The sequence below is a fragment of the Sorghum bicolor genome, chromosome 2 (assembly GCF_000003195.3).
Source record: "Sorghum bicolor cultivar BTx623 chromosome 2, Sorghum_bicolor_NCBIv3, whole genome shotgun sequence".
Lineage (NCBI taxonomy): Eukaryota > Viridiplantae > Streptophyta > Magnoliopsida > Poales > Poaceae > Sorghum > Sorghum bicolor.
The window spans coordinates 8,113,409-8,183,207 of NC_012871.2; the positions used below are offsets into that span (position 1 = coordinate 8,113,409).

At 42.0% G+C, this 69,799-nt stretch overlaps 11 protein-coding genes across 12 annotated transcripts; 9 read left to right on the plus strand and 2 right to left on the minus strand.

Moving 5' to 3' along the window:
* On the plus strand, positions 4,199-5,508 carry LOC8078440 (putative nuclease HARBI1). Its single transcript, XM_002459505.2, has 2 exons — positions 4,199-4,702; positions 4,785-5,508. Exons 1-2 carry the CDS (start codon positions 4,199-4,201, stop codon positions 5,469-5,471), a joined length of 1,191 nt encoding a protein of 396 aa, XP_002459550.1. The 3' UTR covers positions 5,472-5,508.
* Positions 5,591-6,601, plus strand: LOC110432595 (the record flags this gene model as incomplete). The annotated part of the gene is made up of 3 exons (XM_021453352.1): positions 5,591-5,903; positions 6,017-6,061; positions 6,198-6,601. Coding segments are annotated over exons 1-3 (762 nt in total), but the record flags the coding sequence as incomplete, so codon positions are not given.
* LOC110432469 (eukaryotic translation initiation factor 3 subunit E) lies at positions 8,443-12,474 on the minus strand. The gene is made up of 7 exons (XM_021452949.1): positions 11,978-12,474; positions 11,054-11,281; positions 10,850-10,971; positions 10,182-10,401; positions 9,590-9,732; positions 8,992-9,129; positions 8,443-8,826 (listed from the first exon to the last, which is right to left on the minus strand). The coding sequence occupies exons 1-7, from the start codon at positions 12,338-12,340 to the stop codon at positions 8,721-8,723; spliced, it is 1,320 nt and encodes a 439-aa protein (XP_021308624.1). The 5' UTR covers positions 12,341-12,474; the 3' UTR covers positions 8,443-8,720.
* On the plus strand, positions 15,115-18,233 carry LOC8069103 (KHG/KDPG aldolase). Of its 2 annotated transcripts, XM_002459506.2 has the most exons (9): positions 15,115-15,318; positions 15,480-15,534; positions 15,838-15,873; positions 15,965-16,009; positions 16,649-16,732; positions 16,824-16,889; positions 16,996-17,034; positions 17,247-17,346; positions 17,592-18,233. In XM_002459506.2, the coding sequence occupies exons 1-9, from the start codon at positions 15,158-15,160 to the stop codon at positions 17,741-17,743; spliced, it is 738 nt and encodes a 245-aa protein (XP_002459551.1). In that variant the 5' UTR covers positions 15,115-15,157; the 3' UTR covers positions 17,744-18,233. The 2 variants fall into 2 exon arrangements, with proteins under 2 accessions (XP_002459551.1, XP_021308625.1); XM_021452950.1 differs by having other exon boundaries at positions 15,234-15,611.
* Positions 18,489-23,283, plus strand: LOC8069104 (pentatricopeptide repeat-containing protein At1g80270, mitochondrial). Its single transcript, XM_002459507.2, has 4 exons — positions 18,489-19,291; positions 19,460-19,529; positions 19,630-20,224; positions 21,557-23,283. Coding segments are annotated over exons 2-4 (1,812 nt in total). The 5' UTR covers positions 18,489-19,291; positions 19,460-19,527; the 3' UTR covers positions 22,772-23,283.
* Positions 27,329-28,271, plus strand: LOC8069105 (acyl carrier protein 1, mitochondrial). The gene is made up of 2 exons (XM_002459508.2): positions 27,329-27,689; positions 27,782-28,271. Exons 1-2 carry the CDS (start codon positions 27,462-27,464, stop codon positions 27,956-27,958), a joined length of 405 nt encoding a protein of 134 aa, XP_002459553.1. The 5' UTR covers positions 27,329-27,461; the 3' UTR covers positions 27,959-28,271.
* LOC8069106 (ADP-ribosylation factor 1) lies at positions 34,601-38,139 on the plus strand. The gene is made up of 7 exons (XM_002459509.2): positions 34,601-34,769; positions 35,089-35,273; positions 36,089-36,159; positions 36,435-36,554; positions 36,874-36,992; positions 37,608-37,689; positions 37,826-38,139. Exons 2-7 carry the CDS (start codon positions 35,126-35,128, stop codon positions 37,829-37,831), a joined length of 546 nt encoding a protein of 181 aa, XP_002459554.1. The 5' UTR covers positions 34,601-34,769; positions 35,089-35,125; the 3' UTR covers positions 37,832-38,139.
* On the plus strand, positions 39,840-40,494 carry LOC8069107 (alpha-amylase/trypsin inhibitor). The gene has a single exon (XM_021454383.1). The coding sequence runs from the start codon at positions 39,927-39,929 to the stop codon at positions 40,356-40,358; it is 432 nt and encodes a 143-aa protein (XP_021310058.1). The 5' UTR covers positions 39,840-39,926; the 3' UTR covers positions 40,359-40,494.
* On the plus strand, positions 40,675-41,661 carry LOC110432979 (alpha-amylase/trypsin inhibitor-like). The gene has a single exon (XM_021454382.1). The coding sequence runs from the start codon at positions 41,082-41,084 to the stop codon at positions 41,538-41,540; it is 459 nt and encodes a 152-aa protein (XP_021310057.1). The 5' UTR covers positions 40,675-41,081; the 3' UTR covers positions 41,541-41,661.
* Positions 47,131-47,998, plus strand: LOC8069108 (alpha-amylase/trypsin inhibitor). Its single transcript, XM_002459511.2, has one exon. It carries the CDS (start codon positions 47,328-47,330, stop codon positions 47,757-47,759), a length of 432 nt encoding a protein of 143 aa, XP_002459556.1. The 5' UTR covers positions 47,131-47,327; the 3' UTR covers positions 47,760-47,998.
* LOC8069109 (trypsin/factor XIIA inhibitor) lies at positions 50,748-51,497 on the minus strand. Its single transcript, XM_002461642.2, has one exon. It carries the CDS (start codon positions 51,368-51,370, stop codon positions 50,915-50,917), a length of 456 nt encoding a protein of 151 aa, XP_002461687.1. The 5' UTR covers positions 51,371-51,497; the 3' UTR covers positions 50,748-50,914.

Genomic DNA, 69,799 nt, shown 5'->3' on the forward strand with positions numbered 1-69,799 from the left:
AATAATGGCTTTGGGATCTCTATTCTCGTTCTTCTGTTTGGGCTCCTAGATGCATGGGGCAAATCCAGATACTATCTTCATCCTAAAAAAACATTGTTACACTAGTGTTATTTTATTTCTAGGGTAAACTATTACACTAGTTTTATTTTAATTCTAGGGTAAACTATTATAAGTTTATTGAATTTATAAAAGTTATAGTACCAAATAAATATAGTACTAGATAAATCAGTATTATTTCCATCATAAGTACATACAGGTCACTCCATGATGCACCCGCATGCAACGCTTATTTCGATATGAACTACCAAGGGTGTGTGGTTCATTTCCTATACAAGTCTGGCTAGTAAAATTAAGCCAGGCTAGCCCAAATCTGCCCCTAGCAAGCCAAGACATGTTTGTTTGGTTGTGTGCACTGCTGAGCCTGGCTAGGATGAGTTGTTGTTTGGTTGGTTGGCTTGATTTGGATATAATCACCTCTTTCTTGAGCTGGTGAGTTTACCCTTCTTTTCTCCTTCACAGCTAAAACCTCTTTCTTGAGCAGTGAGACAGAGGTGTTGCATCCGGGAGGTGAGAAGAAGCAACACATGGGCTGGCACGGAGCCGACCGGAGCCTGGCTCCAAAAGAAACACCAACCTGTTGTTTCTACTTGGGCCTGACTCTAGCTGTACGGATGGCAGATAGAGCCTGGCTCTAGGGGCTGGCCAGACAACCAAACAGCCAAAATTTGGCCCATCCAAGCAAAAAGTCAAGTTTATAGGGCAACCAAACACACCTCAAACAACCGTGAACTGAGCAGTTATTTTGGATATCTTGTAGGAATCAACTCACCTAGGTTCAAGTTTAAGTCTCTGAATTTAATTGTGTTCTTTCACTGGTAGGTGACGTTCTTGTCAACAGCAAGATACTCGTCAACCTTAAAGATCTGTCGCTTCAATCTTGGTCCTTCTTCAGAAGTGTTCATAGGGGGTCAATCTTAAGATTTGTCGGTTCTATCTCAGTCCTTCTTTTACGGTTCTGTCTCAGTCCTTCTTCCAAGGTGTTCATAAGGGTAGAAATGTGTGGATTCATAGAAGCGGGTATACAAACATGTATGAGCATCTGTGCTGTACTACCAGACAACTTATGCTTGCCCCCCACGAGTGGCAAGTGAGTAGCACATACCGCCATTGACTGTTGTCAGGTTGCACTCGCAAGTGACGAGTAGGGCGGTGGCGGAGAGGAGGTGCCCGGACAGCGCCATTCTTGCCAGATACATGGATTGATGCACTTATAGGCCTACTTTGGCAGCCCACATTCCCGGCAGGATCCCGGGCTTTTTCCTGGGCCAATTTATCCCGTGCCAATCTCCTCCGGGCCAAATTGTTGGGCCATTTGGCAGCCCACCAACCCGAGGATCGCAGCCACATTCCCTTCATTTTCCACGCGGAAAGACTCCACGAGCGAAGAGGCCGGGAGGGTTTCCCGTCGCTCGCGAGTCGCGAGTCCGGTTCCCTCGCGACGCCGCCGCCAACCGCCGCCGCCCCCGCCTCCGACCACAGCCTCCGCCTCCGCCTCCGACGACAGCCTCCGCCTTCGCCGCGGCATCTGGCCGTCGCCTCCGCCCCGGAATCTGGCCGCAGCGCCGCCTCCGCCCCGGCATCTGCCCCGTTGCCTCGCGCCACCGTGACTTCCTGGACGCCGCCACCGTGACTTCCTGGACGGCGCATCCGGCTCGGCTTCGTTCCACCACCATCGTTAGCATCGATCAGTCAGCCAACAGCCAACAGTAAGCACGACATCTCTTCTCACGCCAACAGTGCCTCTGCTAGGGTTTGAGTTTCTTGACCCTCTCTTTTTCACAGGCTTATTCTCTAGATCCGGCGCCTGGCGGCTTGCCTCGTTCCAAGATCCGGTAAGTCCTTCCTCCCTTCTCCTTGTTCCTCCCTAGATCGAGCTTTCTGTGACTTGGATGTGTACCTATTGCAAAGTGCACAAAATTTAGACTGCCTGCTTATCTTCAGTGTGCTAGAACAGTAGTACTGAAGTGTTATGGTTGGGTGTATTGGGCATATAGGCTTGCAGTTGGTTTGTAGTTTGGGCCAGCTAGTCAATTATTGTAACGAGCATTTCAAAACAAACAAGTGCAAAGAGCAGTCGAAGGTCTATGTATCCTTTGCACAGTACAATCACTCAGAAATCCTATTCGTTTTGTAGCAATTTGGTTTATGCTGATGCTTATGTTATGTTAAAATGTTGTGAGTTCGTTGAAGTAGTGTAGCAGAACAGGGCCCCTGGTTGTCTACTGATTCGGTTGGTTGTGGAGTCGTCCTATACAGCTGTACTTGAATACAGAATACAAGTTGGTTGTGCTGTGTCGTAGCATTCAAATTAGTGTGCGCTATTGTGAATCTGTACTGGTCATATGAAAGCCAATGTTAAATTAGAACTGATATGAGGAATGACCATTCCACTGTTATTGCACCTGTGAATCTGAACTTTAGCATGTATTCTAGTGGCCATTTGCGTTGGCAGTTCATTCGTTCGCTAATCCAGATTTTCTAGCAATTAATTGGTTTAAGTGTGAAGAAGTTTGTTATTCTCTCCACAATATTGAGCATCACTACCTGAAGATAGGATCTCTGGATTGACACTGCAGAGTGCAAACTGGTGATGTTTCCAACTGCTTGTTTATGAATATTCAGCATAAGACATGTTTTGTCTTCTTTTTTCTACTCGCAGGATTTTATCCACACCGATTTATGTCATTCTATGGATCATGTCTAGCATTTCAAATGCTGTTTTAAGTTTTCATAGAAATTCTCCCTCCCATTGGAGTCCCTTCAATGACGCTTCAGTGTTTTAGTATTACGGAATTGAGGTGTCCTTTTACATTTTTTTTCAATAATTGGCTATCATTTTTATTTCTGCATTTTTTATCTGCCTTCTTTGTTTCTTTAACCAGACAGTTACTTTTTTGGGGTGGTTGTCCTTATATTGGTATACAAGGAAAAGGCCAATGCTAGTCTACTATCAGCAGCTTCTGTGTGGACCTCAGGATCCTAGTTCAACAGTGGCAGACCACACCACAAGCACTCTACAGCACAACCAACACTACTAGTTCGCACTGGAGAAATTTGTTTCTGTCTTTGAATAGGTCGAGCTTAGCTTTGGGTTGTGTTTTGTTGTTTTGTTCAAGTCTGAGTTTAGCCATGCAACTAAGATTTATTCTGTTCAGTTACTTTCTTGAGTGGCTAAAACCTTTAGATCTGATGCATAGCGATCTAAAGGTTTATTTATCCTGATGCATAGCGATCTGTTTTTTTTTCCCAAAAGTGCACCGAATTTCTTAAGGCTGACATTCTGATCAGGCTTTGTTTATCTCCTCTTTTTTTTCTGCCATCTTTGTGGGGGTCCCCTTTGCGTTGCGCCGTTGATCTGCATGTGGCTGTGATCTACTGCTGCTGCTGGCTGCATCCCTCAATAATCTATCTGGGTAAGTCCCACAACAAGTCCCCTCTCCCTCCGCTCCTAAATATAACTATCTACGTCGTGCTTGTCATGCTTTGCTACTGCTTGCCAGATTTCATTTCATGTTGCAATAATATCTGCTGCTGGCTGCATCCCTTAATTTGTCACATGATTTAATCATGGATTAACTAGGAATCATTCCCATACTGCTGCTGGCTGCTCCAGGGATTGTTTCCTCCAGGGATTAAATGCATGGATTCTATTGTTTTGCAGTAATAACTACTATCCTTCAGTTTATCCTTCCTAGCTGGAGTACTTGTCTTAATTACTGTCCAGCCCTAAGCTTGCTTCTTCTTCTCTGATAAATAAATCTGTTTATGTACTATGTATCTAGCCTTTCATTTTATTCCTGAATACTCGATATTACCTTGAAAAGTAACTCATAGTTCTTGTGTTAGCATTAAACTGAACTGCTGAATAGTTTTGTGAGAATGCCTAGTTAGTTTGCAATGGTATTTTATCGGCGTGTTATGCATTTGTAGATTTAAATATTTAGGTGGCAAAAGTCTGTTTCACATGGAATCCCATATGTGGTCACTCTTGCTTTCTAGTCTATTCTGTGGATACTCTTTTGATCACTGTATTTTCTGTGTTGTGCACTTGTGCTTGAGTTTAATACATACGAGTATTGGCCTTGTGCCTTTTATTTTATGTATATGTAATAATATAATTTCATATATGAAGCACTAGATGGCTTCTTGGGAAGACCTTGCTAGGAATTTTTTGTTGGAAGAGGAAGAAGAAGATGAGGAGCTATTCTTTGTTCTTCTCCCTGCTATAATGCCCTTTCTCGAAGAAGAGAAAACACCTGAGCATACCTCTTCTCTTCCTGGAGCTAAAAAAGTTAAAGAGATCCTCGAAGGGCACGAGAATTGGTGCAAGGTAGGATTTAGGATGGAGACTGAAATATTTAGAACTATAGCAAACTTTCTCAGAGCCGAGAACTTGCTACATGACACACGTGGCATGAAGATTGAGGAGCAACTTGGACTTTTTATGTTCATGCTCTCTCATAATGCAAGCACAGATAGGCTAAAGAAGGAGTTTCAACATAGCGGTGAGACAGTGCATAGGAAAATAAATGAGGTCTTCGATATCATTCCAGCATTAATTCAAAGATTCATCAGACTTCCGAACCCAAGCAACACACACGTGAAGATTACATGTGACCCTAGATTTATGCCATTCTTTCAGGTCGGTTCATACATACAGTACACTTTCCTTAATACCATTCCTAAATACAATCCAAATCTTTAGTAATTTTTCTTACCTGCAGAATTGCATAGGTGCTATTGATGGTACGCATGTCCCAATCACAATTGGACAAGACAAGGCCAGTCCCTATAGAAATAGGAAGGGAACACTATCGCAGAATGTAATGTTTGCTTGTGACTTCGACCTGAAGTTTACTTTCATCTCATCTGGTTGGGAAGGATCCACATCAGATGCAGGAGTGTTGCGGTCTGCTCTTGGCAAGGGGTTTACTGTGCCGGATGGTAAATTCTATCTTGTAGACGGTGGATATGCAAACACACCATCATTCCTTGCTCCCTACCGAGGAGTTAAGTATCATCTCAGTGAGTTTAGGAGACGTGGCCAGAGGGGAAACGCATATGCCAACTACAAGGAATTGTTCAATCATCGGCATGCGATTCTTCGAAATCACATTGAGAGGGCCTTTGGGGTTCTCAAAAAGCGGTTTCCAATTCTGAAAGTGGGGACACATTACCCAATTGAATCCCAAGTTAAGATTCCAGCAGCTGCTGCTGTGTTTCACAACATCATTAGAGGGTTGAATGGGAGTGAAGAGTGGTTTGACTACCTACCTGATAATATCAACCCATCAGATTATGTCGACTTGCCAGAGGGAGACACTAACTACCCAAGTGAGATGGAATCAAACCATGGAAATATCCTACGAGACCAGATAGCCCATCAGATGTGGGCTGCCTACAATGTGTAGGATAGTAGTGTTAGGAATATAATTTATGAGTTCTAAGTTATGTACTTATGTAATAAGTTCTCCAATACATTCTATAATATGTTATGAGCTATGTATTACTGTAATTATTTATTGCAGCAATGTCGAAGGAAAGGGCTACATGGAACTCTAGATATGAGAAAGGGCTTGTTGACATTATGAGAGATCATGTGAACATCCCGTTGTTCAGGGGTCAGAATGGATGGACCGTAGAGGGTTGGAGAAGTATCTCTGAGAAGTTTACCCAAATGTATCCTTTAGCACGCTTCACAAAGCAGCAGCTGCAAGAGAAGGAGAAGGAGCTAAAGGGCAGCTGGAAGGCAATACATGTAGCAAGAAAGGAAAGTGGTGTTGGCTGGAATGACACATTGGCCATGGTCATTGCGGAACCGGAAAAATGGAAGAAACTTATCAGTGTAAGATTTTTTCACTAAACCAAAAAATTGTTGCTATATTCTAGTTGCAAGCACTAACTATAATGTTGTCTTGGTATGAAATAGGATAATGGAAAGATGGCTAAGTTTCAGAAGAAGTCGTTTCTTTATATGATGAGTGTACATCATTGTATGCGGGTATATTATTTGAATCTTCTCTTTAAAAATTTGTAGTATTGGTGTAGTGTTTGAAACATGTATAGATTGATTTCATCCCATTAAAAAATAGTATGCCTATAGTTGAAGTATAACTGTGCACCATTTTTTTGCATAGGAAGTGTTGCTACTGGAGATCTAAACTTCACATCAACTGAGCACTTGCTGCCTGCTCCCGCTGCTCCCCTTGTTCCTACTGTTGGCCCAGCTGCTCCCGCTGCTCCAGCTGCTCCACCTGCTCCACCTGCTCTCGCTGCTCCAGCTGCTCCAGCTGAGAGCACAGGTCTAACTACTCCTTTTGATGGGCTAGATGTCTCAAGTGCACACAATGAAGCTCAGTCTACAGGAGAATCTAATCAAGGAGTGAGTGGTGGGAGAAAGCGTAAGCAAAGTCTTGGTGCTGCTATTGATGGTTTTGTGCAGTTTAAGATGACACAAACAAGTAAAACCATGAAAGCTCTCGAAGAAAAGAAGAAACAAGACGAACAATTTTCAGTTGACAAATGTCTCGATGAAGTTGATGTAATGCAACTTACTGATGTGGAAAAGGCATATGCTATGAACATCTTCAAATCTGAGATTGATAGGGAGGTATTCATGAAAATGAAAAACAAAAATGTTCGCTTGATTTGGCTCAAACAGCAAATTAGGTAAATCTTAGCTTCCATTGGATTAGTTTACTTTGGTGTACCTTAGCTGCTAATGCTTTTCCTTGTGCTTACTTGCAGTGCTATCAGTGGAGGCAATGTTGATGGAGGCAATATTTGATTTGAGAAGAAAAAGGTAGTTGTAGTCATTGTATCCAGGTATGGCTTATTAACTCTCAAGGAAAAACAATAAAATGCAGTCATTGATACCTCATGTCTGCTATAAGCCTTTAAGTTTAAGAGAAACATGGTATTCACTATACTGAATTTTCTGCTACAATTATGATTTTTCTTGTTTTCTTTGCTATATGTGTTGGTGAGTGCCCAGAGGTGAGTTGTGACTAGTTCTGAGATTGAGTGGTAATGTTCTGCTTATACTCTAATTTCAGTGTATCTTGATCTCTTAATACTACTGTTTTGTTAGGGTCCTTATTTGGTCAGTGGAACGACTTTAATATAGTAATATGCTAACTGAATGCGTGTAAGAGTGAAATTTAGTTGTCTGGATCTTAGCAACTTGACAGATTGATTGGATTGCATACATGCTGTTGCAACTAGTAGAAGCCAGACATGAGCCATCTGCTATTTTACTGCTAAAAACTTGAAAACATGTGTCCTGTCTGGTTTCAGAGATTTGCATTGAAGTGTTTGAATTCAGAGAGTTTAAGTTTCTGTTACTATGTATGGCTTCTTAACTTTAAATAGATGCCATTGAATTTTAGCCAAGCCATAACTAATATACTCTACTAGTTCTATAACAGGATATTCTATTTTTTGACTTTGACATTCTATAGATGTTCAATAACAGGACATTAGCCAAGTCAGTCAACCCTCATTTTGTAGATTTTATTTTGCTTCATGGGCTAAGATAAAATGCACTTTATTTTCGTATGAAACTGTTTTTCACATGCTACTATGATGTCTGTTTTTTTACATGTATGTTTTTTTGTTTGTTGAGTAGAGAAAGCTCTTTCGATTTTGATTTGATTCGTTTTTGGAAATTTAGAGGTGATTGTTGTTTCTGAAACTTCGATTTTCAGTAACAGCAATAGCAAAGCAACTCTCTAGTAAATTTCGATTTTCAGTTTCTAAAACTTTGATTAGTTTATTTTAGATATGTCTCTAGCTGCTAATGTTTTTCCTTGTATTTACTTGCAGAGCTCTTGGTGGAAGCAATGTATTATTTCTGAAGAAAAATGTTGCTGCAGTGACTTTCTTATATTAAATTTTCTATGCATTGGACTATGTCAAATAATTGCGACAATCTGTTATGTAAATAGATTTATTCTTGAGATTTTTCATCACTTCTCGATGCTAGAATGGATATGTAGTGACTTTCTTATATTAATTTTCTTTTCTGAAATTTCTTATTTTTAAGACGTTTTTATACTATATTTATAGTGAAGAGATGAACAAAAAGGACTCATCCATGCATGCATGCTTATCTGACTTCATTGCGCTAGAACCGTTTGATGCCAACATCCATTTCCCCGCATGCTTCCAAACAGCCGCAGGCAAATGAGCCCCCACGTGAAATCTGTCCTCGAGGTGGGGAGGGGATTAGTATGTCCAAAAAAATCCCTCCCCCTCTGTTTTTTCCCCTGGGCTAGGGACCCTGAGTTGCCAAAGTAGGCCATAGTGTACAGATAAAGGGAAAGGAGGAAAAGGGGGGGGGGGGGGGGGGGGGGGGGGGGCAAGACTGATGGAACACACAAATGCCTAAAGATGAATAATGTGGCATAAATAAGGTGTTAATCGATTCACTGTATCCATTGCATTACAGTAAAACATTGAGAAGGATCGACTGTTACGAAATTCCGAGTACAAAATATTGGAAATGTCAGCATAATAAGCTGTATCAAACGGCAAGCCACACCCTCCCAGCTGTTCAAATTCTGATGACGAAATTCACTGCCACACATTAGAGCTCCAAAAGTTTGTGCTCTGCCTCTAAACTAGTCCTTGGCGCCTCAAAACTGTGAACTCTGCTACCCTCAACGAGTTGCCTGCTGAGCTGCTTGAGCTGGCTCCACGATGTTCTTTGCCAGCATGTAGGTCCGCATGTTGAGGCCCTTCAAGTTCTCAATAATCTGCTCATGGCTGCATAAAGATGTACTCCCATGTAAGTAACAATAAAGAGAATTCTAGTCCCACAACAGCAAATGATTATTATTCAACTAAATTGGTGCGTTGTACATAACAAGTGTGAAGAAAAAAAGGTTATGAATCAACCGATATGGTGCATGCATGGACAAAGAAACTTACACATTGACGTGATTGGTTGTCATGATAAGAGTTCCTGACACTGAATCGATCCTGGCATCCAGTTTTGAGCTCCTAACCAAGTTCATTATCCACAACTCGGCCTCATCATAGCTCATGTTCAGCTTCTGGGAAAGCATGCTGTCCATTGCAGTAAAATTAGAGCAACACATTAGATATGCTAACAACCACATTCCCATAAAATATTGGGTACAAACCGACATGTGCTATTAAAATAGAAATATTAGTGGACAACTTCAACCCTGAGAATGCTACATTGGAGCAGAATTAACAGGTTTAGTAAACAAAATGAATGCTAATTCCTAAATTGCACAGACAAAACACAATGTTAATTACTATTATCCCATAGGACATGACAATATTGTGGTTAACAACAGGATCTGAAATCATCTACCAACATACTACAGGACAGGAAGTAGTGACAGAATAGATACTGGTGACAAATAGTTTGTAATTGGAAAGCAAATTAGGGATCTGAAAACGTGTCGATACTTATATACATATCAATCATCCTGCCACTAAATCATTGCTGAAGGAGAGACTTTGCCACCCATTGCAATGCCTAGAGTCAAACACCCACCTGATATCAATGCACCGATGAATACGGCAGTATGTCTCGAAAATAAACAGACGAGCATTTTCAAGGAACTCATCTCTCAAAGGAACAGTGACAAAATTGCCCTCTTCTATGCGCTTGCCCAGGAAAGGATCATTCAGTATAACCTAGAAAAATTGGCATTAGAAGATAATGTACATTAACAAGATTTACAGTATATCACAATTATTATTGCTGATTGTTGGGATGGTAATGCAATTTCCACAGCAAAGCAGAATGTGGAATTACATTCAAGCATGTTGTAAGCCCAAAACCACATAGCTCATTTAAACACCCCTCCAAATAGGCAATATTATACAGATTCTGCAAGATGACATCCCTAATGCATATGATACATCCAAGAAATAGGGAAACTTTGGATCGTCAAGAATAAACCATTTTACTAGGGCAACATTTAAATGAATTGACAATTGAGGATGATTCTACAAAAGGATGTTTTGCAAAACAAAACAAAAAAGATTTATTGTCTTTCAAGCTTTTCCGTATTTCAAGAAGCACACACGTGGAAAACAAATTTCAGGCCTTGAAAATTGCTGGAAAACAGCCTCAAAGTTACCTGCTCACACTCCATAAGTTTCTGTTGAGCACCATCAAAATCATAGTTGACATATAAGCATTCCAGAAATTCAGTTATGGGATCCTTGTAGGTATGCTGCTCCTGCTGAATGACCTTAATCAACTCTTTAAGCATATTCCTTCTCCTTTTGTTGACAACAACTGCAGTAGCTAGATATCTCAGAAGATGGTGTGCATTTGTCTGTATAGCATTCAAGTACCTGCAAGCGAAACAAATGAGTGCAAATTTAATAGTATACTCTGAGCATATATATAAGCTTAAAAGACAAATAGTAGCGACATCAAACTGGATTACACAGTTACAAAAGAACTGAATTTGAATCAAGTCCAAATTCCTCAAAAAGAGAACAATTATACAAAACCTACTAGTGGAAAACAGTGTAGTTCTTAAATTCCATGTAAATCACCTGATACAATTATTTAAGAAGAAGAGTAAGAAACTAAGAACTCTGTCAATAGAAAAGGCAATGTTCACTAATTATGAATAAAAATATCTGTGTGCATCTAAACAGAAATGTGGAAGAATGTTTTAATATCTCAAAAACTGTTGATAATAAGATGCTGTGTCCGAAACTACCGTAGTCAGAATGGTACAAATTGTAATTTCATGTCAACATATGATGAATATTGCAATTTTAACAGACAAACCTGTCCTGGAAGAACAGATCAATAATCCCATTTCTACCATTTTCATGGTTAAAGAAGATGAACAGAGCCCAATGCATCAGCCATATCCTGTTCTGGAGCTGATTCAGAGGTGATGAGAAGTTCTGCCCAAAGATCAGGAACAAGGTTAGTAATATAATGTGCACAAAGAACAAAGAACACAGTACAAAACATCGAGGGTAGAACCTTTGAATCAATTATTTCCTTCAAGCGATTAAGTTCCTCCAAAGCCACATCCCAGTTCTGCATCAAGATTTCTGCTGCCAGCTTTCCCCAGAGAGCACTCACACTCCGCTCACTGTTTGTGCACAAAGCACGATACTGGTATAGGTAATCAGCAGCCCCTGAGTAGTTACCACACTCGAACTGAAATTTGGCATACTGATACAGAGCTTCAATCTGGTCAGGACCAATCTGCATTGTTAAACAAGGATTGGTCAGTTTATTAGCATTTAGCACAGAACAGCCTATATAACAATAAAGGGCACAGCTTCAACGTTTCATCTGAATTTTGATCTTAGTTATTATGCATTGTGCTTCCTGCACAGTGCCCTTTTATCCTGAAGAGAAAACTCGACTCTGAATTGTCCCTTACTGAAGAGTTAAAAGAACATAAGACCTGAACTAGCGTCAATTAGCAAGCACATTGCCTAAAAGATACAAGGGAACCAACTATAATACTAGGAAGAACTACACACGTCTAGATTTTAGGATACCTACACTAGATATCTAAAACATACTGAATTATGCATACTACCAAATGAAACACATCTGGCAATCTACTTATCTGATCCATAATGTGGGAGCAAAAGTCAGCATTCCACAAATTCATGATTCCTCACAAAATAGCGCAGAACTAGAACTAAATCACCATATGGTAATTATATGTAACCACATGTGGCAAAAGTAAATCACCTGGCCCAGAAGATCGATTCACCGTATGAGCAAATCAGTTTCAGGCTTTCTAATGGCACATAAATAAACTCCTAATTTCACAACCACATCTGGCGACGCTTCAAAACATGGAATTCCACCAACTCAACTGAAGCATGCATATATATCTTAAACAAAACCGACCGATGCAGAAGCAGAGGGGGGAGAAAAACGGACCTGGTATCGCTCCTGGAGCATGTGGATGTTGTACTGTTTGTCGGGCCTGAGCTCCTGCACGAGCTGCGGGTTCTGGAGGAAGGCGACGAGCGGGGCGGCGGCCTCCTCGAGCGACCTGAGCCTGGAGACGACCTCGGCGCGGCGCTTGACCATGTCCTCGGGGACGTCGTCGGTGCCGTGGAGGGACTTGTGGATATCCATGGCATAGTCTACCATATTCGTGCCGCTGAGGAGGCGGATCTTGGCCTCGAGGATCTCCGGCTCCGAGTAGAGCTGCCGCTCCTGGAGGAACTCCAGCAGCGGGAACACCAGGTGGCGGTCCAGCTGCGCCGCCATCAGCGCCGTGAGGTCGTGCTCCGCCATGGCTGCTGGTGCTCCGAGCTCTCCTAGCTGCCTCTCCCGGAGGCCGCTAGGGTTAGGGTTCCTTTCGGGTTCGGAGGGCGGGGGCGGCGGCGGCGCGGGGAGGAAGGAAGAGAGGAGTGGAAGTCGAGAAGGGTTGGGGTTGGGTTTTTGTGGTTTTGGGGCTCGGCTGCCGATCGATGTCGTCCCTAGTACAAACGGACGGCCCAGATGAGGGCTCCTCTTTTGGACCAATGTTTTTGGTGAAAGGCCTCGTTTACTTCTAAAAAATTTTACAAAATAAAAATAGTAGCACTTTCGTTTGTATTTGACAAATATTATCCAATTATAGAGTAACTAGGTTCAAAAAATCGTCTCGTCAATTTCGACCAAACTGTGCAATTAGTTTTTATTTTTATCTATATTTAATATTTCATGCATATGTCTAAAGATTCGATGTGACGGAGAATCTGAAAATTTTTGCAAAATTTTTGGGAAACTAGTTCTTAGGGGTTCCATTTGATAAGGTAGTTTTGGGTCCTCTATATAAAAGTGATGATAACTATGAAAGAGCTTAAACTTGTATTTGGTGAAATTGCAATTTTAAACCATAATGAAATGAAAATAGAGTTGAAAGTTAATAGTTATTATCTTTGACAAAAAAAATTATTTCTTTTGCATTGGCTCATCTCTATATCTACATATATTTTTCTTGTCATTCTAGTAAGAGCATCTCCAAGGGTTATGTATTTTCAGTTTGCATTTAAGAAAATTTGCAAAGTCCCAAAAGATGTGATTTCCAACCGTTTTGCATTTTGCCAAGTCCCATTTTTTCCCCGAAAATTTTTCTCTTTTCGCGCGGCATTCCTTCGTCTCCGCCAAATTTTCGCGTGCCATTCCTGACGCATGCATCGCCGTTCGTCGCGCTGGCATGCGTAGACCGTGAAGGTCCAGGTCCGTCGCCGCCAGGTCTCTTCGCGCCCGCTCGCCAGTCGTGGCCGCGTGCGTCGTCGTTCGTGGACGCGCGCGAGGGTCTGTCGTCGCGCCGCCGCCAGTTCGTTGCGCCGTCGTCGGCTTTCCAAGGGAAGAACGTGAAGACACAAGGACAGCACAAATGGCCTAGGAACAGAATTCCCAAACCCGCCCATCCCCAAACCCTAGGAACAATGGCCGCTACAGGACCCGAGTTGGGAGAGATTGGGATCCATGGAGTATACCTTGCGTTCGTGAATAACTATGACTGTGCTAGAGGAGGGGAGATCGCGCGCGAGATGAACCTTCTGGCGGCGGAGGGAGGGGCTTCGCGCGCCGAGAGGAGGGGATTCCGCGCAAGAGAGTCTGACATGGACCGACAAAATTTACGCGGGTTACGGATGCAAAGCGCGGAGGAGGTAGGCATATATGCAAAGCCTCAACCTCTATTTGCCAAGTTTACCAAATTGCAAACCTCAATTGCAAAACTGTTTGAGGGGTATGTGGGGGTATAAACCCCTATACCCTCATGGGCCTATATGGGTGCACCATCAGAGGTGGCTCGGCCCACAGGATGAAGACGTGCGGCGCACGACTGGTCGGCGTGCACCGCAAGGCTACAAGATATTGTACCAAATAGGATATTTTGCTTGTAACTCTGTCCCTTTAGGATATATAAGGAGGGGCAGGGGTCCCCTAGAGGACAGGTAATACACATTATTCTCTCAATCCAATACAATCAGACGCAGGACGTAGGTATTACGCCCACACGGCGGCCGAACCTGGATAAAAAGTTTGTCCGTGTCTTGCGTCGCCATCAAGTTCGTAGCTTGCGCACCGTGTACCGATAAACTACTACCGTGGGTATACCCCAAGGTAAACTGCCGACTAGCTTTCGTCGACAGGGTATTTTCTAGTCTTTTTTACAAATATATCAATGCAAAATCTATTTGCAAAGCCCTTAGAGATGCTCTAACTACTAAGGCCTTGTTTAGTTTCAAAATATTTTGCAAAATCGACACTGTAGCTTTTTTGTTTGTATTTGATAAATATTGTCCAATCATGGACTAACTAGCCTCAAAAGATTCGTCTCGTCAATTTCGACCAAACTGTGCAATTAGTTTTTATTTTTGTCTATATTTAATACTTCATGCATGTGTCTAAAGATTCGATGTGACGGGAATCTAATTTTGCAAAAAAAAATTTGGAACCTAAGTCGGCGGGGGAAAAACTAGTACTCTTAGCAGCCGGGGTACGGAAACATTGGCACGTTCCCCGTTCCGGGAACTTCGTCCCGAAACGTGGAACGAGAACATCATGGAACATCGTTCCCAAATATGGTGGAAAACGAATCATATATAGGAGCAATCATAGGAACGTCAGTCCCAAGCGACTATAGAACTTTGTGGTGTGTGTGCATACTGCGCCGTGTCCGTCCGTGAGCGGTCGGCGAAAAATCTAGATGGTAATTGACTCATTGGCCTAGACCTGCAATGAGCCTTAAGGTTGGAGTTGGACAGCCCTAAATGAAACAAAAATACAATAGTAAACTATATCACGCGAGGAATCGAACTCATTTGATTCAAAACAACACGTAAAACTACCTGAGCCAACCACTATGTCCCAAACACGTTCCTTTAGAAAGTGGAACGCGTTCCACAACTTAAAGGAACGAGACGAAGCTATATACCCCCTACGTTTCATAGTTTATGAAAATATCGTACCACGTACCACGTTCCCGTACCACGTACCTTATGTTTCCGGGAACTTGGCTGCTAACCTAGTACTACTACTACTCCTCGCAGCATCAGCAGTAGTGCAAGCAGTGAGCCCGTGACTCTTATCTGAAGCTCAGTTTGCCGCCCGATAATGCGCGTTGCCGCCTCGCAGCTTCCCCTCCCCACCACCGCCGCCCCACCCCGCCGGCGACGGCGAGCCCCGGCTCCGCCCACCGCCGCGCCGCGGCCACCCCCGAGGGCGCTCGCCGCCATACTGCGCTCGCGCGTCATCGCGTGCCTCCGCGCGCAAGAGTAAGGACACGCACTGCCCTCGCCGCTCCCCCAGCCCCCTCTAGACTGACCGCCAAGTGTTCGGCGGTAGTCGTCGCCGAAGCGGAAACCAGGAACTAATTCGCTGGTCATCTTATATAATGTTCCTTCTTGGGTTTGGGTTGGGTTGGGATCCCTTGCAGCGGCGAGACGGCGTTGCAGGCGGCTCACGCGGCTGTCCGCGGCGGCATTACCGTGGTGAGTTCCTTTGCTCCCCTGGTCCCATGTGCAACTTGGGGGTGTCATGCGTGCGTCGGTGCGTCAGATGGTTCCTGGTGAGTGTGAATGTTTGGTATTCGCGTGACGTGAAGCACACTAATACGAACACGAGCCTCCCAAAAAAATGATTATCCATTTCTGCTCAGTTTGTGCCACTGAATAACATAATCCTTGGAGCGGAGGCTGTGTGTTTATTAACACTACATCCATGTGGTATGTTGGTGCTGTTTTAATCAGCATTTAGGATTCCTGTTGCTAACAAGTATTCAATGTGTCGTCCAGTTGGAGGTTGTCATGACGACTCCTGGAGTACTGGAGGTGACACACTTTTCACCATTCTTCTCCGAAAATTCGATTTCTTATGCTGCTAGCTAGTTCCTGTACTGATTAATAAGTCTTCATATTGTAGGTTATTGAAGATCTTTGCAGGAGTTATCCTTCTTTAACATTCGGGGTATGTCAATCTGACATTACTCTGTAAGTTTCCTCATCATTGTCTGGTTGTATACTCGATTACTCGTATGTCTATCATAGAGTTTAGTGCCAGAGCAGGACCAATGATAAGGGGAGAAAAAATATTTTTTTCCTAATACAAATATTATTTGGTGAGTTGGTGATGGTGATCACAATTGTGATAACACTAGTAAATATGCTTGAACCTGTGCTGGGAGTGGGGTATAAATTTAAAAAAAGAACACCCCTCCCACGATCTCCATCTTGTGATTGTGTGTTTTCATCTGTTCCAACAACACTATATTATAAATGAATTCGTTCATTGTTATTACAACCTCAAAGATGTCATACACTTTTTCCCTCCCCAAATACCAGGTCCATCTGTTAGGCTGAGTCAGGAAGGCGTATAATGTGTATGTGCCTTTTTTAGACAATGGAAAAGGTTTCTGGCCTCTGCAACCGCACACAACCAATGTATATGTGTATGTGCTGCATAAACGTGTTTAAAAGAAAATGGAAGTTACATGCTTCTAAACCTAACTTGCATAATCACATTAATTTCAACTGTTGAGATTTGAGAACATTGCCAAGTAGCTCGCAGTACATAACTTTTTTTCACCTTGATTGTGCTTCTATTTAGGTTGGTACCGTCTTAAATGCTGCTGATGCAAGGAAAGCTATAGAGGCTGGTGCACAATTTCTTATGAGTCCTGGCACAGTCCTGGTAAGCGGCCATCTTATTGCACATTTCTGCCTTTAACATCATCTGTTGTAATTATATGCTGAATGAATCATGAAGATTGTGTTTGTTTCAGGACATACTTCATGATCTTGAAGAAAGTAATGTTCTTTATATTCCAGGAGTGTTGACACCAACAGAAGTATGTATCACATGACATGTGTAAACTTCCATCATATTCAGTTAAAGTAGTTCTGAGTTATGCGATCTTCGTATTCTTTGACATATTTTCTTTCTGGCATTATCAGGTTTTATCTGCTTGCAGTGCTGGTGCAAAAGTTGTCAAGGTTTCATAACTACACATTGTTCTCATAGGCATGTTACTTTATAGACTGGTGAAAAATAAAATAACATAACACCACTATAGATGATCTTTTTTTTAGATGATGTTGAACAAAACAATTTATTGTGTATTTTTATTGCCTAATCAGTAATCAAATGTAGTTTGTGTTTCTAGGTCACTTGACATTAATTGTCTTGTGTGAACTAATTTAACCAGGTGTACCCAGTTTCAGTGATGGGTGGAGAGGCGTACATGTCAGCTCTGAAGAAACCATTTCCTGTCGTACCAATGGTTGCTTCTCAAGGAATTAAAATCGGTAAGCAGCTTTGTTTAGTGTCTGTATGCCAATGATGCCTAGATAACTTCCTGCTATTTCATTCAGTATAAAATGTCTTGAAGTCTCAACTGATAAAATGTGCAAGGATATTGAAAGCAATATATAACGTTTTGATTTGGTTAACACAATGGAACTATTTCCAGCTTTTTCAGAACCGCCAAAGCGGTTCTTGAATGAAACTGATGTGTGAAGCATTTCCAATCTGGTGGTATTGTGCATGTCAGGTTCAATAAAGGGGTATATGGAAGCAGGGGCATCTGCAGTGGTCTTATCTGATACTATTTTTGACAATCAATTGATGAAGGACAGGAAATTCAGTAAAATTTCAGAACTTGCAAATCTAGCAACTTTAGAGGCATTGCAATTCACGAAATGAGACAAATCTGACAATTCTACAAGCATTGCAGATTTGCAGTCCAGAATATGAGCTGTGACGATGTGTATACTAGGTTTGTGGCGCAACCTTGGTGTGGATTATATGTTACTTCTGTTGAAAGCGCCAGTTCACTAAATACAGCTATAGAAGCTCTGGTGCATGCAAGAAGCTGAGAATGATGGACCGAACAAGGATCTGATCAGAGGATGTTGTGATGCCAAGAAGCCAACCACACATTTAGGCGCTGCAGAATCACCACAACTCGCGAGACAACAGAGGCGAATGAGAGGGAGATTGCTGGTTTGCTTGTGCTTTGACTGACCTGGTAGATGTAACGCAGATTCATTAGGAGGGTAGTAGTAAGGAGAGGGACATTGAAGACGTTATACTTTTAGGCATTGCCATGGACTTTGTGTAGATCAATGTGCTTGAACAGGTGTTACCCGGGAATTCTGCATGAAATGAGTTGGTGCTATGGATTAATAGTAGATTTTGATGCAGTTTTCTAAAAACTTTTCGAAACTTAGAGAAGTTTGACTTTGAACTAGGCTGAAGTGACAGTACTTCCTCTGTTCTAAAATAAGTATACATCTCGCTTATCTAGGAATCAAACTATGTTTAAGTTAGTTATATAGAATGATATTAATATTTATATGTTTAAATAATTTTATTATAAAAGTATATTATCACAACTAACTATTCTTATTACATGTCATAAATATTAGTAATGTTTTGGAAATATTTTGTCAAATTTAGCAAAGTTTGACTCGATATGTGATATGTTCATTTATTTTGGGAAGGAAGGAGAAATCACCTAGCGATATATACTTAGCAGCTCACGATACGAAACTCGATTAAATATCAAGGGATTTAGTAAAAAGTTGTGAGAAATCTAGGCATGCATTTTTTCTAGGATAATAATTTTAAAACTTGCGTACATGTGTCTCCAGAAATGTTCATAAATAAAGTTGCATGATTTTTCCTTGTCTTCAAGAATGTTTTTGTTGTGGGCCTAAGCATGAACTTCCGATCTCATTTGGTAACATTTTGTTCATCTTTTTTTTTCGCCAACTTCCATTCCAATGTTATAAGCGTGTTTGCTTGAACTTATCTATCGAATCATTATTTTTCTCTCACAACAAATCAACAAACAGTGTTTTTATTCATAACTTTTCAGTCAAGCGAATAAACTCATATGCGTGCTTTAGATGTGCCTAATTGCGGCTTCTCAATTTTACAGTTTTTTTTTACTTTGTCCCTGCACATGGCCAAATCTTGATATTATATGGCATTATAAGCCAAAAATAAAACACACTTTTTTTTGAGAGAGAGCAAAAAACAAAACACACTCATCCAGTCATTTGGAGGCCCAGAACGCTAAATATTGCTAAAACCCTAGTAGTGGTGAACCTGGAAAAGCTGCATCCCTTCCTGTTCCACTCTCAGCCCCGCCCTCCGCCGGCAACTGGAGATTGGAGAACCCTACACGCCCCCGTATCGCGTCGGCGTCCTGCGGCGTCGCCCTCTTCCTCTTCCCCACTCCCACTGGTACGTATTCGCGCGGAGTGGCGGTACTCCCTGACGGGACCGATTTCGTAAACCTAGCTTGCTCCGGTGGATTGCTGTGCCAAATCTGATTCTGAGGATTTTTTTTTTCTTGCCCGGTACCTAGTTACTTGTAATCTAATTTCAATCTTCAATCCGTGCTTCGACTAGGTTCCTCTTCCTGACCTCTCGAGATCACTCTGCCCAAGGTGCCTGATCCCCCGGCGAAGCGACAGGGAATGTATGATGACGTATATCAGTGACATTTCTTTTTCTTGCAATTTTTGTTTAGGACCCGGGTCTCTAATTTTCAACATTTGGCTCTTCTTTTTCTTTTTCAGGTTGAAGACTGCTTCTGTGAGACTGTTGCGAGATGGCCGTTTCCGGCCGTCACAAGGACTGCTGTCTGGGTATTCAGAAACTGTGGCCCCTTTGATTCAGAGTTTTTACTCGACGTCCATTGAGGGGATCACTAGCATCAAAGCTGATGGCGAGGTCTTATATCAGGATGCCACTACTCTGCCCCGTGACAACTCTGGCTCTGGTGGTGATCCCAGGCATGGCAGCAGGCCAGTGACGAAACGGTTCAAGAATTATGGCCCCAATAAGCGACAAGGATCTTCTCAGAAGGGTTACCGTCATGAAACGAAACTGCCAGGCACTGGCATTGATGGATTTTCTCAGAAGGGCGGCCACCATGGAACGAAATTGCCAGGCAGGGACGGATCTTTTCAGAAGGGAATTCATCATGAGAAGAAATTGCCAGACACAGGCTTCAAACCTTTTCTTTTCCAGACTGTGTTGGATGCTTCTACGAGTGCTCTTGTGCCTATACTTGACACATGGCTGAAAGCCGGTAACCGTCTGGAAAGTGATCAAGTCAATATGGCTTTGTTCCATCTGAGGAAGCAGAGAATGTATAACAAGGCCCTGAAGGTACCTGATTTCGTTAACTATATAACTATGATGGCTGCTGTGTTGGACCCGTTTGGCATATGTTTTAATGAAATGCATAAGTTTACAAGTAGCGGTAATCCAGTGGTCTTCAGCATTTAGTCTGGCTTTACACTTTCTGTTACTGCCCCATGTTTAATATCTTAAGCCTAATATTCTTGGCATAATTTAACACTTTTCCACTGCCCCCAGTGTTTAATATCTTTCACTTAATAGTCTTTGCATAACTTTCTTGCTTGGATGTTTGACCAGTGGAATGTTAAACTGCACTTTCTGCCTCGTTGCTAAGAATCATAGGAAGCTGAGATTTCTCAAGCTGTTGTCTGTGGCTCTGTGCTGCACTTGTTTCTAATCTTTCTATCCTAGCAAAACTTTTAAGGCACAAAACTAAACAAAGATGACATTTTGCTCAATGATTTTACTTCTTGATTAGCTCATGAGCATGAATTATCATTATCATTGATAACAAGTTTCAATTTTAAGTCCTTATTAAACATTTTGTCTTGATTTGCGGCGATTCACATTTTCAAATGATCTTGTACTTTGATTGCTTCATGGGAAATGGGCATGTAGATGTGGCTTCTCAAGGATGTCATGTCCTTCTCATGTTGGAAATGCCATGCATCAGGCATTGTTACTGACCATTAGAGTAGCTAAGTTTGCAGCAACTAGCATTCAAATTTTTATTTTTATTTTATTTTTGTGTTAACTTGTTTTTCGTATAGCATGCACCACCGCGAATTTCGATTTGACACGATGCATTCGCAGCTTTAGATGGAATGATCTGTTTGTGCTTGCTAAACATCCAAGTTGTTGGACAAGCACTGTCATAAATTTTATGTAGAATACAATGTAGCCTTAAAAGGAAGCAGTTGATCAATAATTCAAGCATATCTGATTTGTATGTATATTTTTATGTTTTGCTTTGCGATGATAAAAAGAAGGGGAAATACATGGAGGGTGCGAGGGGTTAGACTGTTGAGAAAATTCTTCTATGTCATTGAAACCTATAGCGATCCCTTCTTTGCCATCAGAAATTACATGTTTTCCTTCCCCAAGTGCCATTTAGATTTATGTCGTTATTCTCAACGTTAGGAACTGGTACTGTGCTAGGGTAGTAGTGTGCAGGCAGGCGACGAGTGGACAGCAAGCTGAGGGACATGAAATTGTCAATTTATAGTTTGGGAACTATATGATATCCCCGGACAAGTTTAAGGACCACTAGTGTATTTAATCTCTAGACATTCTTTTGGCACATTCCACCTTTGCATATGCTATGATACTTGTTTGGTAACTATTTCTGAATATCTGCAGTTCATGGAGTGGATTGACAGAAGAAAACTATTAAATTTTGAAGAACGTGATTATGCTAGCCATCTTGATTTGGTAGCACGGAACCATGGTATTGAAGCTGCAGAAAAGTACATCGAGAGGGTCCCAGAAGCCTTCAGGAGTGAGGTGCTTTATGAAACTCTGCTTGTTAACTGTGTGTGCCGTGATGATGCCCAGAAGGCAGAGCAAGTCTTCAATGAAATAAGGGAACTCTCTTTGCCTTTAACTGTCTCTGCTTGCAACCAAATGTTATTGCTGTACAAGAGGGTTTCTCGCAATAAGGTGGTTGACATTCTCAAGTTGATGGAAAACGAAAATATAAAGCCTTCTCTATTCACTTACAAGCTCATGATTGACTTGAAAGGGCGATCAAATGACACATTAGGCATGGAATCAGTCTTAAATTTGATGAAAGAAAATGGTTTTGAGCCAGACTTTGGCATCCAGACTATGGTTGCTAAATTCTACATATCTGGGGACCTTGCAGAGAAAGCAGAAGAGGTTACCAATGCTATGGAGGTATATGTAAATGCTAATCGTCATGCCATCAGGTCCCTTCTTGACCTCTATGCTATTCTTGGAAGGCCAGATGATGTAGAGAGAATATGGAACTTGTGCACTGAACCGAAGTTGGAGGACTTCTTGGCTGCAATTAAGGCATGGGGTAAACTTGGACATATCGAAAGAGCGGAAGAGACATTTGACGCATTGGTAAAGACATCACCGAAGCTCACTTCCAAGTACTTTAATGCTATGTTGTACGTGTATGCGGAAAATGAACTTCTGGACAAAGGGAAAAAATTTATAGAAAGGATGTCTTTGGATGGGTGTCCAAGCAGCCCTCTTACCTGGGATGCAGTTGTCAAGCTTTATGTGAATTCAGGTGAGTTGGCAAAGGCCGACTCGTTTCTGGCGAATGTCACAGAAGATAATCCTGACAGATATCCCCTTTTCCGCTCATATGTAATCTTACTGAAGGCATTCGCAGAAAAGGGCGATATCCATAATGCAGAGAAGATATTTAATAGGCTAAAGCAGACCAGCTACCCTGCGAGAACTCTGCCTTATAATTTGTTACTTGCAGCTTATGCCAATGCCCAGGTTACGCCCTATGGGTTCAGAGAGAGGATGAAAGCTGACAAGTACAGCCCGAGCAAGAGTCAGATTGAACGATTGAACCGTCTCGACAGCTTGTAGAAAGCAGGCAAATCCAGAGTGATTGTCTTCTTTTTCACCCCTTTGCCGTGACCACATGGAACATTTTTCACGCAAAGCAGTTAGACTGAAATAGAATAATCTACTAGGCTGCCTTTGTTCTCCCAGCATGAATTTTGTGCACCTTGGTCTGCATGTTTTGCAGGATGATCAGAGTTTTTAGGCAAGTTGCTTAGCCGAACGTGGACACTTCTGATGGTATATCTGATTAGCTTCGTACTCCTAGCCAGTAATACATTAAGGGAAATGAAAACAAGTATTTATTTTAGGATGATTTTTCACTTTGGGATGAGAACCCTGCTGATGAAATACAGTTTCTCAGTCACTAGGGTGTTACATTAGTTTGTAGTCCCTGCTGATGAAATGGAAACAAGTACTTTTTAAAGATACTTCTCTAGCCTTTAGAGTAGTTGAGACTCTTGCATGTAATTCGAATTCTATCACCGCCGTCCATACGACCTGTCGGTTTGGAAGGGGTAACTTAACCTTTCTCACATTTTTTTTTTTGAAGTTGTTCGATTCGAATTCGATGAATGGCCTCACATCTATCTATACTATAATTGACCACTTCAAATTATTTTAGATCCACCAACAAAAACATCCCCCACTGAGTAGTCTAATTATTGTGTACCCCTAAGATTACATACAGAAATTTCTCTCCATCAAAATCAAGAGCTCACAAAAGAACTACGTCAGATCTAAAGGACGAGAGACGAAGTTTGATATGAGGCTTCTCACCCCCTCACACTTGCGCCCACCCCCTCCCAAGCCCTCCCCTTCTTGCGGATCAGCGCCGCAGTTCGGCTGCTCTCCGTCCTCGCCTCGCACGCGGCATCAGCGCAGGCTTCTTCTTGCGGATCAGAATAATCAAATCGAAGAAAAGAAAAAACTCGGCTGCTCTCCGTCCTCATGTCGCACACGACATCAGCGCAAGCCAAGAAGGCAATGACCGGATCCTTCGTCGTCAATCCGTGAAGGGGCATCAACGCAGTTGCAGCCTTGCAGGTTAGATTCATACGTACTTGTAGTTGTAGGTTAGATTGATCTTCTTTGCTCGTTACTTGTGTATACTTGCAGTTGCAGATTAGATTCATCTTCTTATTTTAATTTAAATAAACTCGTTACTTGTGTATCTACTGTTCTACTTTGCACTTGCAGGTTTAGGTTGATATTCTTATTTTATTCTAAATTCTAAATAAGCTTGTTACTTGTGTATATACATACTTTTATTTATTTCATTAGAGTGATTTGTTTTTATTTCAGTTTGTCAGTTTATTCAATGGATCAATAATTAGCATTAGCAACTGGCGAGTGGCACCAGACGCGACTTCTTGCACACTGAAAATAAAAAATTATCAACTACTTACGATTGTCTTCTTGCACACTGAAAATAAAAAATTATCAGCAGCCTTTACTTGATACAAGGTCTCCATGTCTACGCCAAAACATACATGTGATGCACTAAGTGATATCACCAACATCGCATGTATGATTTCGCACTGTTTAAATAATATATAACGCTTACGAATGTCTTATTGATTTCGTATACATGTTCAAACGGCGCAATATATAGATGAGGCCCGGCGGACGAGGGAAGAAAGGAACCACTAGCAATGGATTCGTCGAGCTGAAATGTCCTACGAACAAATGGAGGAGGTCAGGAGGAAACAACGTGAGTACCAACAGTACCGAGAAAGAAAGAAGGCCCCCAAAGCAGTAGCGCTAACCTCGGTTTGGACGAGATCTACGATTATGGACCTCAAATTTGCAACTTCATCAAGAAATAACTCGGTTTGGACGAGATCCACGATTATGGATCCACTTCCCGATGTTGTATGTTCCAGGGGTTATGATCAAAGCATGACATATATACCTACATTCCGCAATATTATTGCTAAAAGGTTCAAACTCACCATGGGAAAGATAAATTATAAGTGGAATGATAATATTTATTATTGGAAGCGAGAATACCCTAGATGTGTAACAAAGGTTCCGGAATTTAAATACTGGCAATCGCTTATATTATGTTTCATCTTTATTATCACAAAAATAGTTATTTGATTTATGTATAATAAATAAACAAATGTTCTTCCCTAGAAATTTGTGAGGCTTTCTTGTATACCATTTTATGAAGTTGTGGGACGGCAAAACATTGCCACCAATCAACACAGTAAGCATACATATATTCTCTACCTATATTTCATACACTACATGACAGGGAATTAATAAACTATAATTATCTACCATGCACAGCTATCAAGTTCACTAAGGATTGAATTCTTGGCCGACATTTTAACAAGCCGAGCAAACGAATGTTTCAACAGCCTCCCTAAAGATCTCCAATACATGATTAAGGAGTTAGCAAAATGTAACTTACATGGTTCATACCAGAAATAACTTTACTATGCCTTATTATATGCAGAAGTGTTCCCGAAATATATACATGCTCAGATACAATTATGTGTAAAAGTTAAACTATGAAAGAATATTGGTTGTTTTTAAAAACATCTCCAAGATTAAACCGTAGCGTTAGCACGGGCATTATACTAGTTTTGTTAAGTTGTTCGATGAATGACCTATTAGTATAGGAGTATTAGCTTTAGTAAGGAACTATGGAAGATAAGAGCGCCGCCAAAGGTTAAGTTCTCCGGATGGCTTGCGCTCCACGGGTGTCTCTGGACGACGGATAGAAGGAAAAGACACGGCCTCTAGGACTACGACGCTTGTGCCCTCTACGGGCAAGCACCGGAGACGGAGGGGCATATGGTCCTTGGATGCGTCCTCGCCGGACAGGCTTGGTTCATGCTACTGTCTTCCTTGGGCTTGGCTTCATTGACGCCGGATGGCGAGGTCAGTCTTGGCCCCTGGTGGTTATGCCAACGCAAACGACGAGACTCGGCAGCACAACCATTCTTCGATTCGATGTTCCTGCTTGTAGCCTGGATTCTTTGGAAGGAGAGGAACTCGGTGGCCTTCGAACGTTCGGTGGTCAGTGACGCCTTTGGTATCTACAAGGCGGTGGCCGCGGCTGCGGACGAGTGGGCCTTGGCAGGGTTTGATTCGACCTCTCTGTCGGCAACAACTTGGTCGCAGTTTTTTGGTCCTATGTAATCTGTTTTTGATTTGCAGTAGCTAGGTTCCCCTGTTGGGTGTTGGTCTCTCGCTTTCGTCTAACTTTACTTATAACATTTGGTTACCCCCTCTTAATGAAAAACGGGCTAAACCTCCATCGCGAAAAAAATTAGCTACCTTTTGCCTATGAATCGACTGGAATACGTGGTCATAACATGATATATGTGCTCATATTGGTGCAACAAACTTTTTATTTATTTATTTATTTGATTGATTGTTTCTTGCATTGTCTCATGTACTGGTGTACACACGAAAATGCCCAAGAGAGAATATAAGCGAGAGCCAGGGAAAACAAGAAATGGAGAAAAGGTGATCTCGAGAGAGACATTAAATTATGTGCTGAACTGTGTTATCTTACTGAAGTGAAGGATCTAGTTACTTGCTTGTTTGGGCTAGTTAATAGGATGGCAATAGCGAGAGCAGATCGAAAACTTTTAGGAGTTGTTTTGGAATTTTTGAAATGAGACTTTGAAGATTTAAAACTTGACTTTTGATTAAAATGAAACTATTCAAGGTTTAAGCGTATTTTAATATACTTTTCACATAATGAAAAAATAATGCAGACAACATGTAACCTGTTCGCTTGATCTTATGTGCTAAATCTATATTTTTTTCTATCATAACAAATCAGCGAACAATACTTAAAGAAAATATTTTAGAAAAAAGATCTTATAAATCTAGTTTTATTTTAACAACTAAATTGACAACAAACTAACTAAATCTTGGAGAGTTTTAGAAAAATGATTAACTGTTTTTTAATTTAGTGAAAATTGTTCGCAACCTATAATTAGAAATTTTGAAGTGTGACAATTTCTTCGCGTCCTTTATCTGAGTTTCACTTACTTGACATCTTGAGCTTCTTACTTGTCTTTTCAGGTTTTCAAAACTCCCACTTGATCTTCATTTAAAGTGTCGATTCCTTTGGTCTCCACCAGAACGTATCTCAAGTTCATCTCTTGCATCTACAAAACTAAATATACTTCATATGCTAGCAAATATTGTTAATGATGATATTTATATTATCATTCAACCATCAAAATCACTAAACCCTTGTTAGGGTCCATATTCCATACATCTATGATTCTCGTCCTCCAAAAGTAATTGACAATTTTGTAATATCCACTTGATGCGCTGAAGTGTCAGCCAAAAGCATTAGAGGCGCACTCACACGGTCTGTTCGAGCTTAGCCATTCAACAGTGTTTTTCTCTCAAAACAAATCAGCTAACAGTACTTCTGACATGGCTTATCAGCCAAACGAACAAGGCAAAATTTGATTCCGTAATCATATTTCATACTACAATATCACTCATTCATTTGAAACTATATAAGCGCATATATATATATATATATATATATATATATATATATATATATATATATATATATATATATATATATATATATATATAATAAAATTTAGTGAACTCCTGTAAACTCCAATAGTAGCAACCCGAAGGCCAAATCACACCAGTGAAGTGCAGACTGTAGAGCCCCCCTCATCTCCATCCTGGGCAGTCAAATCCGAACCCACAGCGAGAAATGGCGGCGGCGGCGCTCCGACCGGCGATCCTCCGCCGCATCCGGCTCTCCCCCACCCCGTCCCTCGCCCTCGCGGCCGCCGGGGCAGGGGCGTCGTCCCACCCGCACGCGCTGGCGCGGTGGCTCGCGCGGCCCATGTCCTCGCACGACGCGCACCTCACCCGCGAGGAAGTCGTCGACCGCGTCCTCGACGTCCTCAAGAGCCACCCCAAGGTCGACCCCTCCAAGGTAACCGAACAAGCCCTCCACCCCAATCCCGCATCTCGATGGCGCCGGTCGAGCCCCAGAAATCTCTACTAACCCTAGGGCGGCGGCGGCAGGTGACCCCGGAGGCGCACTTCGAGAAGGATCTGGGGCTGGACAGCCTGGACACCGTCGAGGTGGTCATGGCCATCGAGGAGGAGTTCAAGCTCGAGATTCCCGACATGGAGGCCGACAAGATCGACTCGCTCCCGCTGGCCATCGAGTACGTCGCCAACCACCCCATGGCCGGCTGAGCCTCTGCTCGCCAGAGGGGAGGTGAGGCTTCTCTTGGTTTTGTTTCCGAGGGCAAATAATCGGCCGGAGTGGCACAGGAAAACTTGTCCCTGGTGCTCTGCATTGCTTCAGGTGACGAATGATGATGTCGAAATGGAACATTAACATTTTGTTTTTTTTTATTACGATGCAATGCAATGTTAGATTGCTGTTTTTTGTGTGTGCGTGTTATATCTATATACTGGTTGTTGACAAAAGAGTCTGGTTGATTTGTGAGTCTGGTCACTGTTCCATTATTTGAATTGGGTTCATGATACTTTCCACCATTTATCAGTCTTTCCATGTGCTTTTGGGAACCTAAATTGATAAGAAAATGGTGGTTCGTTGCTTACGGGGATTGGTGTAGGTAAAAAGTCTCGCGGTTCATGGCAGCTGTAATGTGGTCTCTTGTTGTCCTACTCCTTGATGTTCATTCTGTTTTATGTGACAAAATTATGGTTTTGTTAGTTGGAAGTATTCCACCTATTGCATGAGAACAGATCAAAGGAAAGTGAGTTTTAACTTCTTAAAGTGGTGATGCCATTTTTCAAAAAAAAAAAATCCCATTAAATTAAAAACCATTGCATAAATAGTACATGGTTCACTTAGACTTTGAGTGTGTGTTAGTCTCAGTTGAATCGAAAAAGGCTTTCTTCTGTTGGTTTATCATATTCTCTTTATAGTTTCACCCAAGTAAAATTTGGTACCACCAGTATTGACTGTTTACAAGTTGTTTGACTAATTACTACTCCCTCCATACCCATAAAGAAAGTCGTTTAGGACAACGACACGGTCTCCAAAGCCTAACTTTGACTCCTTGTTTTTATAAAAATATTTATCAAAAAGTGGTATATATATACTTTTATGAAAGTATTTTTCAAGACAAATTTATTTTCATATGGTTTTTACATTTCTAAATTCAACAACTTAAAAGTTGTTCATAATTTATATTCCCAATGTTTGACCCAAACCTTGTCCAAAACGACTTTCTTTATGGGTATGGAGGGAGTATTAGTCAGCCTAGATGGTCCCTTCAACTCTATCAAGGGTACCGAGGTGATTAACTTGACTAGATTTCTGGCCATCTGACTAGTCGTCGATAAATCGTGATTAGTCATCCAATTTGGGAGGGGGCAACCAGGGGGGTTGCTCTCCTTGGCCGGGCCTGCTCAACTGGCCTCAAGGCAAGCTATTGGGTTGCCAATTTGCCTGACACTGCCCAGGACTGAACCAAAGGCAGACACAGGAGGCGCCAGAAATTGGCACGAGCCTCCGCAATTCCTCCTCTGTCATCTCCTGCTGTGATTCATCTGCTCCTGTTGAGATTCATCCTCTTCTGCCTCTACTCTGCTTTGCTGTGTCACCGTCCCTCTGCTACTCTGCTTTGCTGTGTCACTGCCCCTCTGCTGTGTTGCGTGCAACACTCCTGGCTACTTGATGCTCTGGTGATCTGCTCTAGTAGCCCCTAGGTAGTGTGGTGTGGTGATAATGCCTTTGATCCTGAAGGCCTAAACCTGCTTGTGGTGTACTCCCCCCCGTCCCAAATAAGTACGCATCTCGCTTCGTGAGGAGTCAAACATTTTTAAGTTTGACTAGTATATTAAAAAAAGTAACCATATTTATGATGTAGGTAGCAATTATCATTAGATTGACATTAGTACATACTTTCATAATAAATTTATTTGTACATGTAAACATTGATATTATCTTCTATGTACTTGGTTAAATTTAAAAAATGTTTGACTCCTTGGGAAGTGAGATGTGCTCATGTGCATTTATTTTGGGACAGAGGGAGTATGTATATATGTGCAGATGAACTTCACCCTGAAGGCCTGAATCTTCTTGTCATGTAGTCTTGATGCTTGTTTTATTGTATATACTATATAGTATATATAAGTTTGTATAGTATGCATAATGTATATGTTCTTGAATATATAGGGTGACTAGGACTGACTGGCTCAACTAGTTGGTCTGTTTGATGACTAGTCGCATGGTCAGTGCCATGGCGACTGGGGTCGATTAGATGACTTGTAAACATTTAGGTCTGTCTGGTGCTGGAGATATCTGTTCAACTACTAATGTTTTCTCAATTAGCGGTCATTCAACTGTTTCAACATACTAGTGAGTGCTTGGCTGTTCAATGAGTTGAGCCTATCTTAGTTGGTGGGAGGTGTACACTCTGCACCTCCCAGGTTCGAGTCCTCTTTGACTAGAATTTGGGTTCCTTAATTTGGAAGGCACCTAGATCCTCTTAGGTTGGTTGATTTTTATTTCTTTTAGACTGTTCAAGCGTTCAGTGTTTTGAAATTCAGTACCAAACCTTTTACCTGCCTCATGTAGATTATTGTTGTTGGTACTGCTATATTTCATGTCAGTACCAGTCTTCTATGATATACAACCCTGCCCTGTCTCTCGTTGAGTTAATGAGAAATGACCATGCATCGCCCAGTTACATGGCATTCTATAACCACTAAGCTTGTTTTGTAGCTTTGAAGTCAGGGTAGAGTGGAAGCATTGCAGTAGTTACATTCTTTCTTTAACTGAACAAATGAATATTGTTACACAACATATTCCAACATCATGGAAAATCTGAAATGGGAAAGACAGGAAGTTTATGAAGCAAAGTTTTTAATTTTCAAACTCACTGCTTCACAGTTTAAATTGACACAACTCACAAGTTTGCTATACTATCACACATGTGTCTTATGTTCAAGTAAATAGAATGGCTATAAGGTATTTGCATTTCTTATAATACGAGTTAACCAGTTTCCACCAGTTTGCTGAAACCAAAAGTCCTGCACTCTTCTCTGATGCAAATCAGCCTGGTTTCAGATGATCGTTTCATATTTTTATGTGAATTGGTGTTGAATCCCAAAAGTAGCATTTCTGGTTTATGGAGAGTTAGATGCCACCACTGATATCCAGGTATATTGGCTACACAGTGTGGTGCCCCTCTCACATGCGTAGCTGACCAGGCAGCATCCTTTCTTTCTCAGTTCTGCTCATCCTGCCTACATCTACATCAGTTTTTTGAGGATTTTTGGTGTATAATTTTTCCAGCTGTTCTTTGGGGAGGTGTTTTTTTTTTCCTTTTTGCTGAAAATCTAGTTCAGCTGCTGTTGGTAGATTAGTTTGAATGGTTGCAGTCTAGAATTGTTTGTTGCCAGTTGCTATGGCTGCTCTTGTTTAGTTTCTCTTGTGGTGTATTTGTACATGTGATGAGATTATTATTCATATATAAAGAAAGAAGGAATCAGTTGCCCATTGGGTAGTATGCAATAGTAGCTGAGAAATGAGGTCCAAGTGTTGTTTGGCTTGGACCTTAGGAGAATTATAAGCATGTTTTGTTAGTGTGAGTCTCAACCTACGACAGTCATTGCCATTTTTATGAATGTCAATGTCAAAATAACAAATTGAAAAGCAGATAGAAAAGCCTTATTAGCTCTAAATGTCAGCCAACCTTGTTGAAGATCCCTTCAAAAACTGAAGCATTGCATTTCTACTGTACACTAGGGTGGGTCTGAGCGTCCATGTACAATTTTTGTGACCCCCTTTGGTGCCGCTAAGGCGCGTTGTGTTAAAACTTTTTCTCTACCTTAATACAAAGACGTGCAAACCTTTTGCGTGATCGAGAAAAAAAACTGAAGCATTGCATTTCTACTGTTAGTATCTGCTGTTCTGGTGTAGATAAACACTAGGTACTACTAGTCTTTCTTTTCTTGAAAAACTTTATCTTCCTTGTACATCATGCCACTATCGGACTATCTTGATCGATAGTAGGTGATCATAGCATGAACTGGATGGATCGTGGTACTGAATAATGACTGTTGAGAATTTTTGGCTTATTCCATGATAATCTGTTTTAGTTCCAAGTGCTTCTGATATCGTTCGAGTCTCCATGAGTCGGCCACAACCACAGTTAAGGATGCCAAACTCGTAGATTTTTTTTTTCTCAAATACGCTGAAGAGCTACGTGTCATTGCATTGATATTTTGGTACAACACCAGCACACCACAGTTTCATGACAACGTTGTGTGACTCGTTCCCCACTTTCTGAGTACTGCACTTTCGTTTGCATCTGGGTACGGTTTTCACTTAACTTGTGGTAGATGCATCCTATATTGCTGCAACCACTCCATTGGAATCCTTAATAACTTTTATTTACTAACCTGAATTGTGGGAAGGTGATTTTTGTGGTAAACAGTTTGCTTCGGTTGCTGTTGTAGTAAGTAACCTCGAGATTATCTGGAACTGATGCGGGCCTTTCGACGTTGTGAATCTATGTTATATTGGCAAAATGCATACTGAATTTAGAACTTGAACCACGAAAGCTCAATTTGTTAGCTTGTAATCTTGAAAGACAATGTTAAGAAGCTCCCATGAACCATGAAGCAAACTCGCATCTGGACGACACTGATCCTTTCACTCATCAGTCTTTGCCGAACATTGTGCATTCATTCTTCTCGATGGACGACGCGTCATTCATGCCACGATCATGGTGTGATGATAGCATGAGCTGGAACCGAGAATTTGCCTTGTTCCACGAGAGTACAGAGTAGGTTGTGCTGCAAGTACTGAATCCTACTCGATAGGTTGGCAGTACAGTACAGGTTCCCGAGCTGCGTACCAAACGAGCACGCAGATCTCGACGTGGTGCACCGTGCGCGCATAGAGCTACTACTTGCTCGGTCATCTATCGTTGGTTTACACCGCATTTTAGATTTACACCATATTTTACTGAAATTTGGCTCCCTCAAGATTATCTGCTGAATCAACAGTAATTTTCTCTCGCAACAAATCAGCAAATAGTACTTTTAGCTATGACTTATCAGACACGCAAATAGACTAGTATAGAACTCATCATACACGGATAGATGAACCATCAGAGGTTGATGTAAAAATACCTTCCTCCACGTCCACAAAGATTGTATTACTAATCATGCACTTCAATTGACAACCTCGCTCAAAGAATCAAGTTGACAAATAGATTCTCTGGAAAAGAACTTCCCTACGTAGTGCCCTTTGGCAAGTGCCAAGCTGTGTCAATAATGTTTTTTTTATTTTAATCAAGTTCATAAAAAAATACATGATATCATTTACTATTTCAAAATATAGTCTATTTTGTCTTTGTTATAAATAAACTTCTTTAATTTTAACTAAGTGTATAAAAAATACATAGACATGGTATTATCCTCAATAAATTTCTGCATTAAATATATTTTTGATAGTTAATTGAAACTTCTAGGAACCTAGTCAATGTTAGAGAATTTTGACTAAAAACAAAGCCAAAGTGAAATGTAATTTTAAATAGAGTGAGTAGAATATACCTAGAGAGAAGATGGCACTCATGAAAGAACAATTACCAGGTATATTCCTAAAAGAAAATCAATCAAAAACACAAATATACACCTATATCTATCTTGATTTTTTAGAACATTTTGAAAAAAATGTTGAAGGGGTTTTGAAATAAAGAAAAGGAAAACTTTTTCATGAAGGTCTTATGAACTTATTTAGATGGTAATATGTAAATGAACCATAACTATATAAACCAATTTCTATCATACCGATACCAAACTAGCATATTTAAATTAAACTATATTGAACCTAAATTATGGGATAATACAAACATTGTCCAAGTAATATATGTCCAATGTTCCTTAGAGTTAAAAATGCACCATGGGAACTAATCATGGTGTACTAAACTTGGATGTATTTTTTTAACTCTAAAAATGCATGCTAGGCATGTCACAACAGCAAGAAAACACTGATGAAGTATGGCGCATTTGGCAATGGGTCTATGTTGCATGACTTATAGATAACATATAGAAATGCATTTTTCGAATTCTTGGGAGCTTAAGTGGTACACGATGACCCTATTTTATTTAATTCTTTTTTCCTTAGAATCTCATGTCTCATTAATTAGTATTCTACTAAAAGATATCATCGATAATAATATTTTTTTAATTACTATAACTTTTCATTCAACCACCAGAGGCTATTTGGTTGGAGTCCTATTGTCAAACAACTTAGAACTACCTCCAAGACTCTATATATCTTCTTAAATTCTTAGAAATAGAGATTTTGGTAGGAAAAAACATCCTCGTATAGCTTCTTGTATTTCGAATTTCTTCCTTGCCAAAAAAAGAAAACAAAAATGATTCTCTATAGTGTGTACACAAAATAAATAGAAATGGTCAGAGAGCGAAAATATGTGAAAAAATAATTTTTATGCAAATAACTCTCTAATTAGAGAGAGAGAGAGAGGGTTTTAGAGAGACACTTAAAGAGATGCTCTTAGCTAGACATCCATCAATCTCACGCTATCAAAATCCAACGCTTGGGCAATCTTTGGCGTCTCTGAAGCAGACACTGCTGCTAGGTGTATTGTGCGCACACAACACCAATCTGGACATCAGAATCAAATACAGTAATTCGCATTGTTCCATTCTGGTCTCTGGACCCAAAAAATATATATATATATAAAAACTCGTCGGTGTCGCTGTTGCCGTGTTGGCGGTCCGGTCTTGTGGTGGAACCAAACTGGGACCGGACCGGACCCGGTCGGTGATTCCACTCAGCGTGGAACGCCAAGACTTGGACCGATCCCAGCCATTGGTTGGAGATCCGGCAGCAGCAACCACCTCCGTCTTCCCGACCCCGCCAGCCGGCACGAAGCGCGGCGTTAATATCTCCCCCTCCTTCCCCCTCTTCAGGTCTCCGCCACCCCCGATCCCCAATTCCTCCTCCTCCTCCTCCTCCTCCTCCGGATTTCGCATTCAGCACGCAGCGCAGGTGAGCCCCCGATCCACCCCCTTCCCTCCCTCTCCCTCTCCCTCTCCCTCGGCGGATCCAGATCTGAGCACCCCACGCGCTCTCAGATCTCTCTGCCCCCTCTCCGGCGTAGATCTCCCGCACGCCAGCGCGTGATCTGACGGAACGACCCGCGCGGTTGTTGCCTGGATCGGGTCGGTTTAGATCCGCGGCGCCGTCGTCGCCTGGACGCGACGCGCCGGTGTGGTGGCTCGCGATCCGTTGTGTGGCTAGGGTTTGTGGCGGGGGGAGATCTGAGCGGGGAATGAATGAATGAATGACGGGATGAATGGTGGTGCAGGTGGTGAAGGAAGGGGGGCCGCTGCGGAGGAAGGAAGATGGGGCTCGCGTTCGGGAAGCTCTTCAGCCGGCTCTTCGCCAAGAAGGAGATGCGGATCCTCATGGTCGGCCTCGACGCCGCCGGTAAAACCACCATCCTCTACAAGCTCAAGCTCGGCGAGATCGTCACCACCATCCCCACCATCGGTGAGCCCCTCCCCGCCCAACTCTTGTCTTGCTTTTCCTACGTGCGTTGCTGGATTGGATCATGTTCGATTCCTTCCTACGTTGCTCGTGGATCATGTTCGGTTCCTACCTTGCTGGATCAGGATCGATTCGGTTGTGAGGAATGCTATGCTAAATGATGGATCTGTAGGACGCGCGATCTATCCGTACCTGATATGTTGGGAGTTATGATACATGATTGTTTATTATGCCCTGATACTTGACTAAGATTATAATGGCCATTCTGTGAGCCCTTCATAGTACAACGTAGTTGCCCTGCATATTTGATTTGATGGAACAAAATGCATTTAATATCAGCTGTTCATAGTACGACATGATAACATGCTCGTCTCCTTGCTTGATCTATTGTCACCAACTTCAAAATTATATATCGTTTTATTGCAGCCAGTGAAAACTACAGTTTCCTTTATGTTGTTAAAAACTACAGTTTTGGCTTCTTCAACTATTGGAATGTTCATTTAGACATTATCAATGAGGGTGAAGAACGCAGAATTAAGAAATTAAAATAAAATGGAAAGCATGATGGAAACTTATGTAATAATTGCACCACTGCATGTAATGCAAGTTTTCAACATAGTGATATTGCACATTAGTTGAAGAGGGCGTCACTAAGAATTGCCTAGGTTTCAATCATAAAATGCATACTGCTGTCTGTATTCCTAATTTCCTAATTTCTTCTGATTATGCTATGGTGACATAACTGTGATGTTTTGTTTTTATATATGCTGCAATGTCCTTTGTCTTACAAGAGAAATGCTTTTTTTCATGAAATGCAGGTTTCAATGTTGAAACTGTTGAGTACAAGAACATTAGCTTCACCGTGTGGGATGTCGGGGGTCAGGACAAGGTATGATCCCCAACATCATTTTGTATTATACATTTATATACTATACATAATGTTCTTTAGTTTCTTGTTCGTCCAGAGCCATCATTCTTTTTAATTTTGTATTTGATTTTCTATTTTGTGATCTGATTGTTAACAAGTTAACATTATGGTACTCTGAGAATTTTTAGACTTGGGAAATCTGCTTGGTCTTAGGCTTACCACTCAAATCTTAATGTAGTAGTGATTTACATGTTCTATCACATTTTGACTGACTTGTATTCATTTAATGGAAACAGATCAGACCTCTCTGGAGGCATTACTTCCAGAACACCCAGGGTCTTATCTTTGTTGTGGACAGCAATGACCGTGACCGTGTTGTTGAAGCAAGAGATGAGCTCCACAGGATGCTGAATGAGGTAAAACACTCTTCTGGATCACTTAATTATGCTGCCGCTTTCTATCAATAGCATTTTTTTGGGCAAGTTTTGAATTTTGCATATATTGCTGAGTGAATATCATTCTGCAGCGATTTCGACTAATGGAATTTAAAATAAGCTAGAAATGATTTGTCCTCTAATAAAAAAAGTGATGCAGCATTTTTGGATTTTATATTATATATCATATCATATTTGTTTCCATAACGTATCACAGAATGATTGGTCCTCAGTACTGTACTCTGTAATGAGAACAAGACAAAATTTATTCCCTTGAGAATTCATTTGGTTTTGATGGCAGGATGAGCTACGTGATGCTGTGCTGCTTGTTTTTGCCAACAAGCAAGATCTTCCCAATGCCATGAATGCTGCAGAGATTACTGACAAGCTTGGATTACACTCCCTGCGCCAGCGACACTGGTAAGCAACTAAGGGCCTGTTTAGATCCCAAATCTTTACATCCCAAAACTTTTGGCTGTAAACTTTACATTCAAATAGGTGTTTAGATGCTTCCTAAATTTTTTGGTCTGCAACACACAAGACATGGGTCCCTAAGCAAGTTTACATAGTTTTGGGGCTCCAAGGTCCCAATTTCCAAATCTTTACAGCCAAGTTTTAGGCCTTGTTTAGTTCACCCAAAAAACCAAAATTTTTCAAGATTCCCTGTCACATCGAATCTTGCGGCCAATGCATGGAGCATTAAATATAGATAAAAATAAAAACTGTTTACCTGTAAACCGCGAGATGAATCTTTTGAGTCTAGTTACTCTATAATTAGACAATATTTGTCAAATAAAAACGAAAGTGCTACAGTACCCCGATCCAAAAGTTTTTACGAACTAAACAAGTCCTTACAAGCCCCTGTTTAGATCCATTCTTCCAAAAAGTGCTCATTTCTCCAAAAGTTTTGGCTGTTTGGCTGCATCTAAACAGGGCCTAAAAACAATATACTCTCCCGTAAAGCATCTGTGACTTCATATTGACATGCAATCAGGATAGCTTAGTTTATTGCTATCGACTTGTTCTTGCTGACAGGTACATCCAGAGCACATGTGCTACAACTGGTGAGGGTCTCTACGAGGGCCTGGACTGGCTGTCCAGCAACATTGCGAGCAAGGTATACATGTCATGATTGTCATCGGTTACAAACTTACAAATATATTTGGTTCCATCAGGAAAAAAAATTGATCTTGAAATACCATTTCTCACTGTTGAAACGGCCTGATGCATATCCTCCTCTTCTGCACATGTAGGCTTGAGTCCTGCCTTGGATATCAACTGCGAACTGACTAGGAGCTCCGGAATGTATCATGGAAACTTAGGACAGAATCGCCTTTGCAACCTGTTAGGTGTCTTCTACCGGCACAATATATTTTTTGTTTGGAATATGTAATGATGTCACTGCCCAACGTTTATTCTACCCTACTATACTGTTGGATGTTCTTTGGACCTGTTCATTTTGCACAAGGATTGGAGTTCCATATCATGCTACATTGGGATGTTTCAATATTACATACATTCGTAGTAAATACCTGGTTAGTAAATTAGCCAAGGAGATTCAATATCATTATCATGTTTACATGGGAATCTAGTTTAGATTCAACAGTCAAAATTATACATATATTTCTAATATCTTAATTAAAGCATACATGTAGCTCTGGTTGAAGAGCAAGACTTATGGTAACGTACTCACCACTCTTTCGTGCTTTGTCATTGGCCTTTGTTTCGCGCCGTACAGTGGCCTTTTTTTTTGCATTCTCCAGACTATGGAGTCTGCGATGTGTGAGTTCAAGCTCTAGCTTAAGTCTCGATGCGAGCCTATTTACGCCTGATGAAAATTTCATGGTGAAACTCACATTACAGCAATTAAAAAAAATGGCACACAGCAATTCATAGCATCGGTGGCATACATCTATTGGAAAAGTTTGCTCCCTTGTTTGCTGTCAATAAATTTCAATTCATAGCATCGGTGGCACACATCTATTGGAAAAATCTGCTCCCTTGTTTGCTGTCAAAATAAATTTTGCGATTTTCGGTTTACCATTCTACCAAACATATCGGTAGAGTTCCGCATCATGCAAACAGAGATATGCTACTTCTGCATCTTGCAAACAGAGATGCAACTGAAAGCCACACATGATATGCCCAGACAAATGATGATGATTAAAAATGGAGTATGTACAACAATTTTTCGTCCAGGATCAAGGAGAGGGACCTAGATGACACATGAAGACAAATTCGTGAATCTAAAAATGTATTTTAAGAGTTTGGAGATAAGTTTAGGAACCGCCGCTCGTCTATTTTAGTCTAAAAGAAACTTAACTATTGGATTTTTTAATGATCTAATGGTCCACATTAGTCTAAATATTTTCATATAAGATACATCTAATAACAAAATAAAAAGGAGAGATTTATACCATTGATTATTATAATAGGAAAGTTTTGCTATAGGACACTAAAAACATGTCACGTTGGCTATGGGATATTGAATTTTTTTCTTTGCTGTGAGACATTATTTTCTTTGCTGTAGGACACCACCCAGTATACATACAGCAAATTTCACATATTTTGGTGTCCCATAGCCAACATGACATGTTTTTAGTGTCATTATAATAATATAGCGGTCTAGATTAATCCAAATATTTTATATTATAGCTGCAAATCTAGATTTGTACTCTTAGTATTTCTCTAACCTGTTGTTGAACAACACTTCTCAACATGATTTACCTTTTAGGTGGTCTTGCCAATCTTATGGTACCCTGCTAATTGCACAATTTTTCTGTAATTTTGTGAGACAAATTTTTTGAGCCTAGTTAATCTATAATTAAACAATTATTATCAAATACAAACGAAAACGCTACAGTACCCAAAAAATTTTCATGTAAAGAACTAAACAAGGCTTAACTAGGCTCAAAAGATTCGTCTCGCAAATTACAGATAAATTGTGCAATTAGTTATTTTTAATTTATATTTAATGCTCTATACATGTGCCGCTAAATTTGATGTGACGAAAAATCTTAAAAAATTAATTTTTTCACAAACTAAACAATCCCTTGTCAGTTTATACCCCAAATTCTGTTGCAACTCCCGGCAAAGTCTTTAAGTACTGATGACTTGTAGTTGTATCCACCAAACTCCGGCTTTACAAGATTCCATTCAGACTTCAGAAGTTGAGAGTGCACATACGTATGTCATGACATCATCAGTACAGTACAGGTAACAGGTGCCTATATATATATACATACACCTACCAGTACACCACTGACCACTGTGCTGTGCAAAGCTAGCCAGCAAATGCTGAAGAAACCCAGTAGCACTAGACACTGACTAGACACATCAGTAGTAACGCCAAGAATGGCGTGCTGCACCAGCCGCCTCGTCCTCGCCGTCTCGGTGGCGGCCTCCGTCCTGCTCGCCGCCGTCCTCTCCGCCGCCGCGGCGAGCGCCCCGCCGAGCTACTGCGCGGTGGGGAAGGCCATCCCGCACAGCCCGCTCTCCGGCTGCGTCTGGTACGTGGCGACCCGGAGCTGCGACATGGCGGTGTCCATGCTCCCCGTGCTCAAGGAGACTTGCTGCGGCCAGCTGGAGCAAATCCCGGCGGAGTGCCGGTGCCGGGCGCTGCGGGTGATGATGGAGGCGCCGCTCGTCGTGGGCGCGGACACGGGCGCCCAGCGGAGGTGCCGCGCCGCGCAGGCCCGCTTCGCCCCCGCCGTGGTCGCCGCCGGCGAGTGCGGCCTGCGAACCGTCCACGGCAGGCCCTTCTGCAACAAGCTCGACGCCGAGTGACCATGGCGATGCAGATCATACTGCTCGTACCGTACGCGTGGCTGAATAAGAGGGGCATATGTGGTTGTGTACAATCTGATTTCCAATTCCAGAAAAGTTAATGAACGCAATAACTTATTGATAATTTGCCACAAAATGATGCTGTTTTTTTTTTTGTTGAACCGGCGAGCTATCACATTCCCACTCATTTTTGAGCGGAAATAGGATGGGTATAAATTTTTTATTACAGTTCATTTAGATCACTATAAAAATTTCACCACAATTGGATCATAAAAATTTCACCATAATATGACACACCAGCCACACATATTTATTTGCAGCTAAAAAAGGCAGATAAACAGATGTAAAGTACTCCCTCCGTTTATAAAATAATATAACTATGATATCCATGTCAGTCCATCTAGAGTTTTTTTAATATATAATTTGGTTAAACTTGAGTAGTCATATTTACGCCAAGCAAAACACGCGTCAGTTGCAGCATACCCCCAAATTCCGTTGCAACTCCCGGCAAGTCTTTAATTACTGATTGTATCCACCAAATTCCGGCTTCACAAGATTCCATTCAGTTCAGGTGCATTCTGAATTTCTGATATTTCTCTCGGACTACTCTCACTATATATACATACACCACTGACCACTGTGCTCTGCAAATCTAGCTAGCCACCAAAGGCTGGACCAAGAAGAAATCCAGTAGCGGTAGACAGTACAGTGGTGACGCCAAGAATGGCGTGCTGCACCAGCCGTCGTCCCGTCCTCGTCGTCCTCTCGGCCACCGCCGTCCTGCTCGCCGTCGTCTTCTTCGGCGCGGCCACGACGACCGCCGCCTCCGCCGCCGCGGCGAGCGCCGCCCCGAGCTACTGCGCGGTGGGGAAGGCGATCCCCGGCTGCGTGTGGTACGTGGCGAGCCGGAGCTGCGACGTGGTGGCCGCCATGCTCCCGAACCGGGCCTCCCTCAGGGCGACGTGCTGCGGCCAGCTGCAGAACGTCCCCGCGGAATGCCGGTGCCGGGCGCTGCGGGTGATGATGGAGACGACGCCGCTCGTCGTGGGCGCGGACCCGGGCGCCCAGCGGAGGTGCCGCGCCGCGCAGGCCCGCTTCGCCCCCGCCGTGGTCGCCGCCGGCGAGTGCAGCCTGCGAACCGTCCACGGCAGACCCGTCTGCAATGCGCTCGACGCCGAGTAATGGTGATGCAGATCGTACTACTAGTACTTGGTTGAATAAGTAGGGACATATGGATATGCATGTATATATCGGTGCGTTGAGGGATTAATTAATCATATCTAGAGGAAATTGAACGTGCCCATATCTGGACTCAGAGCTTATTCGCGTGTTTTATAAATCGTATTTTTTTAATAATATTTTTTTCTCATAATAAATCAGCGAATAATATTTTCAACCATAACTTTTTAGAATCTATTTGGTCTATCACTTTTTTTTGTGCGAAGCTACTCCCAAGGTCGTGGAGATGTTTCTTTCCGGCCGAGGTGATGCCAGCAACTCTGATAAGTGATAATAGATGTTGTACTAGTAATGCACCAAGTTTGCACGAAAATGAACTGAATGCCTACATCTTGGCTGGAATTGAAAGGCCGATTATATATTTATATATGATGGACATGTTACATGACATGGTGAAAAAGTGGCGCGAGTTGGAGAATGCTACTCACGTTTTTTTTTTTTGATAAACGGAAAATTTAAGTAATTAGCAGCAGGATGTCACGTTAGTTGGAGAATGCTGCATTGCTGCTAGCGACGGACATGTCAGCCGATCTTGATGCAGTGAGTCTACTCAATGATTTGTGATTTTAGATCTGGTATTATTTGGTAACATTATGGTTACTGTAATCTATGACTTTGGGCTTCGCAATAAATTTTGATCTGTGATGTCGAGTTGTATAGTGAATATAACGTTACGTGGTCTGTGCTGTTATAATGGGTCTTTTAAATCAAAAAAATTATATTTCTTGGAATTTGGATTGTGGGCTGTTCTGTTTTGGGCCGGCCGGGCCGCTTTGAAAAAATGGTTGATGCATAGCCAAAAAAAGTTCTGAGCTATAAAAAAAAGTTCGTTTGGGCTAAATATAATCGGCTGGGCTGGCCAAAAAATGAGTCCCAAACAATTGGACTGACATATTTTTAGCATGGCTGCTACATATGCTTAAACAAGCCAAATTTAGTTTTATGATGACATCCAAATCAATGTCAAAATGTTTTGACATGAACACCTAAATGTCATAAAAAGCTCATCTTTTGACATTTTATTTTTTTTAACTCGGTGTCAGAAATAAGAAATAACGACGTATAACTTATTTTTCTATTATTATGACCCATATCAAACGTCAACATATGGCATATTTCTGTGGTGATTGACAAGCTCGATAACAATGACTTAAAGCTTTGTTTCTCTAATCACTTTTGGGCTTGGGGGCAGCTTGGTGCTGTGACGAGGCTTCATTCGATGAGCTCCGTCACTTAGTAAAATGTATAATATATCTTATTATTTTCATATGTCTATACATCTAGTAAAATGTATAATATATCTAAAAACCAAAAAAGATTATAGTTTAAAATAGATGGAGTCCTAAACATTTCTTTTGGTGAAATTTGTCCACCCGGGTTCAAGTCCTCGACTTGTCATGGTTGCTCGCGTTTTCTTGAATTTATTCTAGTATTTAACGACGTTGTACTTTTAGCAGTAGAGAATAAAGTAAAGTCACAAACCGAAGAACAATAATAACAATTTACTTACTAATATTAGAAGTTGAACTACCGAAGAATCTCAGAAGCAAGCCCCATGTTAGGATGACTTGATTGCGTAGGTACAAGCCGGAGACAAGACATCGATAGACCAGCGCTTCCTCCAACTCTTCCCTCCACTCTATCTCTCTTAATCTAAAAAGAATAGCTCTAATCTCACATAGAGACTACAAAACTAATCTTCTCTTGAATACTAGGCTCTAGAGAGGTAGTCCATTCAAGGGACCCCTCTCAGGCTGTTCAGACTAGAAATAATGAATTAGATTTCTGAATTGCCTGGCTCTAGGGGCCAGGTGCTCTGCTTATATAGCCCTCTCGAATGAATCTCGGCCATCGGATTAAACCGACTTAAATCAACCGCTTTTAATTGACCCTCAAAGGTGGTGGAGAGACGATCCGTGAGACTTGCCCCAATTGGTGGAGAGGGGAGGGCGGTCGCCCTGCCTTGCTGACAAGTGGCCCCCTCAGGGGGTCTGTCTTCTCGAGTCTTCTATATTCTTCTTTTTCGCCACCTAGTATTTTTATCTCTATGTAAACCTAACATATGGGCCTTCCATGGTTGTTTTTAGCTGACACCCTACAGAAATAGATATTTACCAAAACTCATGAAATTTTGTCAGTTAAATCCCTAGTATATGTTGGTGATTCTATTTATAGCATTTTCTTGGTTAAGTTGACTCTTAAAATTGATAGTTATCTACCATCAACGAACGGTTCTAGAGGGACTGGGCACTAGCTGTTGAAAGTCCCAGTTTGGTTTTGGATAATTGATGAAACCTATGTGTACTAACCTTTGTCATGAGTGAAATATAAGGATAGGTTGGTACACATCAAGTGATGGAGCTAGATGATGGTCATGGTGATGGAGGTGACCAAAAGATGATATTCAAGTGCTCCAACTTGAAAAAGAAGAAAGAGAAAAACAAAATGGGCTCAAGGCAAAGGTATTTTTATTAGGGCCATTTTGTTTTACCACTCAAGACACCTAGCGGGTGTGAGTGGATTTAGGATAGATAACCGTACTATAAAGAGGAGAAATCTTTAATTGCAATGGTTATCTAGTGCCACTAAGTGTGAGTCTCATTTGCATTTACCTAGCGCTTAGTGACGTGGTGAGTTGCATGAGAAAGTATAAAAATAATTGTGAAATGCTAACACACATGCACATGGTGGTGTACACTTGGTGGTGTTGGCACATTTACAAAGGAGAAGGTGTTGGAGTTGATTTTGATCAACTTGGAGAAGAGAGAGAGGCTTTTCGGTGTTCTTCGGACATTAGGATGACTTTTAGATGGAAATACTGCTTTGATCCATTATGATTTGGATTGAGTATCCATATGGATTGTATAGCCCTCTGAGTAAGCTTTCCGAAATGTCCAAGATCATCGAATTCGGAGTTCGGAGCTAGAAGTTAGCATCCTAACAAGTTTTGAGGTAGTGCTGAGAATGCAGGACCGGAAGTTCCGGTGGGACTTCCGGTGGTACTTCCGGTGCCTGACCGGAAGTTCCGGTCAGCCAGACAGGAAGTTCCAGTTGGGCTGTGAGAGGTGCGCTCGCGTTTGAGAAAACACTTCCGTCTGACCGGAAGTTTCGGTCAATGACCAGAAGTTCCGGTCCACAACCGGAAGTTCCGGTCCATGAACGGGAGTCCGCATAGGAGTCTTTGCGCATGCCCTCGCGCGTCAGGATTCACTTCCGGTGTCTGACCGGAAGTTCCGGTGGAACTTCCGATGGGTCCGAATCTCTCACAACGGTCAGATCTGTTTGGCCACAACGGTCAGATCTGCTTGGACCGAGGCTCCAACGGTCAGATCTGGTCGGACCGGAAGTTCCGGTCCCAGGCACCGGAACTTCCGGTACCACACTATAAGTACTCCTTTCCTTCGTTTTTGACGGGGCAACTCGAATAGAACACATTTTCTGACTTCCGGTGACTCTTCTAAAGAGTAGAGAAAGCTCTCCCTTCCTCCTCTCTCACCCCCTAAGCTTTGTGCTCCATTCAAGTGAGAGATTGAGCTCAAGTGATAGATATGAGAGCTTCAAGTGCATCTCCTTCCTCTCCTCTCCTTCTCCATAGCTCGGTGCTCTTTGGTGAGAGGATTTGGGGAAACCCTAGTGTTGTGCTTTTGTGATTTCATTCTTGTGGCACTAGGTGGTGATTGCAATTGTGGATTTCTTATTACTCTTGGTGATTGCCGTCACCTAGACGGTTGTGGTTTTGTTGATTGGTGAGGGGATTTGGTGATTGTGTCCGCCCTCAATCAAGGTGATATTTGTGAGGGGTTCTTGGGCTTATTCCCCGGCGGAGTGCCAAAAGCCACTCTAGTGGATTGCTCGTGTCATTGAGTTACCTCACTTGTGGGTCGGTTCTTGCGGTGTCCTAGTGAGGACGAGGTTCGTGCTACACCTCTTAGCCACCGAACCACCAAGTGTTGGTCGACACAACGGGGACGTAGCGTGCCGGCAAGCACGTGAACCTCGGGAGAAAAATCGGTGTCTCAATTGTGTTTGATTGGCATTCTCCCGGTGCGTGATTGTTTATATTGATGATTGGTTCATCCCCTACACGGCGGTATAAATATCTCATCCTATCCTTTACTTACCGCAGACTAGTGTAATTAGTTTAGTTGCTTACTTTGCCTTGTGTAGCTTGTAGAGACTTAGTTCTTGTGTGCATAGTGATCATAGCAACTAGAATTGTTGGGTAGGTGGCTTGCAAACACTCCTTTAGAGCTAGAGCAAAAAGCTTCGCTTTGTTATTTACTAACCTCTTGCTCTAGTGAGTTTGTAGAATTTTTAAATAGGCTATTCACCCCCCCTCTAGCCATATTAGGACCTTTCAGCTGTGCCCACAGGGCGGTGTGGCGGCGCCTATGAAGCCGGTGAGAAGGCCGGGGGGGAGGTGTGGCCAGCATATTTCCGTTTCCATGATGACCTGTGTGGTTGGCGACGGGTGGTCCCGCTAAGCGGTGCCTTTCCGGCATAAGGAGCCTTCTGACTAGCAACTGGAGGACTCAGGTGTCACTTCTATCTTCCATGAGGCAACTAGGTTGTGGGAAACCACAATGTACACGCCTAGATCTCGGTGGTCGGGATTGGCTTGGTGAGCAGCTGATGGTGTTTTTGCCCTGACGTCCTCAGTACTATGGGTTTTTGCGGTGCAGCGTGGTGGTTTGGAGTTGGTGGTGGTTCCTTTTTTTGAGTTGTGCATTGTGTCGATGTCCCAATCAACTAATTGAGATTGCGCGGACATGTGTGGTTCAGTGTTTAAGAGCATTCCCAACCGTTTTGCATAGTTTGTTTAGCAAATGAGGGAGTTTGCCAAGTCCCAAATAAATATGGCAAAGGTGAAAAGAGACAGTCTCCAATAGTTTGACATTAATCACTTGGCAAAAAAGAAAATTTGGCCGGGAGGAGAGAGTAGTCTCACGACCACGCGCCGGGGCGACGGATTTCGCGCGAGGAACGCGATGCCAAGCGCAGAAGGGCTTGACATATTTGTGAGTCGTTCCCGTCTATTTGCTAAGTTAACAAAATTGCAAAGCCCAATTGCCAAACCGTTGGATAGATGTTTTTTAGATTTTTTTGCAAATACATAAATGCAAAGCCTATTTGCCAAACAGTTGGGGATGCTTAGAAACAACTATATGTATTAGCTAATACAGAGGCTGCTATATCAATATATTTCCTTTTCTAAAAATTAGACTTAATATACCTACATGCATTGCGTTCTCTGATGGCTGTAAGACTTTGCCGTGGGCAGTTGTCTAATTATTAAACACTCGGACCTAAAAGCCAGATAAACATCAGCTGGCTAATTAAATACTTACTACAAGTTACAGCAAGTACTACTACTACAACAACAACAACAACAACAAGAGAAACACAAACACTGCACAACAGCCACGCATATATACAGCCGAAAGCCAGTTAAAGTGGCCGCAAAATTGCCACATTAATTATGCCAAGCAAAAGCCGCGTCATCAGTTGGCAGCAGTATACCCCCAAATTCCGTTGCAACTCCCGGCAAGTCTTTCATACGGAGTACGTACACAACATCAGTACAGTAGAGGTGCCTATATGGCTATATATACGTATAGTCCACCACTGTAAAGGCTTGTACATACGGAGTACACAACATCCAGGAAGCAAAGGCTAGACCAAGAACAAATCCAGTAGCAGCTAGCGGTGTAGACAGAAGAGACGCCAAGAATGGCTTGTTTCACCAACCATCTCGTCCTCGTCCTCTCGTCGTCCGCCGCCGTCCTTCTCGCCGTCGTCCTCGGCACCGCGGCCAGCGGCGCCCCGCCGAGCTACTGCGCGGTGGGGAAGGCCATCCCGCACAGCCCGCTCTCCGGCTGCGCCTGGTACGTGGCGACCCGGAGCTGCGACATGGCGGTGTCCATGCTCCCCGTGCTCAAGGAGACTTGCTGCGGCCAGCTGGAGCACATCCCGGCGGAGTGCCGGTGCCGGGCGCTGCGGGTGATGATGGAGGCGCCGCTCGTCGTGGGCGCGGACACGGGCGCCCAGCGGAGGTGCCGCGCCGCGCAGCCCCGCTTCGCCCCCGCCGTGGTCGCCGCCGGCGAGTGCGGACTGCGAACCGTCCACGGCTGGCCCTTCTGCAACGCGCTCGACGCCGAGTGATGGTTGGTGACTGGTGATGCAGATGATCCACCGTACTACGTACGCCGAGGCGAATAAGAGAAGAGAGGGGCATATATATGCTCTGAAATGCATGTTCGTTCATATCTAGACGGAATTGAACATGTATGCATGCATTCCTTGTTTTGTAGTGATTTTTGTTGGAACTGATGAATCCTGCTGAGCGTCTTCGCTGTTATCTATTTACTGTTGTTCTGATGGAAACGTGATCACAGATCCACAGTAGGGTCGTTCAATCTTTGTTTGAGCTTATCTACTGAATCTGTGTGCAGTAATATTTTTCCTCTCATAATAGATGAGTAAACAGTACTTTGACTTTTCAGCCAAACAAATAGACCCGCATTTGGCGGTGTTGATGGCACTGCTCGGTGCAGCTCAATCGCCTCTCACACGCCTAGAGGAAGCAGCACGCACGTGGTGGCAAAAAAGTGTGGCACACGTAGAGATGGTAACGTGTATAAACCCGCTAGGCTTTGTTAGTCTAAATCCATGGTTATGAACATAAAAATTTGCCCTCTAAAAACCCATAACCCACGACGGATTTTATTTGGTGCTCAAATCTATGGCAATCGGGTCACGGATACCCTTCAGGTTGCCCATGGATTTAAGTTGGTGCCTAGACCCATCAGGTTGTCCATGGGCCCATCCATATAGCAACAAAGAAAAAAACATAACATGAAAATCATGTCTCAGAACATAAAATTGTATTCATTCTTCTTATTTTTTATTTGAATGGACATATCATCTTATATGTCTCTGAACGTAGTAATTTAGTATAAAAAATTAGAATATTGTTGACTGATATGATTGTTTCACTATGATGAATTGAGTGTTAAAAACGTATAGGTTTATAGGTTTTGGTACTACATCCCCATATTCATAAACCTGTTGGATTAACAAACTCATGGAGAGAGAAATTAATCCATATCAAACCCATACCCGTTGGAGGCACACTTGACTTACGCGCTACCAGCTGGGGCTTGGTGACCCTGCTGACCCGGCGCGGTTGCCTGGCAAAGCTGGGACCATTTCTCTGAGAATTTTTTCTTAATTAATTTTATAGAAAAATAAGAAAAGGGATTGAAAGAGGATTTGTACGAGCCCATTTTTATACTCGGTCCTCTTTATCACTGGATTTAGGAAAATATGATATTATTTGTATATAGTGGATCGTAGTTGCATAAAATGGCGGAATGGCCCACTTGGCAGATCGATGCTCAGGAGCTAACTGACGAGAATTGCGAGCAGAGAAATTGTAGGGGAGCATGGGCCGATCGGTTATTGGGCTGATTATGATTTTGGGCTGCTTGAATTACGGTTGACGTAACAAACAAGCTGGTGGGCCAACTGAACGAAGAATGCCTAAAAGGATTGCTGCCTAAGATTCCTTGATTATGCTCTCTGTTGTGTGCTTACTAAGAATTAAGGTGAACGACGATTATTAGATTTTTCTTTATTTTCAATAATATGATGCAAAAAAAGTTATTATGTACTATCAATGTGAGTACATGGCATATGTTTGTTTATATTGTATATACCAGTAAAGATTGAAGATCATAGAGTCAAGGTCCAGGAGATAACATTGTCAATTTTGTCATGTCAGTCATGCTCATCAGATGAGCTAGCTACAAACAAAAATAAGCCAAATGAAACGCACAAGAAATTAAAATGGTTGTAAATTCTAAATGACACACAGATATGATCGGCACAAATGGCTGCAGAGTCTGTCGTGCTGCCAAGAAAAACACTGGTTGCAGTGTACCCCCAAATTCTGTTCCAACAAATCTTCAATTGATAGCCTCTATCCTCCAATTTTTGCTAGCTACAAACAAAAATAAGCCAAATGAAACGTACAAGAAATTAAAATGGCTGTAAATTCTAAATGACACACAGATATGATCGGCACAAATAGCTGCAGAGTCTGTCGTGCTGCCAAGAAAAACACTGGTTGGAGTGTACCCCCAAATTTTGTTCCAACAAATCTTCAATTGATAGCCTCTATCCTCCAAATTTCGCTAGCTACAAACAAAATAAAGCAAATGAAACGTACAAGAAATTAAAATGGCTGTAAATTCTAAATGATACACAGATATGATCGGCACAAATGGCTGCAGAGTCTGTCGTGCTGCCAAGAAAAACACTGGTTGCAGTGTACCCCAAATTTTGTTCCAACAAATCTTCAATTGATAGCCTCTATCCTCCAAATTTATGTTTCAGAAGACTTCATTAATTTTAGCAACAAGCAGACAAATCATTGCATCATCAATTGACACCTCTTTTCGCTTCACCTTTAGTTTCTTATATATGTTCAACTTTTCAGTTGTATGCAAGTGAACCTTCACATAATAATTAAGACTAAGAGGAGGGACTGTGATGAAGTAAATCGCTCACATTTTTTTCATGCACGTTGGGAGATTAGATCTTTGCTAGGATCAGAGCTAGCCTAGCTACTTTCAAGAATGACCTCATTCGGTTTGACCTATAAAATGACCTAGAACACGCCCTGTTCAATCTAGAATTATTTGACACGGATTGAAATTGAGACCGACCTTGAATGACGGTTCAGATTGACTCAGTTCAGAATGAAATGAGGCTACTATAGGCCTTTCCACCCCCTCCTCACTCCGGATTAGAGCCACACTGCACCTACGAACACTTGGAATTATAGTTTTTAATCTCCCGCTATGCTGCCGCTATAGCTTCTGAGGCAGGATGCTGCTATTTGTGTTCATGTACAATTTAACCGTTATATCCCATATAGCCTAATTTAGCTCTGCTATTACCTGTTTTAGATATAAACTGCTAAACACTATAGCCCGCTATTTAAAACATTGCTTGAAATCGAACCAAACCGGCTGAGAACACGATCTAGTGACATGTATGGATGGATTCACTTGATCCATGTGACCATGTCTAGGAACCATATATTCCAGCTGAGAATCATTCCCAGGGACCGGACAGAACGAGCCCTAATAGGAATCATTAATTATATCACAAGAACAAATTAAAGCCGGATCCCTTTATTTTTTTTGTTCCGGATGGAAGATCCGATCGAGACATGCATCTCTCCTCATCCTATATGCAGCATGTAGGTAGGTAGGTAGGTAGGAATAGGATGCTCTTGACAGTTACTAGTCCTACTTGGAGGGCATGGTTTCGCCGCCGAGAATCCAGGGGCACTCGGCGACGCCGGTGATGGTGGGCAGGTTGCACTCGGCCTCCGTGATGAGGGTGGCGGCGAAGCGCCTCTGCACCGCCCGCGGGCAGCCCGGCAGGTCCTCCAGCCTGCCCTCCAGCTGCGCGTCCGGGCCCGGCGGGATCACGCCGTCGATGAGGATGCTCAGCGCCGTGCACCGGCAGTACGCCGCGATGTCCGCCAGCTCCCGGCAGCACCTCCTCCTCAGCTCCGGCAGCGGGAGGAGCGGCCCGATGCCGCAGGTCCGGCTGGCCACGTACCAGCGGCAGCTCGGCAGCGGGTTGTGCGGGATGCCCCACCCCGGCACGCAGGTCGTCCCGGCGCTCGCGCCGGCGGCTGCGAGCACGGAGAGCAGCACGGCGGCTGCGAGGAGGTTGCTGCTGCTGGACGAAGCCATTTCTTGGTGCTGATGATTTGCGCTGGTGACTGACTTAATTGGAGCACCACGTAATAGTAAGTGCTATATATCGAGAGAAAGTCGTGATGTGTATGTATGTGCTTTTATATTTGTGTTTGTTTGTTGATGGAGTCTTGTGGAACTGAAATTTGGACGACGATATGATGCGAGTGATGAGTTGGAACTTTATTTCTTGGATGGAACAGAATTTGGTGGCATATGCAACTTGTGTTGTTTTGCGTGGCGTTTTGTCACAATATCTTTTTATCCTAAATGAAATGAAACATTTGCTATCTTTAACGGTCTATTTGAAAATTCCTTATAGTACCACAGCGTGCTGCTGTGTGGCGGCCGCAAGGGGCCAGCGGCAAGAGGCTGCCATGAAACGACGCTGAGTTTTGCCGCCAAGAGGCTAAGCGTTACGGCAGGCCACTGTCGACGCTACAACATGTCGAGCAAACGCCGTAGACAAGTGTGTTTGGATACAGACAGTGGCGGAACTAACAAGTTTGATTAAAGGGGGCCGACAAACTGTATTTTTTTAGTGTGATAATATATATATAATTATATGTTTGAAGAACTTTTTAAAAAATATTACACTATTTCTTATCAAAATCGTTATATTTGAACAAAAAATAGGTAAAATTAATATTTCTTATACTATAAATATTAATATTTACATAGGTATTTAAAGGAATGACTGGCTTAGGGGGAGCACTACCCCTGCTAGCCCCCCTAGTTCCGCCATAGGATACAGATGACTGAAGTTTAGTATTTATCACATCCGATGTTATGCTTTTTTTTTGAGCCGGAGGTTAACCCTATTTCCATTAGTTAAAATGGAAATACAAACTTTAAAACAGAAAAGAATAGGCATCTAAGAGAACTGTATTGACAGGTGGTGCTCTTACCACTCACTTGGGAAGTTTATTATCTTAGAAATAGCTGGTGTGAAAAGGTACATTATTATGTATATCTAGGGATGAAAACGGATCAAATATGAATGGGATATCATATTTGTTTTTATACTTCTGTCCGGATTCGGATTCGAGTACAGATAGTGTCAACCATGCCGGATAGGATATGATTGGATATTGACATTATAAATATGTGATTTGAATATTCGGATACGGATATGGTATCGGATGTTCAATATCCAGACTCGGATACGGATGGACCTAAACCCCCCCTAAGGCTTCGTTTGGATAGGCTTGGATCGACGGGGATTGGGGTGGATCCCATCCTCCGGTGGAAGCTAACCCACACCGGGGTTCCACACACGTGGATGCAGAAAATTGCATTTGGGTAATGTTGGATTGGAGAAAAACCCGCTCCACCCAAGTCGATCCAAGGGAGAATGAATTATCCTCACCCGAGGCCAGGAACTCATGCCTCGTGAGTCGTGCTCGCTCCCGCAGTCAGCGACTCCGCCACTGCTTGATTCCAACTCCAACTCCGCCACTAGGTCTACCGGCAATGGCGCCACAACCGCTCGCGCTTGATACAGGTTGTGGCCTCCGTCTCCTCCATCATCCCCTTCTCCTCAGCCTATTTCCCCTTGTTAGGGTTTGAGTACACCGCAGCGACGGCGACATTGGTTCCTGCCGGCATTGAGGGAGACAGTGAAAACTCTAGGTCCTAACACTACGGGAAAACTGGCATTCGCCGTGTGCCCGGCTGTTCGCCGTGAGCAACACACGGCGAATGCCTGGTTCGCCATGAGCCAGGGGCCCACCCACGGCGAAATAGAGGCACACGACGGCCGGCTGCTTCGCCGTGTGTTGCTCACGGCGAAGCCATGGCGCACGGCGAAAGCCTGGCTTCGCCGTGTGCTGCTCACGGCGACGTGGTGGCCCACGACGCAACCTGGCCACGCCCTAACGCCGCCACGCGCCGTCAATGTTCACCGTGTGCCCCCGTTAGGCACACGGCGAAATCATTGTTCGCCGTGAGCTGCCCCGTGGCACACGGCGAAAACAAACTTCGCCGTGTGCTACCTGGCGAGCACACGGCGAATATATATATTTTTTTGGAATTTCCACTCCAATTTTTTTTTCTGCTCTACACACTCACCATTTGTAACTACATACTTAAATTTCATACAATTTGGAACTCGTTTGCTATATATTCTCAATTATCAGCATTTATTTTTATTTTTCCGGATGCGGTCAAATTTGAACTGCGACTCAGTGAAATAGTTTTAGAAAATTATGGGAAAATTGATATTCATGTTACCAAACCCTGTCTGAGAACACACGTTGGAAACGGAAACGATTTTCGAACGCCGTGGTGAGGAGGCACGACGACCAACGTGCGTCCGTACGTTCCGAAAATTCTAATAAATCCATCTGAATTTAGCTGTTTGCTCAGGGATGAGCAAAGGGTAAGCTTGGGGGAGTTTGTTGACGGTCATTAAGTACTCAACTAAACATGGAAAAGGATCAATATGCACCAAACATCTTCCACGAGCTTTGGTGTTTGTCTATTTCTGCAGGGGGTTATCAGAAAATATGGAGAGAAGGCCCACATGTCATGTTTACAACGAGATAATTACATGCCACACAATTTTCCTTAATCTAGAAGAGTCCAGAAGCCACGGGAACGAATGGGAGACCGGACGGGTTCGGGGGGTAGGGAGCCCGCCCTCCCCCCTTGGGTGCCCGCCCTGGCTTCGGGGCCAATCACAACCAATCTCGCGGATTATGCTCCTCCGACCTAAAGGATCAAGGAAAACCGTGCGATCAATGTCGGTTTGATCCGACGGCCCAAATTCACTTGAAAGGACTATATAAGCAAGGCCTCTCCACCCCAGGGGGAGAGAGGAGAAATCATTATCAGAGGAAGCCATCAAAGTTAGGGTTTTAGGTCTTCTCTCCCACAGAGAATTAGAATTAGCTACTCTCTAATCCTTCAAGTCTAGAGGATTGATTAGATAGAATTAGAGAAGTAGAGCCTAGCGCTCTAGATTCGGATCTTCGTTAATAAAGATTGGTATTATTTCATATCTTTCTCTACTACTTTATTCTAATTGCATTATGTCTCTATTTATTATGCTCTTAGTTTGCTCTAGTTCTATATTTGATATAGTTATGATTGATAACTAGAGTAGATTGTGACTTACTAGATAGTAGATAACTTAGAATCCATTCTCTAGCTAATCCGACGTCACCTTACATATATGAGGAGTAGTCTATTTTCTAATCGTTGTGTTATTTACCCATGAGCTTATATTTCATTATCATTATTATTATGGCTTACCCCCCTGCCAAAATAAGTGACTGTGTGACGAGTTCCTCATTAGTAATCATGTTCTTACAAGTTTATCTCTAGTCTATGCCTTGATAGATTTTATTTATCTCCACCGTTCTCTTAAGCAAAAATATAAATAACAATATCCGGAATACTTTTCCTGGTGAAATGCTACAATGAGGTATTTTATCTGTGCGCTTGCGGATAGAATAGATTATTTTCTAGAGAGCCTTTATATTCATAAATACCTTTGTACACTCTGGCACCATGCTGGTGATGACAACCTAGTATCCAAGTGGTGTTAGTAAGTGTCAACAGTGCTCCCGAGTTAGCTCTACAGAAGGTCAGTAGACCTACTGGATTCATCTGGTGGGGTGTTAGCGTAGAAGCACTAGAAAAAAGGTCATTCAATCATTGCACAATAACATTGCATAGCACATAAGGGCTCTGAAGAGACCACCAGAATTCTCCAATGATGGCTTAGTTGGAGCAACAGAGGTTATTAGGGTCACTAGAATTTTCCTATGACCCTGCAGATTATCCCCAAATAGAGCATAATGACTAATTTCTATTGGGGACTTTAAATAGAAGGTAAGTTCATCCCTTGAGGCTCTCTTGGCCACTTCTACTCATACACACATCCTTGACGAGCTCAAGAACACACTCCACTCGCTTGCATAGCTCGAGATTGATCCATGTGTTTGCTTAGAGAGTTTGCATCTAGTGGGACTAGCTCATTGTGTTGTTGTAGTTTTCTTGTTACTCTCGATGGTTGCTATCGCCTAGATCACTTGGAGCAGCAAGGCATCATTGAACACTTCTTGTTGGTGGTTGTACCGGGGCTCCATCAAAGTTGGTTGTGAAGGGGTTTTGTGCTCACCTGTGGGAGATCACAAAGGGAAACTCTACTAGAATCAAGAAGCCTGTTGGAAGTGTCTTGTTGATTCAATGGGTCATTTACGAGCACCCACATCGGGGAATCAAGCTTGGCTGTGGAGTACTAGAAATCCAAGGACTCACCTCAACGAGGATGTAAGTTCCCCACAACAAATTGAACTCTAGGTAAAAAAATTCTTGTGTCTCTTGCCCTCGTTGGGTTGCCTCTACTACTCTTGCATTTATTGTGATAACCTTTGTGCTTTGAGTAGTTGCTTATGCAGCTCTCTAGTCAGGTAGAGTAATTTAAGTAGTTTCTTATCTTGAGTAGCGGGATTAGTTATTAATCTAGCCTCAAGTAGGTTGTGTGCTCTAGTAGTTGTTATAATCTTGCTACTGATTTCTACAAGAATTGTGTAGGAAAGGCTTGCAAGTGATTAGGCTAGGCTTGTGGTGGCTTTTAGGGTCACCTCTTTTACTGATCACTTTGGCCTAGTGTTGTGTCTTTGGAGGAAAAAATTTAATACACTATTCATCCTCCCTGTAGCCATCCTAGATCCTTTCAATGTATTAGAGAGGTAACACATGGGACATAGATTTATAATGGTTGAGGTATGTGATACCTATGTCTAGTGAATATGAGGAACTTTATGCTTGTGCGCCGTGAGTTTGGGGTTGATTGTGATTAGGGGATCACAATTTTATGGTGTGGGTTGAGGATCTATTTAGAATTGCCTACCAGGGTCTCTCTACCCGTCCTTATCTAGTACTCCCTCCATTCCAAATTGTAAGTCATTCTAAGAATCTTAGAGAGTCAAAGCATTTTTAAGTTTGACCAAAATTATAGAGAGGAATAGTAAGATTTCTAACATAAAGTGAGTATACTATGAAAATATAAAAGAAAGAATCTAATGATACTTAGTTGGTATCGTAATAATAATAATAATAATAATAATAATTTTATCATATAAATTTAGTCAAACTTAGGATAGTTTGACTCTCTAAGATTTTTAGAATGACTTATAATTTGGGATGAAGGGAGTACAAAGGTATCACATATACATTCAAACTGCAATTGCAATGGTAATAACTACTATGCTAGCACAAATCATGATCTTCACCAATTTAGATTTTTTTAATGAAAATATTGAGTTGTAGAGATCAGAACCAAGAAAATCAAGATCCCAAATAAGAAAATAGAAACTAAAGAAACCACATGAGTAAGGCTAGTAGAGTCTCATCTTTTGTCATTCTTTACTCAGGTAGAGTCCTTATCAGTTTACAAGTTGGTTTCCTAGTCGGCTATAATAAATGAAGTTGATTACAGTAGATTTCCATGTAAATCTTTGTTATACCTTGTCTACCAAGTATATGAGGTTTCCCCATTCAGTTGGCCTCTTGTGCAATTGGATTAGGTTGTCCCCTCATGGTTAGGCAATGTGCCTTGACAATATACAATACAACAGTAGCGACCATGAATAAAAAACCCCTAAGGTAAGTTTCGTTATTATAGTACCTAGGTAAACATCCCAAATGGGTCATGGTTCACTGAGCATGCTACGAAAGAGGCCAAAACCATATGGGGGGTACCTCATCTACTTAGCAGACAAGGCATAAAAAGATGATGTACTTAGAAATCAACTCTATCTGATTAGATTTCCTTGTAACAAACTAAGAAACTATTGTTGGCATTTCTTAGCGTCACTTACTAAGAGTAGAGTAAAGACCCTATTCTCAGTGGCTAGGTTGTCATCCCCAACATGACCCCAAGAAATACACTAGTGGTAGTAAATATGCAATGCTCTCTTAGAATGATGAATATAGAATAAGGTATCCGCAAGCGCATAGATGTGTACCATTGTAGCATTTCACCGAGGAAAGTTCCAGGTATCATATTTATAATTTTACCCACGGGAAGGATAGCCAAGGGAATAGATATCACTTGCATGTAATCTCATGAGGGCAACCACATCTTATCTATCTAACTTAATGTAGGGGTAAGTCACATAATCAAGAATATATATATAATGAATAGTAATCAAACATAGAATGGTAAATGTATCTCTAGAGTAATCCAGTCTATAGCACTAGCATGAATTAGAATGATCTACTAAGATGTTTCCTATGTTATTCCAACTGTATAGTCTAGCGTATTATGATTGGTGTAATTATATTTGGCAATCATAGCAAGATCAGATTATATCTACACATATGGACTTACCAAGGAAAATCAGGAACAGAGCAATCATCTCCTTGTAATTAGTGTCTACAGAAACTACATTCGGAGGGTGGACTACAGAGGACTCAACGGGTATATCACCCCCGCGATCTACCACACGACCTAGAATATAGCATGCAAACGCAGGCAAACACGATATAAGCACCATGCCTACATAATGTCGACCACCCACCCGTGATATCAAAGATTGAGCGCTATACGAACATATATTTGAATATAAATCTAAACCAACTATGCCAAGCATATAACCATAATAGACTAAGAACAATATAATTAAGAATATAAGCAAGTAGAGTAAAGTCATATCTAATATAATAGAATATGGCAAAGTCATATTCATAATATGATGAAATAATATATAATGATGACCTCGAATAAAGTAGGAGAAAGATTACAAGAATTACCGAGTATCTCTCGGACAGATCTGGAAACCAAGCGATGCTTGCCTCCAACTAGATCTATTCTATGTAGCTATGCTTCTAAACTTGGAGCTCTAGAGAGAAGAAGGTAGAGAATGAATTCTATGAATGAGAATGATTATCTCTTCTAATCAATGCCTCTAACCCTAGGATCTACCCCTCCTTATATAGGCTGGTGGGATGAACCATGACCCTTGGATCAAACTGACTTAATGTACGAAGATCCTTGCTCCTCAAAGGCGGGTTATAGCTCGATCCACGAGATTGCTCCTGATTGGAGGAGAGGCCAGGGCGGCCGCCCCCTCTAGGCGCCCTAGGCCTACCTCCTCTCGTGTTCCGCTTTGTTCTGGTGGATTCCCTACTCTTCTAGATCCTTTTTTTGTATACGTGGCATAGATATTTCGTTTCTCTCTATGTAATCATGACATGTGGGCCTCCAAGGGTCAATTCCTGATAACCATCTGCAGAAACAGACATTCACCAAAACCTATGAAAATCTGTCAGATGAAACCCTATTCTATTGTTGGTGATTATTTTATGCCCTTATTCCATTCTCTTGTTGATATAAAATTGATACTTATCTACCGTCAACAACTACAACTATAGGTCAATCAGGATTCCTGTATCGCTACCCTCTATACCATATAAAGAGGAGTAGGCCCCCCTAATCAGTAGATCTAACATCATATCATGGAATTTCTCTACAAAACAACATCAGTGCCCCTATATGACCCAAGTGCACGATGCATAGAGAAGCATTATCAACTGAACATAAGGTATACACCTAAGCAAAATGAGCCTAGCTTGACCTGGCCTACAGGCCTGATGTTAGCCCAATGGGTTTTAGCCTGCCCGTGAACCTTACTAAACAGGGTCAGGGCAGAGATCTTGCTGCCCAGAAAAAATTTCTTGGCCCGAACCTAGCTCAAAGTACTATTTTTTGCTATTTTACACTATAAAGTGTGTGGGTGGCCTGCCCATGCTCGGACCTGGCCCAAAAAATTAGGCTCAACCTATCCAGTGGGATAGTCATAGGTAGGACTTTTTCAGCCCAAAATAACCTAGATTTGTTTGGCCCAGTCTGAACCCAACTCGGCCCTCAAAATGATTAGGTCTAGTAAGGTACCCTGCACTTGAAGGAGTATAAATCATGTGCTGACCCTTTGATTCTCAATGTACAAAACATTGATCTATTGTCATATGGATTTAGCCTTATACACATATGTTACAACCCCTTCATCAAGATCATATATATCATCTTATTATATCGGCTTGATTTGATATGATGTTGTTTCTTCTTGCCCAACAAGTCTTCTATCAAACCTTTGCAATCCTCCCAGTTTGTTGAAACCATGATAGTCATGACTAGACATGATTAGAGCAACAAGACATATTCCTTGGTATGCAATTTTTTCTTAATGATTTTGCTTCACAATGGGGAATATCTAGATCACTCATGTTGTCGCACCCGGTTTTCCAAAGAAGACCAAGCGCTAACTATATGTGTGCCCAGGATGTCCACACGACACATATAGCGACAAATATGGAGAATATCAAGAACAATGCTTTATTATATATCGGAACATAGTTACAACATGGCTTACATCTATTACAAAGCATAGCAGAAACTGATCCTAATCTTCACTTCGGGTCTCCATTTTCCACAAGGACAGTTGACTGGGGGTACACTCTCCTAGTACTCCTAGAACATCTTAGGGAACTCCACCTTTGCATCACCATCTGGTACCCATCCGGGATTTTTGATTGTTGAATGTAAAGCAAGTGTGAGCGCACCATACTCAACAAGTATAACATGAGGGGATGCAAGGCTCAAAAGGCTTGACTTGGTTTGACTGCGATAAGCATTTTTAGTTGGTCATATTTTATTATTAGACCTATGTTGCTAGGTTATGCTTAAGCTCCCAAGGTGAGAAGTATAATTAACATCAACATTATTCATCACCCAAACCATCCATAGAACCATCTATCTCGAAAAGGATCCAGGCCGCTCTTGACCGTGAGCACGGCTGATATATCAGTTTTAAAACACTCTGCAGAGCTTGTACACTTTCACCATGAGTCGTGTTACCCATCTGCCCGAGGTGATCAGCCTCTTGACCCACTTCCAAGGTAAGTCGGCAGGGTTCACTATGAAGCCTTTCGAAAGTCCCCCTAACAAGTTAGTAGCCGCGAGGTTTCAATGGCAAGTGTGCATAGGTGTCCTCCTCCAAGAGGCACATGTGGTCGCGGCACTGTACACACCAAGGTAGGAAAACAACTATACACCACGAGGCACCCCCCTCTTGCGCCTTTCGGTAACCACTAACAAGTTAGAGAAGTTCAGTGTACTGAGCTAAAGCCAGAGCCATGTAGCTCTCATGGCTGTACGGTAAATCCTGGGTGGCCGCTTTAAGATTCAGTCCTTACAGAGGGCAGACTAGAGCACCCAAAAAGGCCCAATGCTCTAGCCCCCTTCTATCCATGTTGCTAAAAAGCATCATTTTATCATTGATTACATAATCCATTAGTCAAGATTAACATTATATTGTTTGGTGATTGCAGACTAAGCAAAACTACCCATATGCATAACCCATGGTAACAAGGGATTCAGGATAACAAAAGTTCTACGTAAAGTCCTTAGGGGTTTATCATATTAGACACATGCACATGAAGAGGTTATTAAATAGTTATTAGGTAACAAGGGAAACTCATGTTACACTTGCCTCAAATAGTGCTCCAACTTGTCCAACTTTCCTTTTTGATCATCCTTGTAGAGCCCCTCTTCTAACGTTAGCAATCAACCGGTACAAGCATCACAAGAACCTAAAAACAGTACACCGAGCATTACAAAATATGATAAAAGTTTCAAACACGTAGAATGTGCAACTACGATTGTTGAGCACAAAAACAACTAACACAAAGTCATGATTAAAAGATATATCAGATAGAGACTAGAAGGTTCGATAAATGATAGGATTAGAGTAAACATGAAGAACGTGGACGCGAGATTTATGGAGCACAAGGATCTATAGAAGATTTGTTGATGACTATGGATTTGTGAATAGTATACATGGAACATATTGTGACTAATGGCTGCACTAGTGAAATGTTACATAAAAGGGAAGCACGATGATGACGATTTGCACACCGGTTGAGCAAACCCAGTGGCAGACAGTGGTGGTTATGATTACAAAGAACATGGTCTTAGCAGCACCAAATTGAGATCGATTTTGTGGGCTTGTTGTGGACTGTATGGAGTATATTGTGGCAAAAGAACAAGTTATTCCAAATATTGGAGGACCGGGAAACATGACTGCAAAAGGACTTGCACTGCTGTCTGCTGGACAGCAGCTGTAGCAGTTACTGTGACCACTATATCACGAAAATCGTGGCACCTATGGACAAACCAACTTGCAGAGGCATGTGCAAGTTTATTATACACAGGTGGGTAATAGGATTTGACAAACGGAGTAGTGGATTTTCGGCAACGCACTCGCCAATTAGCAGGAACTCTCCTGCGGGGCTGCAGGGACAGCAAGCACAAGATAGAAACATTTCTCTTTTATCATGAATCCTATGGCCACGGAATTTCTCAGAGGCATGTGCAATAATATAATACACATTATGGTTGAAGGACACAGTCACTGGAGTGATGGAACATCGGAAATATGCATTCCAACCGGCAGGAATGCTGCTGCAGGGCAGCAGGGACATCATGCACAATAATATTTATAACTCTTTCGTATTGAGCTCTATGGTCATGAAATTTTGCAGAGGCATGTGCAAGGACAAAATTTACACTTGTGGTCAAAGGGAGTGAGCATTGGATTGGTAAAACAACGGGAACATGTGTGCCAAAGGCAGAAGCGCTGCTGCAAGACAGCAGAAATGCGGGCACGGATATAAAGATATCTCTAGTTTCTCAACTTCTATTGTAAAACCATTTTAGAGAGGTGTGTACAAGTATGTTAACTAAAATTTGACCAAAGGGTTTCATGATTGGAGACATGAAACAGTGATAAACAGTTATTTTTTTTCAAAAGCAGCAAAGCTGACCGCGAGGATAACAACACTTATCGCGGAGAAACATCACCATAGATCATCCATACATCATATATGGTACAAGATATGCAGCGAGGAATATGAAAACAAGATGGGGAAGATAAGGGATGTTCTCACCAAGAGTTGGCAGCAGATCAGGGAGATGAAGGTGATGGCAGCAATCATCAACGTTGGTGACAACGATCAACGGAACACCACCACTTTTTTTTCAGAGCTGATCACTACCACTCTGGAGAATAAAGAGATGTATGAGAGGAGTACGAACAGCAGGATATAAGAGGGAAGGTGAAGGGATGACCTCACCACACGCTGTACAGGAACGGTGGTGACGCCGATGAACGAGGTGCTGCTACTACTGCGGGTTCAGGGAGACAGCAAGGCACACCGGGATGGCCTCCGTGTACTGTTGAAAGGCTGGACATCATCACAGCAGGGAGGAGGCACTGGAGATCACGTTCATGATAAAAAACATAGAAGGAGAATCATCTTACCACAGCATGGGAAGGATACCAGTGACGAGATGAAACATGCAGCGGCAAATCGGGATTGCTGCCGGGCGAGAATCCATTTTTGTGGAGAGAAAGGAGGGAGAGTTGGAGCTGCAGCCATGGGAAAAAGAGAGGAGGAGGGGCACCCATCTGATGGAGGGAGGGGAGGAGATGGGATGCTCCTTCTCTGGTGCTTGCGTGAGGGAGAGAGGAGGAGATGAGGGGGTTTTATAGCTGCTGCAGCTGCATGTGTCCATGCCATTGAAGTGAAATAAAAGGCAGTGAAAAAATATGTGCTATCAAGAGAGTTTTGAAGAAGGGTCTTGCTGGTTGTGCGTGACAAAAGAGAGGAGGAAAATATATGGCTGCTACTTCCTGCATGGATGCATGCAAATGAAGATAGTAAAACCCATGAAGTAAATGGGTGCTATTGAAATCAGGTGTGTGACTCAAGGGAATCAAAGGATAGCATTATTTGTAGCAGTTGTTTTGCAGGGGAAGAGAGTGGCAGCTCGTATGTGTGCCGAGCATAAAAAGAAATAAGGGAGAAGGGGTGATGCATGGTTGTTTCATGAGCCCTTCATTACTCATGCAATTAGAGAGTTGTATTTGAGAATAAGAGGGCCTTGTAAAGGGAATTAAGGGTGAGGGCTGCTGTTATTTTAGAGAGGAGTTTAGCAGCAAGAAGATGATGGAGGGTGACTAGGGAGATGATGTCTATCTATTGTGCGTGATGTGGAGAGGATGGAGAAAATATGTGGCTGTTATTTCTGCATGGACCCATGCACTTGAAAGCAAAGCTGATGGAGTAAAATCATGCTGCCAAGAGAGAAATAAAAAGGGTGAATTAAGAGAGATATGAGGTGATTAAGGGAAAATACTAATTGATGCATTTAATGTTTTTTTTTGCATGAAAGGAGAGGAGAGGAGGACGCAGCTCAAGGATTAAACAGGCCTGTTGTTTTACCTTCAGCATGCATGGAATTGAAAGAAAGGAGTAATAAGAGATGGGTCTACAAATTAAGTGGTGAATGAATTGATACATGGGTTTTTGCATGAGGAGAAAGGAGAAGCGTGTGACAACAAAAATGAAGTGGCCAGCCATGGGGAGGAGCTCTTTTGTGCAGTGCTCATTAATAAAGAGTTAAGAAGGGAAAATTAGAGAAAAGAATTATGATTATTGATGATGGTCGAAAATCATATTGGATGAAGAATTATATGTGCTACTAATTTTTGCATGAGGAAAATGATGGACTTGAGAGCATGCAGTAGGTGGCTCGCCAGCAGAATGCACCATTCTTTAACCTATACATCAATAGTGAACCATAAAGGAGAATTAGTGGGAGATATTGTGGTGCTTATTTAGATGGGTTCAAGGGACTAAAGGAGGGAGTGTTATGTTGCTGTTTTTGCATGAGAGGGACGGAAGGATGCTGCATTGGAGAAGAGAGTGGCGTGGGCAGCTATAGGAAGAGAGGCATGTCTATCTCTATCCTTAGTGAGGAGATTAAGGAGGAATAATGACTGCTGCGTGAGAGAAAGAGGAGGAGGAAGCATGGCTGTTTTTATGTGCATGCAATAGAGTAAGGGTTGGCAAAAGAGAGGACTGAAGAGAGGTATTGCCTTGGAAACTAAAGGATAAAGTATCCGTTGTAGTTTTTGTTTTGCATGAGAGGAGGAGCAAACCGTGGGGGTGCAGCCTGAGAATGAATGGCTGCATGAGGAAAAACAAATGAAAAAGTAAAGTGGGTCTAGGAAATTTAAGAGAAAGAAAAGAAATGATTTATCTATTTTTGCATGAGAGCAGTAAAAGAATGTGGAGTCCAGCCATGCTCTGCACTTTAGTTGCTGCTCAAGAATAAAATGGAAAGATTAATGGGAGGTGATTAAGAGAAAAATAAGTCAAGGAAATATGTGAATGAGAATTATGTGTGACTCTTATATTTGTTTGCTTGAACAGAAAAAGTAGGGGCTGCAGCATAAGGAGAGGGGATACTGTTTTCACATGAAAAGGAGAGGAAATCTAACATTCATTCATATGAATGGTTGAGAGACGATAAAATATTGGCCTGAATAATTCATAGACACCAAAATGATTAAGAGCTCGAGAAAGAAAAGAAAGGAAATAGAAAGAGAACATGACATGCTAGATTTTTGTAGGATGTTGGCAAGAGACCCAATTGGAGTTTTAGAATTGACATGATGTTTGGAAGGATGAACATTGAGATCAAATCCTAATCATGGTTGAAAACAAATAAGTTCATTTTCCATACATAAACACTATGCGACGACATGTATGCAATCAAATGTCTAAGTTGAATTGCAAAAGTTTTAGAAATCCACATTTTTCAAACACCTAAAATATTGATAACATAACTAAACTTGGAATATTTTATTAAATCATAAAATCTTTGGCTTTATTTTTAGTGTTTTCTAAGTCACATCCCAAATTAGAAATTTTGGGGTGTGACACATGTCTACCACTACTAATGTGCCAAATAGAATGACTTGGAGTCCTTTCTTTTATCCTTTTGAATTGTATCCTTCCTGATGTGAGTCTAACATAGGGGTATGTTAAATTAAGGAGGATATAGCATAAAGGTAGAACACCTTAATAGACTCTGTGAGTCACTTGGTGGCTATACCCATTGGGTAAGTTCACGCGTACCCTCTAGCGGAGTTAGGATGAGCCCAAGCATGCGGAACCATCTCTAGGGGCTCTGCCATAGCCCTAGGCTCCCAAACGATTAGAACTTAGACCTAAACTCTACCCCAAAAACTACCCGAGCCTTCACCTAGGCAGCAACCGACATCTCAAGCCATGACCAGAAGCTGACTCATGAATCTATCAGGTGCCTAGAGCCTGATAGACATAGAGATGCTGCACCATTTGCCTGCTCCACAACCACAAGGCACGCTATCGGCCACTATGTCGGTAGGTCACACAATGAGTATGATGCATTAGGACAAGGAACTCCCCAAGCTCTAAGGACATAGTGCTCTGGGCCTGCTCGTTGGCCCCTCTTAGCAGGGGAGGTACCTTGCACGCTAAGGAAGCCTCGAGAAGGCTCACTCGTGAGAGGCTATACAATAGTAGATATCCCTGATGGTCAAGTGTTAGACTGTGGTCGTTGTTGACGGTCCTTAAGTACTAAAATTAATAATCAAATAAACAAGAAAAAGGATCAATATGAAACAAACATCTAGAATTAGGGTTTTATCTGACAGAATTCAACGAGCTTTGGTGTTTATCTATTTCTGCAGGGGGTTATCAGAGAATATGGAGAGAAGGCCCACATGTCATGTTTACAACGAGATAATTACGTGCCGCGCAATTTTCCTCAATCTAGAAGAGTCCAGAAGCCACGAGAACGAACGAGAGCACGATCGGGCTTGGGGGCAGGGCGGCCGCCCACCCCCCTTGGGCGCCCGCCCAGGGTTGGAACCCAATCGGGACTCTCCTTCGGGACTACGCTCCACCGACCTAAAGGATCAATCTAAACCATACAATCTATGTCGGTTTGATCCAATGGCTCATGTTCACTTGAGGGGACTATAAAACCAAGGCCTACCCCCCCTGGAGGGAGAAGAAGAGAAGAAATCATTATTTAGAGGTAGCCATCAAAGTTAGGGTTTAGAGCTTCTCTCCCACAGAGAATTAGAATTAGCTACTCCCTAATCCTTCAAGTTTAGAGGTTTGATTAGATAGCAATTAGAGAAGTAGAGCACTACGCTCTGGATTCGGATCTTCGGTAATAAAGATTGGTATTATTCATATCTTTCTCTAATTCTATTGTTCTAATTGCATTATGTCTCTAATTATTATGTTCTTAGTTTGTTCTAGTTCTATATTTGATATAGTTCTAATTGATAATGAGTTTATGTATAAGTTTGCAAAGCGCTTAGCTCTTGACGCGAGGGAGTTAGGTGATAGATCACATGTGAGCGTGGTGCTTAGATGTTATTTATCTGCAAATGTATCCTATTGGCCGGGTCGTGTGGTAGTTCGCGATAGTGACAGCTTCGTTGATTCTTATATAGTCCACCCTCCGTTGATAGGACAGGCAGAACCGGTATTGTGGAGTAAGTCATGCGATGCTCTGATTTACTTTATCAATGTTCCTTATACATGAATGAAGAGTCTTTTATGCTATATATGATCTTGTAGATAACTAGAGTAGATTATGACTTAGTAGTTAGTAGATAACTTAGAATCCATTCTCTAGCTAATCCGACATCACATACATATATGAGGAGTAGTCTATTTTCTAATCGATGTGTTCTTTATCCCTTGAACTTATAATTCATTATCATTATCTTTATGGTTTACCCCCTGCTAAAGTAAGTGACTGTGTGACGAGTTTCTCATTAGTAATCATGTTCTTGCAAGTTTATCTCTAGTCTATGCCTTGATAGATTTTGCCCCTTAATTTAATTTCATCTTCCATAATTCCCTTGAGCAAAATTATAAATAACGATACCTGGAATACTTATCCTGGTGAAATGCTACAATGAGGTGTTTTATCTGTGCGCTTGTGGATAGAATAGATTATTTTCTAGAGAGCCTTTACATTTATAAATACCTTTGTACACTCTGGCGCCATGCTAGGGATGACAACCTAGTATCTAAGTGGTGTTAGCTAGTGTCAACAAGCATTTCTGGCGCCGTTGCCGGGGAATATTATACGAGTCTCAGGAATAAGTCATAGAGGGGAACAAAAGGGTAATACTTAGGAACGGTAAGGAAAGCCAGAAAATCAATCAAGGTTATTCATATAAAATATTAGACTAGACTATAGAGAAATAATTGCATAAAAACAGCTACTAAGTGAGAAATCATAACAAGGCACTTCTGCTTTGGCAGGTTCACCCTGTTGTTTTTCTATGTTTATATTTTTATACAGGGAATATCAGGATTGACTTTGGGTGCATTCAACTCTTCATCATCAGAACCAAAGCAATCAAGAAAAGAAGAAGCTAGCTACCAATTGCTGAAGCTATGGCACAGAAGACCCTACAAGAATTCTCTGCTCCAAGCCTTGAGAACATTCCAATTGGTCCAAGATTGGCAGTAGAAGAAGGAATACCTGAGTTTGAGCTCAAGTCAAGCCTCATCAATTTGGTACAAGCTATACAATTCAGTGGAAAGGCACATGAAGATGCTAGTGCACACTTGCAGAATTTCTTAGAGATTGGAAGCACAATCCACATCAACGAAGTTGACAAAGACGTCATACTGCTTCGCCTTTTTCCATTCTCACTAGAAGGGAAAGCGAGGAAGTGGTTCTACACTCATCAAGATAACATCAACAACTGGACGAACTTGTCCGATGTCTTTCTATCGAAGTTTTTCCCTATAGGCAAAACAACTGCCTTAAGAGGAAATATTGTCAGTTTTCAACAGCAGAAGACAGAAGCCATTTCAGAAGCATGGGAGCGTTTTCAGGGATACATTTCAGATTGTCCTCACCATGGAATGGCCACATGGTTACTTATGCAGACCTTCTACCATGGATTAACCCAGAAGGCTCGTGAGTGCCTAGATGCATCTGCTAAAGGATCATTCTTGGAGCTTACAATTGGAAAAGCAGAGATACTTTTGGATAAGATAGCAGAAAACCAAAGCTGGTTCCAAGATAAGGCTCAACAATGTCATCAAACTGAAGAAATACCGGAAGAAGTAAATGCATTATCAACTAAGATGGAAAATTTGCTCCATTGGATTGACCAGAGGGCCAAGTTCAAAGAAGATCAAAGGGCCATTGAGACAGCATACAAATATCAACCAACCTCGAGTCAACCCAATAGCAAAGGTATGAATTCAGGTAATACTTTCAAGCAACTTTCTTTAAAAGAGATAATTGCTCAACAAACCAAAATTAATGATGAAGTTAAACAAAGGCTAGATACAAATGAATCATCTCTAAAAGATATACACAATAAAATGGATTTTCTATTAACTGCCTTTGATGAGCAAAACACTCTTAATAAAAGGGTAGAGCTTAAATTAATAAAGCTAGCTGCTACACTGCCTGTTGCTACTAACATTGAGCAGGTAAAGAATATAACTACTAGAGGAGGCAAAGCTACGAGAGATCCCCCATACCCAAAAGAGAAACAAAGAACATCAACACCAGTGCAACCAGCAGTGATAGAAGAAGAAAGCCCAGTTGAAGCAGGAGATCTGCTACAACCACCAAGAACTAGAGAAATGAGGAAAGATTTTTACGACACCAACTATTTGCCATTTCCCAGAAGAAACAGAGGACTGCAGTCGGATGAGCAGTTTGTTAAGTTTGTAGAGGTAATTCAGAAATTATACGTCAACATACCTCTACTGGATGCCATATAGGTACCTACATATGCAAAGTACATCAAAGATATTCTTAACAAGAAGAGACCACTGCCCACCACTGAGGTTATCAAGCTGACAGAAGAATGTAGTGCGGCCATCCTCAATATACCACCAAAGAAGAAGGAAGATCCCAGATGTCCCACTATTGATTGCTCGATCGGAAACCAACACTTCAACAATGCACTTTGTGATCTCGGAGCAAGTGTCAGTGTGATGCCAGCATCAGTCTACAAAAAGCTTGAGCATGCAACCCTAGAACCAACATCAATGTGCCTACAATTAGCGGATCAATCGGTTCGACACCCGTTGGGCATCGCCGAGAACATTCCAGTCAAGATCAGTGATTTCCTTGTGCCAGTAGACTTCGTAGTACTAGACATGTGTCCTGACTCAAAAGTATCCATCATCCTTGGAAGGCCATTTTTGAGCACTGCCAATGCCCACATTGATGTCGGAAAAGGAGAAATCAAGTTCAACATAAACGGTCAAGAAGAACACTTCACATTCAAACCCAGACCAGAGAGAGACTCTACAGTGAAGTAAGTTCATGAAGAACCACTAGAGACACCATCTCCGGAGGAAGGTAACTCAGAAGATTAAAAGATTTGGAGGTCCAGCTTGGGGGACCTAAAAATCCGAAACCCTCACCGGGAGGTAAATCGGTATTTATTCGCATTAGTAATTTTCTCATATTTAAATTCTTGCATAACTAATTCTTGCATTAGTCACATTTATTCATAG

Bases quoted from the DNA above. Each gene is read 5' to 3' on its own strand.
- LOC110432979 (XM_021454382.1), top strand. From the start codon at position 41,082: ATGGCGTGCTGCACCAGCCGTCGTCCCGTCCTCGTCGTCCTCTCGGCC.
- LOC8078440 (XM_002459505.2), top strand. From the start codon at position 4,199: ATGGCTTCTTGGGAAGACCTTGCTAGGAATTTTTTGTTGGAAGAGGAA. The intron at 4,703-4,784 runs GTCGGTTCATAC...TCTTACCTGCAG, and splicing joins GATTTATGCCATTCTTTCAG to AATTGCATAGGTGCTATTGA.
- LOC8069104 (XM_002459507.2), top strand. The intron at 20,225-21,556 runs GTACCTGATTTC...GAATATCTGCAG, and splicing joins TGTATAACAAGGCCCTGAAG to TTCATGGAGTGGATTGACAG.
- LOC8069103 (XM_002459506.2), top strand. From the start codon at position 15,158: ATGCGCGTTGCCGCCTCGCAGCTTCCCCTCCCCACCACCGCCGCCCCA. The intron at 16,890-16,995 runs GTATGTATCACA...TGGCATTATCAG, and splicing joins GAGTGTTGACACCAACAGAA to GTTTTATCTGCTTGCAGTGC. The intron at 17,035-17,246 runs GTTTCATAACTA...TAATTTAACCAG, and splicing joins CTGGTGCAAAAGTTGTCAAG to GTGTACCCAGTTTCAGTGAT.
- LOC8069108 (XM_002459511.2), top strand. From the start codon at position 47,328: ATGGCTTGTTTCACCAACCATCTCGTCCTCGTCCTCTCGTCGTCCGCC.
- LOC8069105 (XM_002459508.2), top strand. From the start codon at position 27,462: ATGGCGGCGGCGGCGCTCCGACCGGCGATCCTCCGCCGCATCCGGCTC. The intron at 27,690-27,781 runs GTAACCGAACAA...CGGCGGCGGCAG, and splicing joins CCAAGGTCGACCCCTCCAAG to GTGACCCCGGAGGCGCACTT.
- LOC8069109 (XM_002461642.2), bottom strand. From the start codon at position 51,370: ATGGCTTCGTCCAGCAGCAGCAACCTCCTCGCAGCCGCCGTGCTGCTC.
- LOC8069106 (XM_002459509.2), top strand. From the start codon at position 35,126: ATGGGGCTCGCGTTCGGGAAGCTCTTCAGCCGGCTCTTCGCCAAGAAG. The intron at 36,555-36,873 runs GTAAAACACTCT...TTTTGATGGCAG, and splicing joins TCCACAGGATGCTGAATGAG to GATGAGCTACGTGATGCTGT. The intron at 36,993-37,607 runs GTAAGCAACTAA...TCTTGCTGACAG, and splicing joins TCCCTGCGCCAGCGACACTG to GTACATCCAGAGCACATGTG.
- LOC8069107 (XM_021454383.1), top strand. From the start codon at position 39,927: ATGGCGTGCTGCACCAGCCGCCTCGTCCTCGCCGTCTCGGTGGCGGCC.
- LOC110432469 (XM_021452949.1), bottom strand. From the start codon at position 12,340: ATGGCGGAGCACGACCTCACGGCGCTGATGGCGGCGCAGCTGGACCGC. The intron at 11,282-11,977 runs GTCCGTTTTTCT...TTAACAATGCAG, and splicing joins TGCTCCAGGAGCGATACCAG to ATTGGTCCTGACCAGATTGA. The intron at 9,130-9,589 runs GTGGGTGTTTGA...TGCAATGGACAG, and splicing joins CATCGGTGCATTGATATCAG to CATGCTTTCCCAGAAGCTGA.